Source organism: Dreissena polymorpha, chromosome 16 (genome assembly GCF_020536995.1).
Source record: "Dreissena polymorpha isolate Duluth1 chromosome 16, UMN_Dpol_1.0, whole genome shotgun sequence".
In the NCBI taxonomy this organism is placed as follows: domain Eukaryota; kingdom Metazoa; phylum Mollusca; class Bivalvia; order Myida; family Dreissenidae; genus Dreissena; species Dreissena polymorpha.
This window is the reverse complement of record NC_068370.1, coordinates 14478198-14550286: the sequence shown is the minus strand read 5'-3', so window position 1 is coordinate 14550286 and position 72089 is coordinate 14478198. Positions and strand designations below refer to the sequence as shown.

The window sequence follows — 72089 nt, the reverse complement described above, 5'->3', positions numbered from 1 at the left end:
TTTAAATTGTTAAGAAAATAATTTATTGTCTGTTGTAAGCAATTATTTATATTAAATATAATCAATTTCACGATCTTTTTATATTAAAGGTATTCCTGAAGAATGCAACATATTCAGCCAATGACAGCAATGTTGATATTGCCAAGAAAGTGGTCCTGCAGCAGAAAGCCCGAGAAAATGGACTGTCCCGCACGGAAGGCGCCATCTAGCGCGTGGTTGGTATGCCATTTTCGGACGCTGACCGTCTGGCCCCTCAGCAGAGACACGAAGACGATATTAGAGGCGGAGTACCAGGTGCGTCCTGTACACGTAAATCGTGCTTAGCGTCGAGTTATCCTGAAAACACGGCTATTTTCTGACGTTATCTTACGTATATTATGCAAGATTTTTGCTTTATTTGGATCGTAGCGTCGAGACATCCTTAACATGTATAACTTTACGCAAATGTTTTTAATGTAAATATTTAAAGATGTGTTTAAATTTGGGCATGTATTTGAATTTGTTTTTACAAAATTTAGATACTTATGAGTATATTTATTAATTCGTATTTTGGGATTGTCAATGTTATACTTATACTCAAATTGTGAATATTATACATTGATAGCGATATAAGTGTCAAAGATTGATAGCGATATAAGTGTCAATGAATATTATACATTGATAGCGATATAAGTGTCAATGAATTTTGAATTATATATGTCATACTTTACATTTGTTAACAAAGTTTACATATGATTTTTTACTTGAAGGATAAAAAGAACCCTATGTTAGTTTGAATATAGGTATGTTCATTCAGCGCGGTTGAGAAAACGTGCACCACAGGCATTGACGATTGGTTCCTGTGTTCGTGCAGAGCAAATTAACATATCTTTATATGATCCTTACATGGCATTCTTGTTATCTTATCATTTAAAAAAATACGTGCTTTTGTGTATACAGTGGAAAGAAAATGACTGAAGTTGCAAGAAAAACACGTAAAACAAAAATGACCCCATGCTTATAAAATGACGCTATTGTTCCGCGCACGATAGCTTTATTTCTGCGATGCTTAGATACATGTAAATTTACTTTCGATGTTTGTTTTCTTTATATTTATAACATAATAATGACGTGAAAGGGTATTATCAGAATAGCTGCAAATATTGCCATTTCTGACTTTCAAGGACGTTGGAGGATCAAAATGCGTCTATTTTGCTAATGTTAAGCAATGGCATTTCCCTGCAGATGTGAAAATGCCCCGTCGCGTCCCTCTCGGATAAGACAGAGGCAATGAACACGTAAAGGCCATCCAAAGGTGCAGTGGACACCCCAGTATTGCTGTGTAGTCAATGGTGATGCTTATACATACACTTGAATACATATTCACGTAGTTTATAAACTCTTAACATACATATATACGAAAATACTTCGAGTCACTGGAACTCAACTTGATAGGAGTAAAACCTTGAAATTAGGACAGAGCTCAGATGCATCTTCCTAAGTTAAAGGATAAGAATTGGCTATTGTCTTCATAATCAACGGTTTCATAATTCCGATGAAAAAGTCGTTGAATAGGATTTAAACCATTATGCAAATAGCTTGCGTGATTTGATGAAAAATCATCGAGAAGTATGATTTTTTTTTAAATTACATGTAATGAAAAAATAAATATTTTAGAACATTTAATAATGAACCGTCCTAATTAGCATCCGAAAGTAAACGCAGATTTTATGGTGGCAGATTACTGCAATTCGTTTAAGCTTTTTAGCGTTTTTAACGAGCTCTAACACGACAACGCGCCAGGACTTTTTTGGCTGTTCGTGTTAGCGTGTTGAATTGGCGACCAAAACGCCATCACGCAAAAGCGTAAAAAAGTCGCGCCGATACGAGAACTATGATATTTGTCGGTCGTCAGTGTCAGCGTGTGTTTCGTTTTGGCGCCCTTCAAATGAACCAGTACGATAAAACAACAAAATAATGGACCCCAGTACGCAAAAATAGACATAATAACAAGAAATGGGCCGTGCTCTGTGAAAATAGTGTTTAATGCTTGTGCGTAAAGTGTCTTCATAGTTTAGCCAGTCCGCAGTCCGCACAGACTAATCTTTGGCGCCACTTTTCGCTGGTATGAGATTTTCCATTTTAAGAAAGTATCTTCATAGCAAAAATCTAGTTTAGGCGGAAAGCGTCGTTCCTGATTAGCCTGTGTGAATTGCACATGCTAATCTGGGACAACACTTTATGCACAAGCAGTTAACACCTTTTTCACAGAGCACGGTCTTAATATATGTGACGTGTTGTCGTTCTGGCGCGTACCACCTTGTCATGTTTGAGTCTATGATTTGTCGTTCTCGCGTGGTTGCGGGTTTGAAAGAAGCAAACGACGTTACGATATTAAAATGTGTCGCTCTGACGTGTCGCGTGTTTGAGTCCGTCAATCAAAAGTTGTCGTATTATTTAATGATATCCTGTCTTGGAATTTATTATTGGCGTCGCACTGAAGTGCGGCGACTAGTATGTAATACTTTTGTTTTCGCTTGGGAGAAGTTATTTTACGGATCAATGTACATATTTTTGTTGTCAGAATATCTTGCATAGTGGTAATTTTTTGTGTAAATTATTGCAAATAAGTACTGCATTTGTGCCTATTACATTTACTACAACATTTATTGCCAATAATGCAAAGCTAATTCTTTTAATTAATAACTGATCACAGGGACTGGGTAATAATAAAAGATCACAGGGACTGGGCAAATACGCGAACCGGTGAAACTTTCTGGTTTTGTATAAAAACAAAACTTCTTTGTTCCACTATCATAGCAACCACCTAGTTACTAATAAAGGCGCTATAGAGCGCGAAGCGCGACACGTATTATTAATTGTAATAATGAGTCTTGATAAAGAGAGCAGCCGCTTATCAATGAGGGGCACCATCACAGCACCCCAGTCTCATTACTATCAAGTCCTCCTACAGGTTTTTTTTAAGAACAACATATAGAAGGGGCCGCAGGCCTGACCCGTATCTTGCCAGTGGTATGGACCCTTTTGCATGGACCTTTAACCCCGCTAACTATCCAGCGTTTAAACTTCCGGGTTTACATTTAAACCGACTATTGATAGCTTATTAATATCTTAGTTAGAAGGTGATTTTTCAAACGGTTTCGTAGTGTAGTGGTTACACGCTCGCTTCACATGTGAGAGGCCCAAGGTTCGAGCCCCAGTAGAATCAAATTATTTTATTTGTGTTCTATGTTAACTTTTTGTTTTCATGTAGACATTTTAGCCTAAATAAATATGATGTTGTATTGTAACCATTTTTTGTTTTTATTATGCCAATGGAAGATATTTGTGAGAGGGCGGAGGGGGGGGGGGGGGATTCGTAAACACATTAAAATCGTAAATGGGCAACGTAAGAATAACATCAGAATCATCTCCCCTTGAAGATGAGAAAAATATGAAATTACGCTTACAAGATGAAGCAGATTTTTTAAAACCTACAAAGTACTGTTCCATTAATGAAAACTGCACACGGATGCCAGTAAAAAAATGAAACCACTGTAAATAAAATGAACTATGAAATATTTGGGGGTTACAACACAAAATCATACATAATGGTTATTTGGGGGTTTTAACACAACATCATAGATAATGGTTATTTGGGATTTATAACACAAAATCATAGATAATGGTTATACCAGTAACTTTTTCTATTTTGTTTAAAATAATCGGCCAATATATTAATATTTAGAGTAGAAAAAAATCGTTCCATGTAACTTCATTGAGTTCCTTTTACACTGAAATTCCCGACGCCCTTCGATGCTTTGCATCAATACTTATCTTGTACACTTCTGTGACGTGTTTTAAGTACTCAACATGAATCTGAAATAACAAATTCTATTCATCAAATCAAAAACAAAATGCAACTACGTGTTATAAAACATAACGTGTTACAGTGTCTGTATCACTAAATGTACATAATGGATTATTGGCTTTGTAAGGACGAATCAAATGAAGCGGGATAAAAAAAATGAAGATAATTCTTGTTACGCGATCGTAATGTGATCAATTATAGATTAAACATCTTTCAGTATTTGAATGCACATCAATAAAAAGTTCTTTTTGTGATACACTGACATTGAGTAATCATTATGTTATTGACATTTCATTTATTGACTCGCAAACCAACCTGACAAATATCACAAGAAAGTTAACGAATCATGGATACTAAATGTTGGATATTATGGAGAACTCTTAACTATGTATTGATCCAACAACGAAAAGTATAATGCCTCGTTTGACAATTACACCACGAGTATCTTTTTATTGTTTTTATAACATGTCGTGCTCAAAAATGGCATTGAAACATTCGTTTTGGTAATTGTGATGTATGTTGATGAACATAACATGTAGTTTGTAGTGATAAATAAAAAGATTACGTCGGGTGGTTTGAACTTGTGAACTTTCCGACTAAGATCTAGTATATAACGTTATATGAATTACACGTTCGACATTTTTATACATTTCTTGTATATTAATTTCAACTGACCAATTAATGAGTAGAACTATTTTTTATTATAGAAGATTAATGTTCGGAAATATCAGTTTTAACCGGTTTGTTCAAACAACAACCGTCCTGAAGGTCAAGCAAAATCTTAAATTCTGACAAAGGCCTTTTGATTCAATAATTTCAGTGCTTTCATCATTTGTATAATCAAAGTAGTAGCTACAGTAAGCGATTGATTAAGTCTTTAAATTAGGGATGATAAGGGGGCATGCGTGAACAGAGGCTTACTCTTGTAAGTTATTTATTCTTAACTGACAAAGTCGTTTGTAATATAAATACTGAGCGTACATTTGTATTCGGTTAGCAAATTTAAATCAATATTTGTTTAAATGAAACAACCTATTTGGTTCTACGATGTTCGTGCTTCTCTCGTTTGTTTCAAAATAGATGACTTCGAAATGAAAAGAAAAACACTTATTGAAGGAAATCCTTCCACAAATATGTTCTTCACTGACGTGACCTGTGAGAAATTGTATGTTCAAACATCATTTCCTCTCGTAATACAAACCATATGTTAAATGTCTTAAATTTTACAAAACGTTTTTTTTCTTGTGTTTTTTTTTTTTATTATCATGTATGTATTTATAGCCAAATTATGTTGTTTTTATCCCGCTTTTGTAACCTGACTTGTTGTACGCACAATTCCCAACAATACTCGTGATGGGACCTTTTCGCTGCCTGATGTTCGTTCCCAAATAAATATAACATCTGCACTATAATGGCGATATTAGCGCTAGGAAAAGCGTTTCTCTGCTTTTCTGTTCTCGAAAGTGTCGTTAAGGGATCTGGGTAAATATTTGTGAACATACATGAGGAAATCGAGCAAAACACCAAGACGAAAAGTGTATTGAAGTGTATTGATCGATAGTCATAACCAATAATATACGTTACTACGTTACTGCAGTATTATTCCTATATATTAAAGAGATCTTTTCACGCTTTGGTAAATTGACAAAATTGAAAAAAGTTGTTTCAGATTTGAACATTAACCATGCTCTAATATAGCGATTATATGCATCTTTTGACGATTTTAAAACCTAAAAATTATAAAGCGTTGCAACGCGAAACGATTGAATAATTTGGAGAGTTCTGTTTTTGTCGTTAAATTTTGTGAAACTACGAAGATTGCTTATATAAGGTATAAAATACGTCAAGTATGTGTACTCGGCGGAATAGCTCAGTAGGCCTAAGCGTTTTTACTTCAGGGCTCTGGCAGGACTCCAGGGGTCACTGGTTCGAAACCTGCTCCGGGCAATGTTCTTTTCCTTTTTTTTTTTTTTCTTGATTTTTTACTGGAGCTTTTACGATCCAATGTTTACATTTATCAATAGAAAGCATTTAATGAATAAGTTAAAAAAAATGCCAAAATCTGTGAAAAGGCCCCTTTAAGTTCAAGTTTTCGTTCCCTTCATAAATATTCGTGTGTACATGAAAATGAGATAGCTTGCGATCCGTCAAATGGGACGTTTTCGGTCAATATCTCTAGCTTACATTAACCACTCGTGATGCAAACTGTTGATGTCGTTTCGGGACGGTCATTCCAAGGTTAAAGTACATTGTAACTGTTACTGAATAGGAGAACTGTTTCTGCTCGATTACTTCATGGCATGATACACAATTAATTATATCGTAAATTAATTGGTAAAATGTTCAAACGCTTGTTTCATGGCGCTGTCACGTTTCTGATGGGTCTTTTTATCCCCGCCGAATTTTTTTTTCGGGGGGGATATAGTAATAGTCTCCGTCCGTCTTCGCCTCCGTCCGTCTGTCCGTCCGTCTGTCCGGACGTCTGTCCGTCCGTCTGTTCGTCCGTCTATCCGTCCGTCCGTCCGTCCGAAACTTTGTCCAAAGCATAACTCCATATCTATTCAATGGATTTACTTTAAACTTAGAATATAAACAGATGGCAACTAGGAGAAGTGCAGTGACCAAGAACCCTAACAAATGAAATCATTTTAAGTAAACATAATGGTACAGTTTTAAGACAGTTTATATGTACTTTAGATATCATAATTCATATTATATTCCAGTAAGTTTTAAAGGATGTGAAAATAAAAATGTGACATTAAAATACATTTGCACACGCTGTTAGCATGACACATTTTTACAACATTTCTCACCGCCCTCATTTTATTTTTGTAATTATATGTCCGCTTTTGGAAACATCGAATTTGTATACAATGCGATTCATTATAAGATTGATTCAAAATGTATTTACGGACCTATTTATACATCACAGCTTATATCACTTTTTGGTAGCAACTTTAATAACTGAAAAGATTGATTCTCATTCTCAGTGTTTTGAATACTAACGATAAAAAGATAATTTTAAGTTCAAAGACTATACAGTGGTTAAGGAGTTATTGTTGTGTAATGGGTATATGTTCAAGTTTGATCTTTATAGTGGTCACCATTATATATCAATTAAGTGTACAAATCACACCTTCATTCCGTTTTCTTGTTGTGTTTAAATTCTATTCGCATTCTTTATTCGTGTTTTGTTTCAGTTCTTTATTCCAAGTTAAGTAGCTTTCTCTTTATTTTTCGAAGAGGTGTCAATTTGTGTAAATAGTGGAGAGCATAAGGTCTTCACTGGTTTTGGTTAGGACTTGCTGCTCGGAACTCTTTAGAAGGCGGGCTTTGTCGTTAACATTTGTAAATCTATAAACGATCCGGTGCAGTTTTTTTGATTTTTTTTGTGTGGAATCCTAAGAAGGATCGTTTGGGTTTTCCAGACAAAAGAGAAATTAGCGTGCCCAGATGTATTGATGCTGAGTCACAACGTCCGTTTGATCACATGTGATTAGCGTATGCTTATGATATTAATGAGTAAAAACATCATTTTGATTGAAAAAATATCAAATTGTAACAAAAAGTCAACTTCTCTGAAAAAAAAATCATTTAAATATGTAACAACCACATTTGGTAGGATTTTATTTATTTTGTTTTAGTATTATATTATGAAAAGTAGTATCATTTTCTATTATATTTTGAAAATAGTGTAAAAGTTTAGGTTCAACCGGGCCACACAAGTCTGCCAAGTTTTGTCGCTCTCGGATACATACTCGGGGAGATAAGTGCGACTTCAGGCTCCCATCATAATATAACGGGGCCAATACGGACCTGTTAGCGTAACTTCGGCGACACTTTCACCGGAAACGACGGCAACGAGACGGGCGCTCGTACTTGGCGGATGCGTGGCCCACCGGGCCACACAAGTTTGCCAAGTTTCGTCACTCTCAGACACATACTCGGGAAGATAAGTGCGACTTCAGGCTCCCGTTATAGGGTAACGGGCCCAATACGGGCCCGTTAGCGTACCTTCGGCGATGCTTTCACCGGAAACGACGGCACCGAGACGGGCGCTCGAACTTGGTGGATGCGTGGCCCACCGGGCCATACAAGTCTGCCAAGTTTCGTCGTATTTTAAATAATGTTACATATAAAATAAATGACAATATACATTTATGTGTACGCGAATTTAATAATAGTTATAGAACGTTGCTTAAAATTTCAATTTAAGAACGAGTAAATATATGCTATATCATCATGCTATATGTATAAACAATTATACTATTTTGGGGTCACCAAAATGTATTTCCAGCCTATGCGTAAAATAATCGGCCAGCTCATTTATGTTCTATGTAGCATAGTTTAATTGTGAATTTAAGTGACACTACAACAAAACAAATTGCTACTCAGTCTTATATATCACTTTTTGTAAGATTTACCAGTAGACGTTCTTCAGTGGAATATAGCAAACACACAGTGCCGACATGTGCTGTTACTAAAATTATTGCATAAACTCTATCTATAATGCCCTCTGGCGGGGTGCAGAAACTTGGCAAAAGGAGGGCTTGAACGGGAGAAATCGTGTATTAACAAGGCGATTCACGTGCCGTTTAAGCCCTGTTATGTGTTTTTCATATCCATAATCTGGTCCACGCGCAGTTACTTCCTTTCTCCAGCCTTCGACGACTTTCCAAGCATAAATGGGGAACTGAATAAGTACCAGTTTCCTCATGCATGCAGGGATAATGGCAATGACTATTTCAATCCACTTTTCAAATTATACCATTTGCACTCCCTTGACAACAGCTTTATTTTATTGGCAACGTCAATGAAGTTAAGGTTATTTACTCAACACTTTCAAAAGACTATGCTGTAAATGTAAGTGTTTATGAACCTTCAACGTTCCTGCTGTAAATTCCAAAATAATTCCTTATTTCTTACTTTGCGCAGTTGCATTTCAACTTTGCATTAATCCACTGTTTAAACACATTTTAAATCGAAAACTGCCTATCCGCAGGTAAAGTCTCGTCATTTTGGATGATGACCGAGTGAGGCATATGTAAAACACAACCTTGAACTGTATTGAAATAATCGAATTATTTTGTCGATGTCGAATGAACAAAACATATTGTTTTCCATGTTATTTTAATTTCTTTTGGTGCGCACTCGGGCAGGAACGGATTTTTCGAGCGCCCGCAGATGATCATGCCCTCGAAAACGTGTATTATCCCCACATAGACATTGGGATGTGAGAATTGGGAGTGCTCAATTCATACTGTTCTATGGCACATTTAAATCAAGAGGGCGAGAATTTGAGAACGCGAAAGTACGATGGCGACAATGCGACAATACGATGACGACAGTGCGACAATACGATGGCAACAATGCGATATTACGATGGCGTCAATGCGAGAACGCGATAGTACGATGACGATAATGAGACAATGCGATGATGACAGTGCGACAATACGATGGCGACAGTGGGATAGTACGATGGCGACAATGCGACAATGCGATAGTGCGATAATACGATGACGACAGTGCGAAAATACGATGACAACAGTGCGACAATAAGATGGCGACAGTGCGATAGTTCGATGGCGAAAATGCGAAAATACGATGACGACAGTGCGACAATACGATGGCGACAATGCGATAGAACGATGGCGACAATACGATGATACGATGGCGACAGTACGATATGACTATCGCATTGTCGCCATCGTACTACCGCACTGTCGCCATGGTATTGTCGCACTGTCGCAGTGTCGTCATCGTACTATCGCGTTCTCGCTATTGTACTAACGCATTGTCGCCATCGTATTGTCGCACTGTCGTCAACGTACTATCGCGTTCTCGCATTCTCGCACTCTGGATTTTAATGTGTAACCACAATCGCTCTAACGGTATTCCGTACAGTATAGTGCGTGAAATCTGGTTTGGAATCACAATTTATATGCCTAAAACAGATGTCGAAACCCCGATTTTGTTTTATAAATAGCAGTCTTAATATACATTGGTTTACCAAGCTTTAAATTAACATTTTAAAATAAATGTCATGTTCGTATGGGTTGAAGTTCTTGCTAAAGAACACAATTAACCGCTAATCAGGCTTACTAATTTGAGGCAAGAAAAAACAAATCGCGCTATTATATATAGCATATAACATATAACACGCATCCGCCAAATTCGAGCGCCCGTCTCGGTGCCGTTGTTTCCGGTGAAAGTGTCGTACAGTCGTGTCAGGAGCTATCGAGTTCGGATATGAGACCACGAAACATGGCTTGACTTTATATAGCAGTCAGCGTATCCCCTGTCCAGACTGGGCCGTTGGGCAAGCTAGCATTGACCAACTCTGGCCGCATATGGCATAAGACCCATTTCCGCATGACGCGGGTCATCTGACCTTTATAATGCTTATTAAGCTTTGAATGGTATTTGCACAAAGTATTTTGCATGGACTTGCATTGTTCATGTTTTGTACGTTTTCAATAGTATTAATGACAGAGGGCATATATACGATCATTATTACTACGGTGTTCATTTTCTGTTGCAAAATGAAATGTTATTAAGATTGTTACTCGGCGTTGTGTACAGTATGACAACGTTGTCTGTCTGCGATGCATTTTTATAACATGACTGACGCTCCAAGAGTGAAATAACGTAATGCTCAATTTCGTTTATTACACGGGTGTTATTTCACTAGCCTCGTTTTTATCTTCATTTAGATGACTCGTTTAATAAATTCAATACAAAACGACCACTCATGCAAGATCCTATATATACTGTTCCTTTGCTGGCATACTCACCAATTGGACTCGACCAGCTGCTCGAACAAGAAATGATAAGTACCACTAGCATACACCTGAAATTGTAAATTTTATTTTTTTTAAATCATATTAGTTATATTATTCATATTATTATTCATATCCATATTCATATAATAATAATAACAATAATTATTATTATCAATATTATCCCATTGAATTTTTATATATATATTTTTTTTTCAAACACAATTAAACGAGTTGAAATAGCGTAGATTGTTCATCATTTGATAAAATATAACGTTTCTGGAAGTTTCATAAATAAATATCTCAAAATAAGAAATAAATCCCATGGGATTTATTTTCCCATTTTAAAAATAGGATTTTTTAAATACTTAATATGTATAGATATAATTCGCTAAAAAACATTATACAGTCCCTAAATAACGTTAAAATACTTGGAAACGCAAAGAAAACACGTTTTTTTAAAAAGTCCAAAATCCCATGGGATTTTTCTTCCATTTGCAAATTATCGGAGAAAAAAATCCCATGGGTAAATAAAAAATCCCATGGGTAAATGAAAAAAATCCCATGGGACCCAACTTTGCTAATAAATTTCATAGTGAAGAAAACGTATTTTCTGAGTGAAAATAACCAATTGTTAATCAAAAGTAAGACTTTTATCTTTTACTTTATTACAAAGATGCAAATCTTCAAGAAAAAGGGTATTTAAGTTTGCGAAATTTCGGTTTCGCTCAGTTTTTCCGGTGGCCGTTAATAAACAAAATAATTACCTTAATTAATAAAAAAGTAAAAATAACAGCGGATACATTATTGTAACACGCGGCTAGGCTCTTATCACGTGGTTTATTATGAAGGCAGGGATTTGATCCAGCGATGCTGTTTCCAGTCAGTCAAATCTCTGCGCGGAGTTTGGAACTTTGCCGGGACAATGTCCTTTACTGTGTGAAAATTTCAGTCTTGGAATTTATATATAAGTGTATATAGTAATGAAATGCATTAGTTTAAAAGCCATCAAGCAATACCATAAATAATCATCAATTGCTATTTTTAAAATAACTTCAAAGATCGCGGTAAAAAATGGATAAGGTGTCCATCTAGCTATTAAAAGGTCCCAGATTTGATCTTTCTGTTTTTAAATTTTCTAACAAGTACTGGTTTTTTACATGATATTATCAATTGTTATTATGATAAAAATAAATATTTACACAAAAATTTATTTGACCAGTATACAAGTGCCATTCCAGTCGTGTTGGTTAGATAATTATTTTAAAAGCACCATTGCTATAAAATACTTAGTAACTTGTCTACATATAGCATTGTTCTACTACATACATGATGCTGAGGATAGCTCCGCATAATGAGAATAAATACTTTTATTTTACAAGTTCACTGACAATCTCACTTCCATTTAATGACTTCAAAAAGGAGGAAATCTATTCCACTGTCAGTCTATGCCACTCATTATTAAATGTTCTCTGCTTTTCGTACTGAGTAATTACCATTGAAACCACTTTATGTATCGAATTCACTAGTAATTTAAACATCATCTCTACCATTTGTCAATTTCAACTTGAATTTCGATGCTAACGGGCGCGGCCATTTTAGGAAATCGTGCATCAAAATCGTTTAATGTACCAGAGCTTGATTTGTGCACTAAATATTTCGCTGATCCAGAGTGATTTGAAAGATTCTGTTACTGGAAATACATGAGCGTGTATTCATGAATGCTTAAACATGTGTCTTGACGGTTGTGAAAGGTTTCTGTTTGCAAACCTTTCGACAAAGAAGAACCTATAACTATCAAATTTCGTAATGCTTATGTCAAATCATTTGCACCATAGAGCAGGTCTTTTGATGTTTGAGGATGTCATGTTTATTGTGTTCTAGCATTTGCTTGTTTACAAATAACGACGTTCAGGCTATAGCGTCGTAAAATATATATATATATACAGGCCACTTTTGTACAAACATATCAGAACTGCGTGTGCTAAACACTGCCTATTACTGTTTTGTTTTGTTTTAAAGGTTGTGATAACAATGCCAGTATCTGTGTCAAATTCTGTGTATATTGCAGCATTTTAAACAGAACATTAAACACGTAATTAAGATCATTGAAACTATTTCATGAGTTTATCAAAAGTGATATTAAGTGTGAGGTTACCTTGACGAATCGTCATTCGAGTAGTGAGGAATCAAAACTGGAGTCAGGTCTATCATTCGTCCGACTTGTTTGCGAACACTTCTGGATTCTATGAGAGGCACACGACGAAATATTGCGGCAGTTCGTCCACATGTTATCACTGCAACACTACAAGTGGGACTTGCTGTACAAATCCATCACCTGTATCGTTCAAAGTTAATTATCAAAACTCTTAACGAAATGGGATTTTGTTCCTCATACACAATGGCTATGAGATTTTTAGAAAATGCAGCGGTTTTTGTTCCACCTGATATCCCGGGTATATGTCTTTTCTCTTTGCCGCAGATAATGTTGACCACAATATTATCATCGTTTACGGAAAAGATACTTTTCATTGGATGAGTGTCATTGCATGCATCCCCCCCAGATCAAAGACGAACTCTCTGATTCCGCAAAACAGAACTTTGAGCTAAACACTAGAAATAATACGCAAGGCATGCCTACAATGATATAGTATTCGATACCTGCATTTATTTATGGATTATGACAAAACGGTCGATATTTTGGGGGCAGTCTTCTTCAGCTTTTGGCAGGCAACATTGAATAGGCATAACATTATGCATATTTTGCACCAGAAAATCCAGCAACCTGGACAGCCGTTAATCAAATTCTTGCCTAATGTCAATATGTACTCTGGGGACCAATCGTGCATTATGTCAACATTAAACTTTCTTCGCAATTTGCTTAACCTTCCCAACATTGTAACATTAAATTAACCCTTGTATTGAAAGGCTGCTGAAATCATCATAGATTCGCCACAAAGTTAATGCCTGTACATAATTATTGTGATTTTCGGATGTTTTCATACACTTATGAACTTACTATTCGATCTCTCATGAAAATAAGAGGTGTCAAAACAATATTTGAGACTGTCTATGGGCAAAATGCAATTGTACAAATTACGACTTGGAAAGCTGTCAAGAGGGCTTTCCTGGGCCGTTTTCTTGTTGACAAAGCCTATGAGGTGTACTGTTCCATTCTTAGGGGCGAGAAGACACTAGTAGATGCTACATGTATTGAGACAAAAACAGAAAAGAAGAAACATGAACTTGCCCAGTCTTAAATGAAAAGCCAATGTGGCTGTATTATCAGCCTTGGTAAGTATGGCAATGATGTTGATTAAGGCAGAGCAAACTGGGTTTAGGATGTTACATTTGTTGGCAGTATCCATTTGTCCATCCGTCTTTGTTTCAGTTTGGCACTTCAATTATCTGTGATCTGCTTTATTACTATCTTAAGCAAATGAGCAGCCTAGAGGAAACGAACCCAGACGGTCATTAAAGGTTTGTTAATGTTTTCCCCGTTGTTCGTAGGAGCAATCAGTAAAGGGCTGGTTTATGCAGTGAGCTTGTCATTGAGCAAACATTAAAAGAGCACAGGTCGTCTAACTCGCGGCATGGGGATGTCCGAGGAATTGCAAACCTCTTGGACTTAATCTGCACTTGTAACATCCGAGTACACCAGTGCAATTCATGAATTCACAGAACTGGCCTATATTACAAGTCCACAACACAAAGACTCTACTGAGGCGTGCATCAAAAGATCTCGAGAAAATGCAGACACAGATTACAATCCCCTCACCCTGAAAATCTGATCCTACACTGAGAAACATTGTCAATAGGATAGTTGCTTGGTAGAATGTGAATGTTCTTGCATTTCAACGGGTTGGAAACAAAATCATTTAATATATTGAAAGAAAATCAGCCTTTGCTTATTAATTGAAGAGAACTTACAGAGCTAAATACATTGTGATAGCTCCGCTGTTAAGATTGCTTCTGTTAGTGATGCTATTGATCCTCGCCTTCTGTTCCATCGTTTCCTGGTAGTTCCAAAATCTGGAGATTGAAGAGGTACTGTCGAATGAATAAAGCCCCCATCCTTCTGCCCTCTTTGAAGTTAAGTATATACTTCGTAAAACCTCAGAGAAGGCAATTATAAATCATGCTGAAAACACCTCAAGCGAGGCTATGATGAACTGTATTCCTGAAACAGATTGTTACGTGTTTGATGGTGGCTCTTTGCAACACCATTTACAATGGAAAAAGGACGAAACATATAACGCAATAGCCTAATATTATGCAGATTTTTCTGTAAGGTATTACGGACAAGCACCAGTGGTGTTTCTACAGACGGTCCTTGTATACAAGACAACGCACACCAGAGCCGAGAAAAAAAGTAAACCCCCTTGTGAGTTTACAAAAGAAACAGGATCCTTAAGAAAAAGGGGGCATTTTTGCCTTGTGATAAGAAAAGGCAGATATCATTGCTCTGATCAGCATAGCTCTGACTAAATGGGAATGTTATGTTGTTGTGACACCAGGAGATCCAGACATTGATAGTGTTAAAGTAACAATGGAACGATCCCGTATTAGCACTACAAAGTTAATCGGCGGTACAGATTTGCTGATATTACTCCTGCATTACTCCGAACGGGACAATAATGCAATCTTTTTGAGCTCTGATGTATACAAACCGTCCAAGGAATACAACTTGTATAATTTCAACCTTTTGAAAGAACTTTTAGGAGACGAAGTGTGCAATGAATAATTTGTGTGCATTTTTACTCATGCTACGATTCCACTTCAAGACTATTCGGCATTGGTAAAAAGTCATTCGGAAATAAATAAAACCTGTTCTTATCATCAAGTCAATATTTTAGAACGAAAATATTACCCATGTAAAACAATCAAAATTAAATAATGCGAAATTGAAAAAAAAGTAATCTTTGTTGCCTGTTTCGTCTTTAAGATAACTAGCTATAAGTTTAAAGTACTAAGTAGCCGGTTGGTCTTATGAATGAATGATATATATTGCACGCAATCACAACATCGTTTCATCGGTTTATACACTGTAAAGATGCGATTGAAGTTGAGTCTCCTTGCTATCACGCCAGAAATCGTGGGCGATTTGGATATAATGTAACCCATCACGTGTCCTGTCAGTCGTCTGCTTCCAGACACAGATGCTTCAAAGTGCTTAGATTTATTTGAATTAAGTAGTATAACAATGTAACACAAAATAAAATTTAGATATTATCTCTGGCATTGAATTTCGTGAAAATATACAGTAGTTATTCATGGATTGATGTTATACGAACATGCTACCTTTATGTATTATTTTCTGTGCAAGTGCGAGAGTAAATAATCTTTGTAAGTACACATTATTTATTAATAAACATGTATTTTATATCTATATTGATGAACAAACATTTATATAAAAGACTGTTGTCGTGCTCATTGCGTTTAGCCAGAAATCTTATAAAGTGGTTACAAGATGTTATCTCTCAAATTTCTGCAGTGCTTTATTACATTATTGAGTTGTTAAAAAAGACCAGCACCTTTAGAGTTGTAAAACTATCAATTTCGCTCCATAGCTGGGTTGCGTTGCTTTTTCTTAAAATTGTTCATTGTTCGAAAAAAAATTTTTTTTTAATTTTGGCATTCTTCATTTAGTACGGCACTGTGTATTTAGCGTATCCTTGACTGAACCGACATTAATAAGCACCCGTAAGATCATGAAGATTTTGTGGTTGCGTTTTTGACGAGCTCCAACACGAAAACACGCCAGAACGACTAATATACTTGCTGAGAAGAAACTTAGGAATAATTCGGCTGTTCATGTTAGCGGTTTGATTGGCGCGAAAACGCCATCACGCGAAAGCGTCAAACAAATGCGCCGATAAGAAAATTATGATTATTGCAGATCCTGAGTTTCAGCGTGTATTTCGTTTTGGCGCCCTTCAAACCAACCAGTACGATAAAACAACAAAGTAATGGACCCCAAGCACGCCAAAATAGACATTATAAAAAGCATGTGCCGTGCTCTGTGAAAAGGTGGTTCTATGCATGTGCGCAAAGTGTCTCCGCCAATATCTTGTTTAGGCGAAAAAGCGTATTTCCTGATTAGCCTGTGCGGACTGCACATGCTAATCTGGGACTACATTTTACGCACACCGTTTTCAAAGAGCACGGTCCAAATATATGTGACGTGTTGTCGTTCTGGCGGAAACAACCTTGTCATGTTTGCGTCTCTGATGTGTCGTCCTCGGATGGCTGCGGGTATGAAAGAAGCAAACAAGTGGTCACGCTAAAATGACTTTTCGATAGTAAAATGTGTCGCTCTGACGTGTGCTGGTGTTTGGGTCATTTAATCAAAAGGTGTCGAATTATTTAAAGATATCCTTTTGTGTTATTTATTTTAGAATACTGTGACGTGTTTTAAGTTCTTAACATGAATCTGAAATAACATATTCTATTCATTAAATTTATCATAAAAATGCAACGACGTGTTATAACACTTAAGACGTAACTGTGTCTGTATCACTGAAATGTACATAATGGATTATTGGCTTTGTAAGGACGAATGTAGCGGGATACAAAAATAAAGATGATTATTGTTACGCGATCGCAATGTGATTAATTATAGACTAAACATCTTACGGTATTTGAATACACATCAATAAAAAGTTGCTTTTGTAATTCACTGACAATGAGTAATCATTCTGATATTGGCATTGCATGTATTGACTCGCAAACCAACTTGACAAATATCACTTGCAAGTTAATGAATAATGGATATCAAATGTTGGATATGATGGGGAACTCTAAACTATGTATTGATCCAACAAAGAATAGTACGATGCCCCGTTTGACAATTGCACCGCGAGCATTTTGTGTTTGTTTTTATAACATGTAATACGTAAAAATGGCATTCAATTATTCGTTTTAGTATTTGTGTTGTATGTTGATACACATTATTGCTGAATGTATGTAGCTTGTAGTGATCAATATAAAGATTACGTCGGATGGTTTGAGCTTGTGGACTTGTCGACAAAGATCTTGCATATAACGCTATTTAAATTACGCGTTCAACATTGTTTTAAACATTCGCATATTCATTTCTACTGACCAATTAATGAGTAGAACAATATCTTTGACAGAAGATTATTGTTTAGCAATATCAGTTTTAACCGGTTTGTTCGAACAACAACATTATTGCAGGTAAAGCAATATCTGAAATTCTGACAAAATTCTTTTTATAAAGTAATTTTAGTGCTTTTATCATTTGTATCATCAAAGTATTAACTACAGTAACTGCTTAGTAAAGTCTAAAAATTAGGGATGATAGGGGGACATGCTTGTACAGAGGCTATTTCTCTTAAGTTATAAATTTGTAACTGACAAAATCGTTTTTGACGATGCTGCTTCAGCATCGTCTAAGTTATCATACCATGGAAAAATTCTTGGCGAGCTATGTAAAAGACCGAGCAAGTCCGATTGAGATAGTGTCGATTTTCTAATCGGCATTTCTCGCTGAGCAGAGAAATGCTCCAGCAGAGTTGTCGTTCATGCCTCAACATAGGATACGACTAAAATGCGTATATGACTCATATCGGCCGATATGACTGAAAAGTGCGGATATGAACAGATAATGGCTTTTTAAATGTATTTTCCTTTATTTTTGTTATATGACAATCGTTCTTTGACAAAAATACACGTCGCTCATGTGCAAACCTTCGTAAATGTGCGTGTGTACATGAAAAAGAGACGCGCTTGCGATCCGTCAAAAGGGACGTTTCCGGTCAATATCTCTAGCTTACATTAACCAATCGTGATGCAACCTTTTGATTTCGTTCCGGGACGGTCATTCCAAGTACATTGTAACTGTTACTGAATAGGAAAACTGTTTCTGCTCGATTACTTCATAGCATGATACACAGTAAATTATATCGTAAATTAATTGGTAAAATGTTGAAACCTTTGTTTCATGGCGTTGTCACCTTTCTGATGTGTCTTTTTCTTATAAAAGTTAAGCACGTTTACCAAATCCAGTTTATGGGTGTAAATTATAATGCAGGAAATATGTTAACAAATGAGTTCTCAAATGTCTGCCTTAATTAAAAAGAAATAACATCAAGATAAAATGCAGACAAACTCCACAAAGGAATGAGCAAATAAACTATTGCATATATTATATATCGTACCGTGAATTGTTCTTTGGAAGATCTTAAAACTATTTTTCCTTGAGATGTGATTAACATTTTGTGTCGAAGCTTATCATCAACGTTTGCGATACACATATTTAATAAAATATCGCTTAAGCCATTGTTAGTTTTGTCACCTGTTCATTTTTATACGTTGTAAGTTTTATTCTTGTTTTCCTAGTGTGTATTTAACGCCCATTATATATGTGTCTCTTTTATCCCTGCTATATAGTGCGGTACTCTTTATCGATAGTATGCCAGATTACGTGACAGTTACATTTCACGTAATACCCGCCCAGTTATTTCAGTGTGGTATTCATTATATTTGTCAGGACTATGTGTTTATGCTTGATTATTAAGTTTTAAATACAATTCATTAGTTTTCATTTATTTGAGTTCAGGAGAGCAAAATCCATATTTTAAATTTTAATTACAATATAAATCTCTCAGTTGGAATTGTTATAAATGTGTTTTGAAGGTTCTCTTTAAGTGTTTTTATCGTTATTGGTATACGCTAGTCATGGACTGGACCGCTGCTGCGAACATCTTCAAGCAACCCTTAGGAATCCCGATGGTGGCTACTGGGGCAATAAATCGCCTCTAATATCAATTTAAATATTGCAAAATGCTATAGACGCTATATTCACAATGTATGTGTTTGTTCTTTTTTGGTTTCATAAACAAATATTACAGATTTAGTGTTTTACCAATGATTTATTATTCTTTATGATTTTAATAGGATTAATATGATACCTCAATTATATCAACTATGCAATCTGCCTTCATGAAAGATAAAACGTTTGTCTTGTCGACGTGTACCGTTATATTCTACTTGTTTCAACACTAAAAAAATTGTTCAGTGCAATCCCTCTGCGGATTCGAAAACAAAGTATTTGAATCGTTCACATACCAATGAACATCGGACGAGATTACATTCATATATGTCTGACACGGCCTTAAGAGGGTTATTTTTGCCCGTTGCACACAATAAAACCATATTACATGTAGCTTAGGAATGGTTAACGAAGAAATCGTCGATATTAGGTATTCACTGTGGGTAAAATAACTACGACTAAATAACGAACATGAAATAACAATACTAACAGTTTGATCGAAATGGCATATATGAGTACATGTGCACGAAGCACTCTAGATAACCTTCATACGGAAGTTAGAATGCAGATAAACTTTGTGTCATATTATGATTTGATTTTTTATTTCGCAAAATATGAACAGCATCATAACTCTAAGGCAGGTCCCTTCTCGTTGCATTTAGAATGTTATTACTGTTTTAAAATTAAGATGCAACAAGATTTAGTGAAAGCCAACGCTGTTACTGTTTTACCAACGAAAACATAAAGCACATGTTAAATACGATGTATCTTAAAAAGAAAGCCGAAACGGCACTCACTAAATCGCAGACAATGTCCACAATCGTACTTAAAGCGTTAACATTATTTTGTGTTAAACTGAAGGAAAAGGATGAAGTATTAATTGAATTGCTCAGTTATTCGAGAAAGTCGTATATAATGCCTATATATGCAGCTTACAGTAATAAATTGGCCATGTAAAACCTTTGATTTAACAATGAAGTTTGAGCTAGTCCATAAATAATATACCATGAACGAAGCAGCATACTAGTAAATTACATGATATTTCACCACGATTTTACAAATCACATCATTAAAAAAGTGTGTATATAACGACAATATAACCCATGCAAAACAATCAAAATTAAATAATGCGAAATTGAAACAAAAGGTAATCTTTGTTCCCTTTTTCGTCTTTTAGATAACTCGCTAAACGTTTAAAGTACTAACTATCCGGTTGGTCTTATGAATGAGTGATATCTAATACACGCAATCACAACATCGTTTCATCGGTTTATGCACTGTAGAGATACGATTGAAGTTTAGTCTCCAAGCTAATCACGCCAGAAATCGTGGGCGATTAGGATATAATGTAACCCATCACGTATCCTGTCCGTGTCATGTTCAAGTGTTCGTTCCGTTTGTAAATGTTCGTGTACATGAACAAGAGACGCGCTTGCGATCCGTCAAAAGGGACGTTTCCGGTCAATATCTTTAGCTTACATTAACCAATCGTGATGCTACTATTTGATTCCCTTACGGGACGGTTGTTCCAAGGTTAAAGTACATTGTAACTGATACTGAATGGGAGAACCATTTCTGCTCGATTACTTCCTGGCATGATACACATTAAATTATATTGTAAATGAATTGGTAAAATGTCGAAACCCTTGTTTCATTGCTTTGTAACATTTCGGATGCGCTTTTTCGTATAAAAGTTAAGCAAGTTTACCATATCCAGTTTATGTGTGTAAACTATCATGCAGGAAATGTGTAAACAAATGAGTTCTCAAATTTCTGCCTAGTAAAAAATATAGTATTCTCAAGATAATACGCAGGCAAACTCAACAAAGGAATTAGCAAATAATCTATTGCATATATTATATATCGTACCGTGAATTGTATTTTGCAAGATCTATAAATTGTTGCTCCCCGAGATGTGATTAACATTTTGTGTCCAAGCTAATCATTAACTTTTGCGATATGCATATTTCATAAAATATCGCTTTCGCCATTGTTAGTTTTGTTTAGCTGTTCATTTAGATACGTTGTTAGTGCGATTCTTGTTTTCCGAATGTGTATTGAACGTGCGTTAGTTGATATAATGTTTATCTTTAATTTATTTAAAGAATTAATTATATGACATTTAGCGTCCTAATTTCATCGTATATGCACAAAAACAGTAAATACGTATATGAACATACACAACATTTGCATCAGTCCAACTGTTAATGTCCAATATAACACCTGACTATTACTCCACGGTGTTCATTTATACACGTCGAACATGTCATATATCGTCTTCTAACAATATGTCTGAACTTAGGTAAGCCACTTCACAATAAATATCAAGTAAAACATTGAAACGAGTCCCACGTGTTGGTGCTTATTTGATAGTTGAAGTTGGTTTTTGAACGCCACGTTCAGTATTGGACAATATATTGAGCAACATATCATTAGATACAATACAAAGTGTATCCTAAATGAATAAACCAAATGATGCACACACTCTGGCCTCGTGTAATACGCACACTAGATATTAATGCAAAAGGAAGCATTAGTCCATTTTCAACATGTTACGAATGAAACAGCATGCGTGATTCTTTGCAATATTTGCAACAAACTCAACGAACCTGCCATTTGGGGATTCTGTTGAAAATCAAGACAATAATGATGTATGCAGTATTCAATCTTGCGGTGAACGGCAATGGAAGCGGGACACACATACGTGAATACATTGTGAATATATATTTCGCGTAATTAAGAACAATTGTTTCTCAAATTTATGTAAGGACATTAAATATAAAGGGTATAATCTAACACAATTATTGCTGAACAACGTTTATAATAATCAATGTTCATCATTTGTATTCAATAAAGCAAAATAGCAAATTTAAAACTATTATTTTCAGTCAAAGAGTTGATAATTTAGCTCATTTACATGTAATAAAAACGGTTTCCACTGAGGCAACTAACTCCATGTCAACATGATAATTAGTCCTCGAAATATGCCCCATTGATGAAATCATCAACAACTTTCTGCTCACGTCTCTTTTCATCTGCCATCAGCATGCGTAGCTTTATATCAAGTAGTTGTTTCTGAAACATAATATTGCAAACTTAAAGACTGATTCTTAACAAATAATTTAAACTGAAACTTAATCGATCATTTTGATTTTTTATGAATGAACAGTACAGGAAGATAAGAAGATGATAAGTACAAAACAAAAAAAATCAGTATTTGTGATTTTTAATAGAGATAAAGAAACATCCTATTCTGAATATAATTATATTTAACAAAATGCAATATTCATACATCACACTTTTCGATAACAGATTTCCAGAACTGTTATTTGCGCATAATATTTGTAATGTTACTAAATATTATAAAACATTTTTTTTAATGTTCAATTTTTGTTGTTGTTGTTATAATTGTATTAATGTTTAAAAACAACAAATGTTATTGCATGTTTGTACTTAATATTATTTATGTTTATTTTCTTAAATTATCTTTTAATTCAAGTGTTTAGTTAATTACCAGTATATATCATTTTTAATAAGTTTCATTTTGCTGCTCGTGTCATTTGATATCTTATTCAATTAATTGTCATTAATAAATACCTCTGTATATACAAATAATTATTGTTGATGAATTTATTTATAAGTATGATATTTGAATATTAATATAGAATACATAATGTCACATTGTTATCACATTCTTACCTCCCGTTCCTGTTTTTCCACCTCCCCCTTGAAATATTGTATCTGCCAGTACTGAAGTTCTTCTGACTGTGTTGAGAACTTCTGTTGTTTATTTACTGGCCCTTTATTACAACACTCACTGAAGTTAAAACAATTATATTTGCAATAAACACTAGCAAATTGTAGGATGAAGTATACCGTATGTATTAAAGATATTTAAAATACAGCATTCTTAACAGAATTAAATAGTACATAATATAATTATCACAAATAATAATAGTATTATTGATAGTAGTAGAAGTGTTGTTGGTGAGGCAGCGATGACGACTACTTAAGTAACTAGTTATTATATTAGTAACTACTTTTAGTAGCATCAACTACAAGTAGTTAAAGTCAAAACTACTAGTAGTAGTAAATTCAATTAGTATAAGTAAATTCTAGAATTAGCAGTAACTACTAATATTAATTGTATTGGTACAAATTACAATTAAATAGTAGAATAAATATTTATTGTAGTAGAAGTTTTGGAAGTAGTTGTTGTAGTGATTACGTATTTAACTAATTTTCACTTTTATAAATATTTGTGTTATTTTATCAATACTTTGTTCTTACCTTTACTGCTCCATTGATAGTTGTATTTGTGTTATTATTATTTTAAAAACATTATGTTATATACCTTAACTGCTCCGTTGATTGTACTGATCCCACAACGGGCGCAACTGGCATGTTGGAAAGAAAATGAAGGCCGTCTGGAAACAAACAACTTCAGTATTGTGTGTAACCTATATAGCCCACAACAGTGACAAATAAAATACTGTACCCACAAATGGCGGAAAGCCAAGTGTTTTAACAGGGTTATTGTGATAAATTGGATACTTCTGGACATGATTCCTTATGAATTGGTAAGTGTTATTGTTTGACTATGATTCCTGAATGTTATTACGCATTTTTAGATGTCACATGGATACAAATAGAATGATTATTGGATTAAAGTTATTTTATGCGCATCTAACAGTATATGCTATGTGTATAGGTGTCTTTCACAACCGTTGTTTATTTTTTGTGTTTTCACTTCATATACACTTATTTGTTGATGCAGTATCAACATACTAAAACAATATCCCGGAAAGAGAAAAATAATGCATTTGAATATCAACCGTACTTTCGTTTTGACAATTAACTGACGACAGAAATGATTGGATGTACGATGTGAATGTAAATTTAGTTTGAGTGCAGTTTCGTTTATACGACTTATGAACACTATCTCCGATCCTAATAAAAAGACAGTTCCTCTCGACTTAGAGGACTGTACAGTCATGTAAAATATCGAATATAATATATATTTTTTATAAACAACTGGTAGCAAGATGAGTTGCAGATAATTGGTCAGTTACCACATTTTAACTAACTCTTTTGACCTGTTAATTTTTTTCAGCTCAATTCAACAGTGAAAAATGCCCATTATAACAATTCAAATAATGGATGGAAATTGGGAAAACCCTGTTACTATTAATAGATGTTTATCAAAGCAGACGGCTGATGACAGTTCATGCAGGGCCAAAACACCAACTTTTGGGAAAAAGCCACAGCCTTTTTTCGGGAAAAAAAGACAAACTTTTCTGGCTTTGGGGAATGAAAAATACTGAGGTAGATTGGAAATTTAGAGAAACAATGCATGATTTTAAAGAAATTTCTGTAGGGGAAAGGGCCTTTTGGTTAAGGGGAAGAAAAAGAGGCCCCTTGCGAAGAAGGTTTTTTTTTACTCTGTCATGACTTACAGAAATATTACTTGTTATTATTTGTTTCTTTTAATGAAAAACAAATTATTTTAAAAACAAACCAGCCTTTTCGCTGTCCGTTCCTCTTTTTATTTCATTATATGATGCTGAATCTTTATAAACTTCAGCAATTCTGACATGCTGTCCGTTGGCCATAGCTGCCTCTGGTACGGTCCCTCCACCCGTTTTACTCCTTTCAAGCTTTTTCTAAGTAACAGAGGCCTTACTTTCCCTTTTTAAGTTCTGCCATTTGATGCTACTTTCATCTGCACTTTTCATTGCAACCCCTTGTGCAGAAATCTCTTCTGCTGTCTTTAGCCATGTTTCCTTTTTCATTTTGTTACTCAAAGTGCTCGAAAACAATTTAGTAATTATTGCAAAAATTTTCTCCTCTTTTACAAGTTCTTCCAACATGTGAAATTCCAAAGTACTAAAATTTACATTACGTTTTTTTCTTTTTACTTCATGAGAAGAATTGTCTGCTGTGTTGGAGGCCATTTTGGATAACAGGAACAGGAAGTGGAAATTTGGAATGGATTGTGGGATTTAACACTGATGTAAAAGTCTTAACGCTGCGTTAATTAACGTCAGCGTTAAAACTGTTTCAGCAACATGCAGTTAACGGCTGATTAAATTACGCTGCGTTAGGGTACTTAACGGATGTAAAGCTTAACGGTAATGTTATCTTAACATTGCTTTGAGCAACCCGGCCTGGTGAACAGTTATAATATTATAAATGTGATGTCAAGTGAAATTATAGTTTATACTGCTGAAGAAAGCAATGCTGTTATTATGTTTTTGTTATTTTGTATGTATTTACTATTTACGTATACATGTAAAAGGTAATTTATTCGCTTGACATTCTCTGTTATGCAATTAGTTCATACATGTGCATCGACAGCTAATGTTTTTAAATGTATGTATGTATATAAGAACAAAATAATAATAAAGACTTTTACCAGACGTCTGTCCGTTTCGAACGTTAAGTCTTGGACATTCAACGGCGTTGCAGACGACAATTGGACGGTCCCACTCGCCCGTCTCCAAGCACGTTCTGCTGTTCGACACCCCGTCAATAAAGTATCCCGGGTCGCACTCATACGTCACAACTGACCCATACGTGAAATTATCTCCATTCATTCGTCCGTTAGAAATGATCCGCGAAGGCTGGTCGCACTGCACTAGTTCGCATGTCGGTACGTTTCCACTCCAGGATTTGTTTCTTTGACAGACCCGGATGCTGTCCCCAACTAGATAGTAACCTTTATCGCAAACGTAGGAAACAAAGGACTGGAAGGAGGTCTCGTTGAACGTCGTGTTTCCTTGCTGGACGGACTGTGGAACGCCGCATTCCACCGGTATGCAACGGGGCTCGGATCCCGACCACGACAGGTTTGCAAGGCAGCGTCGCACTTCCTCGCCAAACAACTGGTGGCCGTCGCTACACGCGTAGCGTATAGCGGAGCCGACGTTGAGATCTTTATAGAGCAGTTCACCGTTGAGAACATATTCGGGTGCGATACAAACTTGGGCAACGCAAATTGGAAACGATCCGGACCACTTTCCGCTGGCTTCACAAGTTAACACGTCTAAACCTTCATCTATAGCATAACCGTCATCGCAAATGTACGTTACGTTACTGCCAAACGTTACCGCCTCATACAGCGGCCTTCCATTGTGAACTGCGACAGGCTGTGGACAAGAAATTATCAAACACTCGGGAAAGTTCGCTTCCCAAAAACCGGTATTAATACATTCGATTTCCCCTCTTGGGTTTAAGCTGTTTGACGAAATCGCGTACCCACTAATACAAATATATTGCACTTTGTGACCGATATCAAACAGTTTAAGGTTCTGTGTGTTTGCATAATAAGCATGGGCAACAAACGGAGGACTCGCGCATTTGATTGCTTCACAAAGGGGCGGTAAAACGGACCACTTTCGGTTCGATTGACACGTTAACGTGTCATCGCCGACGAGCCGGTAACAATTCTCACATTCGTACGTTACTGAGTCTTGGTAAAAGTAAGAGCGTCCTGCATAAAAACCATTCTCAACCGCCGCTGGTGCTTCACATGATACCTTACTGCACACCGGTGGATCGTTTTGCCACTTTCCTGTCTCTCTGCACGTGCTTTGCGCGGCCCCTATCAGCTCAAAGCCCTCGTCACAAACATAACTTATGGCATTGTTAAGTGTGAAATCACTACCAACTATTTGCCCAAAGTCAATACCTTTAGGTTTTCCGCATGAGATTGGCTTACAAACCAGTTCACTGCCGCTCCATTTAGCGTTCTGTGCGCACGTTCTTGTTGTGTTTCCAACAATCAAATATCCCAAGTTGCATTCGTATTGTATCGTCACGCCGTACGTAAATAGTCCGTATTCCGGAAGAATAATACTACCGTGTAATATTGAATCCGGTTTACTGCACCTCACGGGTTCGCATTTCGGAGGATCTCTGCTCCATTTTCCGGTCTCAAAGCACTCAATGACTTCCTTAAAGCTCGCTTCGTAGCCGGGGTAACACGTGTACCTGACCTGACCGAGGAAATCTAGCGTATCGTACGTGTAATTTCCGTTGGCGACAGATTGAGGCTTCGGGCATGTGATAACCGTGCACTGAGGTAAAGGGACGCTCCACGAACCGTCAGGAAGACACGAGATCCGACCGTCCTTGTTAGGTCCATCTTTCGCGAGTTCAAACCCGAACTCGCAGGTATACACCAGAAACGTTCCGACCGGGAAATCCGTTACACCGGAACTGAAGGCAGCAGTGCCGTGCTCAATCTTTGGCGGTAAGCCACACTTTTGCGGGTCGCACGTGGGGATACTTTGGTCCCATGCTCCATGCGCGTTACAGTCGACGAACGTGTGTTCCGTGTAGAAGTTATTGCCCTCCGAGCACTCGAAGTGCACTTCGGTTCCGGGGTTGTACTTGTTGTCGGGTGACGGGTTGATAACTCGCGTGTTCTCCGACAACGCTGGGATGGAGCATTTTATGGCTGAAAGACAGAACTAAGAGCTTTTAAATCCATTTAGTTAGTTAGTTTTGATTTAATAAATACTGGTACGCGTTTTGTACTTTTCACAAATGATCGTGTGATTATATGATGACGGAAAAGTCATCAAACGTCTGAGCCATGTTTTATATAGTTTAAAAAGTATATTAACAATGTTCCATGTTATATATCATTCCAAAAATATATTAACAATTTTCGAACTGTATTTTATCTGACAATAACCAAGTGTAGTATTTAAGCCTGCATCTGCCATGAACGAGGCTCGTGCATACACCAATTTACCGACTCGTGGCCGACAGACTAAAACATTAGTTTCTTGACGCCATAACTTGAATACACCCACTAATTATTGTTGGCGCACGACGAAAGTCCAACAATGAGCATTTGGACGTGTGTCGTGTTCTGAAAAACTGGGCATAATGCATGTACGTAAAGTGTCGTCCCAGATTAGCCTGTGCAGTCCACACAGGCTAATCAGGGACGACACTTTCCGCTTTTATGGAATTTTTCGTTTAAATGATGTCTCGGTGTCTCTTCTTAGCAAAAATCCAGTTTAGGCGGAAAGTGTCGTCCCTGATTAGCCTGTGCGGACTGCACAGGTTAATCTGGGACGACACTTTACGCACATGCATTAAGCCCAGTTTTCTCAGAACGAGATTCCACGTTATAACCTTCGCACGTGGGCGTGTCCCCCTCCCAGAAGCCAAACTCCCCGCAGTACTGCGTGTCCGACCCGACCAGCGCGTAGCCCTTGTTGCAGGAGAAGCGCACACGGTGGTCGAACGTGTAGTCAGTGCCTTCGCTGATAAACCCGTTCCTGGGCGTGCGCGGGAATGGGCATTGGACTCCTACATGTAAATTAGGAGGTAAACGTATGTAACAATGTACTGGTAGATTGCATTGCTTTATTTGACAGGCAGAGGTAGTATAAAAGGTATTGGGTATGTGCAAAGTGCGAGAATCAACCGATTTTAGTTGAATCAAAACCAAGTATCACGAACCCCAACGAATGCTGTTTTGTTTTGTTTGGTTTTTGTATGGTTTTATATACTTGTTTCTTAACAAAGAATCATATTATTCTTTAATTTTTCATGTTTCCCAAACGGGTTAACATTTTAAACACGAGGTAAATTTAAAGAACAACAACCATAGTAGCTAGTAAGCGAAAATGAGCCGTAAAATAAATATTTACAAAAAAACCTTTTTCTTTTCGCTTGCTACTTACAAAAAGCTCGTTCCCACTTTCGCACAAAATCGTTTTTTTGCAAACTGACGTTTTAAAATGAAACACCACGTGTTTTTTTCATAGTAAAATTATCAGAAACACATGATATTCGGAGAAATCACTGTGTGACTACTCAAACAAACGGAAGTGTCCACGTACGTGCACACTTGGGCGGCGTTTCCTCCACCTCCCACTCCCCGGTGACGAGACAGAATGACGTAGGTTTGCCAACAAGATTGAATCCCACCTTGCAGCTGAACTGGACCTCGGAGCCGGCCCTTAGGGAGCTCCACGTAGCATCCCCGTATTCGAACTTCGGCGGCTCCGGGCAATCTGAGGAACGTAGAACATATATTTTATAATGTTATAACTTTTAATTTCTGGAACAAAGTCTCTAAAATTCTTAAAATTACATTAGCATACATGTATGTGTTAAAACTCGAGTCGTTACGCGTAAATAGTTGTACGATTGAAACACAAATAATTACTTGATTATAATTGCAAAATATATTTAAATTGATATTAATTCATGTTTGCATTTACTGCGTACCTAACAACTTGCGTAAAATCGAACCAATATGTGACAATATGTAAAAACAAATGTCTATTCATAGGGCATTGTGAAGTTTTAGCGCTTAAGTAACTTGAAACGCAAGACCGTTTCATGTAATCTACTAGTATTTGTCTATTTTACAGGAATATTAAATATAGTAAACATCGTTGTTGGTAAACAATTAATCAACAAAATAATAAAAATAACATAATACCTTGGCGAATGCATCTTTATTGAATCCGACATGAAGTTTGCTTATGCTAGCCATCCGCGAAAGTTAAAGGACCCGTCCAACAGATTGGTAAATTGACAAAATAAAAAAAGTTGTTTCAGATTCGCAAATTTTCGTTTTTGTTATGATATGTTTGAGGAAATAGTAATACTGACCATTTACCATGCTCTTAAATATCCATTATATGCATCTTTTGACGATTTGAAAACCTGAAAATTATAAAGCGTCGTGCGACGCGAAACGATTGAATAATAAGTTCTGTTGTTGTAGTTATAGTTTGGAAACTGCGAGGATTGCTTATATAGGTAAAAAATACATCCGCTCTAAGCATAAGCATGGATGGTCGAGTGGTTTAGGCGGGAGGCTTTTTTCTCCAGGACTGAGGGGTCATTGGTTCGAGCCCTGTTAAGGGTTACTTTTTTAACTTTTTTAATTGTATTCTTGTTTTTTTTACTGGATTTTAGGTCAAATGTTTAAATTCACCAATATAAAGCATTTAATGATATGCTTCAATACATGCCAGAATCTGTTGGACGGCCCCTTTAACATTGAACATTGCCAAAGACATCATGATCTCGCATGCACAGCAGTTTAAAAGACAATGTATGAATATTTCCATCCTTCTGGGCTAAGCACGCGACAGAACACCTTTTGATTGCCGTCATACAAATACAAACTTTGCTCTTTTTTTATTTATTTGGTCTCATCTTTGTTTATTTACCTTGATTTATATTAGTATCCACACACGACTGAATCATACAAACAAGTTTTGTAAGATATAATTCACTCATAAGACTGTTAATATCTCTGTACAGTGCACATCGAGGTTGATGATGAGATGTTGCTCGTCATCATTCGAATACATGTACATAATGCTTTTGTAGAGCGCCGGTAAATGTTGTAACTTTATTCGATAATTAATGCATAAATGTAAAATAATGCCTATTGTTTGTGCCGTATCGCCTTAAACTTTAATAAGTGATGATTGTATCTTAGTTGATTGTCGACAACAATTAAAGGGTAAGGAGTACATATGCGTAATAACTAGAGCACGTATGATTTGATAACTAGCATATATCTATTGTATCCCGAACTACGTTCAAAACATAAGTACCCCTCCATAATTATTGCAGAATAATCCGTCCATGATTCTTTGTCTGGAGAAAACAAATGATTGGAATACTTTATGATTTTACAGTTGAAACTAGACTATGTCTAAAAAGGGATGACAAATACCCGCTGACGCCGCACGTCTTATTAAAATTTAAATCAATATAATATAAATAATATAAATTGCCAATCGGTACAACTTGTGTACTTTTTAAATGTTGGATGATAAAATTGAGGACATTCACGACTTGATATCATAATTGACAATTCCTCCACGCGTTTTAATGTTTACGTTGAAATGTATAGGAGAACGCTTTCGGACAAGTTTGTGTTCACAGAGAGACAGCCGGCAAGAGGTCCATGACAATGCCAGTATATTCCCCTTTATTTCGTTACCCGGGGGAGGGGGGGGGGTATAATAAGACTGTCAAAAAATCAAATTATCAAACGTAATTTTTAATATAAAATAAATACACTGTAACGTTATTAAAATGAATCAAAACAATTAAGACGGGAGAGTGTAACTGATCTTTATTGAAAATAGGAAACCAGATACAAGTAGAATAGCATGAGCCGCGCTAACGCCAAATCGGGCCTATGCCTGTGCGTAAAGTGTCGTTCCAGATTAGCCTGTGTAGTCCGCATGGCCCAATATGGGACACTACTTCCCGCTTAGCCTGAATTTTCGTTTAGAGGAGACTTCCTTTAAAATGAAACAAATCTACAACATAAAAGCGGAAAGTATCCTCTGATTGGATTGTACGGACTGCACATGAAAATCTGGGACCACACTGTACGCATATGCTTTAAGCCCGCTTCTCCCAGAGCATTGCTCAATATAAACATATGCATGTGTAATCAAATCATATCAACAAATATTCAAGCAAAGCAGACAAGACATAAGCAAGTGTATAAGTAGCAGTTCCTTTATGCCAGGCACGTGACGCATCAGAAGCTCAGCACAGTTTGTGGGCAAGCATACGAATATGTCTACATTAAGATTAATATCATTTTTATCGTCGCGGTTTACCTTTACAAAAGTCTGTAGGCGACTCTCTAACCGCCCCAAACACGTTCCCAGATATATCTGTCCAAGCAATCACGTTCCCCAACTGTCTGCCGCAACTCAGCCTAAGTTTGTCAATTTCCGCGGAGGTGAACTCACGGCTCCACATGTTGAGCTGCGTGATCTTGCCTATGAACGTCTCGGCGCTGTTGAAGTCTCCACCCAGCGAGTCCTGCTCTTGGCCTATCACGAACACGCCTCCTCCTAGAAAAAGTACACATACATTGTTAATTGAGACCTAGATATCGCACTTGGTACAGCAAAACAAGTTGCTCATTCATTGGTCAATCTGCATCAAACATTCGCGAGTCTAGTAACTTAATTACGTAGGGATGCTGGAACCCACCAATGGTCCGCACTTAATGCAGCATCAGGCTCGGAATGACCCTATAAACTTTGAAATACACACACACGTAAAGGAAAGTTTCAAGTTCCAACGGTTCCCTGGCTGCGGAGTTCCAATAAGCATATATTGTGGGCGTTAAGTAACCGATTGCGTGAAGATTCACCGAGGGCTTTGTTATACGCAAACGTCGTAGCTTAATTGAAGCTAAAAATCATTTCGAAGCAAGAAGCTACATTAGACCCCTATTAACGGAAGTGGACGGTTTAATTGAGACCGAGAGCTTTACTAAGGCAAATGTAGGCTTTATTGAACAAGACCTTCATAAAGAATGTGGACGGCATCATTGAGATCCAGAGCTTCACTAAGGCAAATGTAGGCTATATTGAAGCAAGACCATCATAAAGGAAGTGGACGGCTTCATTGAGATCCAAAGCTTCACTAAGGCAAATGTAGGCTTTATTTAAGCAAGACCCTCATAAAGGAAGTGGATGGCTTTATTGAGATCCAGAGCTTCACTAAGGCAAATGTCGGCGACATTGAAGCAAGACCCTCATCAGGGAAATGGGCGGTATCATTGAGATCCAGAGATTCAATAAGGCAAATGTCAGCTACATTGAAGCAAAACCCTCATAAAGGAAGTGGACGGCTTCATTGAGATCCAGAGCTTCACTAAGGCAAATGTCGGTTACATTGAAGCAAAGCTCTCATAAAGGAAGTGGACGGCTTCATTGAGATCCAGAACTTTACTTAGGCAAATGTCGGCTACATTGAAGCAAAACCCTCATAAAGGAAGTGGACGGCTTCATTGAGATCGAGAGCTTCACTAGTGCAAATGTCGGCTACGTTGAAGCAAGACCCTCATAAATGAAATGGACGGCTTCATTGAGATCCAGAGCTTCACTAAGGCAAATGTCGGCTACATTGAAGCAAAGCTCCAATAAAGGAAGTGGACGGCTATATTGAGATCCAGATCTTTACTAAGGCAAATGTCGGCTACATTGAAGCAAAACCCTCATAAAGGAAGTGGACGGCTTCATTGAGATCGAGAGCTTCACTAAGGCAAATGTCGGCTACATTGAAGCAAAACCCTCATAAAGGAAGTGGACGGCATCATTGAGATCCAGAGCTTCACTAAGGCAAATGTCGGCTACATTGAAGCAAAGCTCTCATAAAGGAAGTGGACGGCTTCATTGAGATCGAGAGCTTCACTAAGGCAAATGTCGGCAACATTTAAGCAAGACCCTCATAAAGGAAGTGGACGGCTTCATTGAGATCCAGAGCTTCACTAAGGCAAATGTCAGCTACATGTACATAGAAGCGAGAACCTCGTACAGGGAGTGGACGGCTTCATTGAGACCGAGAGCTGCACTACGCAAATGTTGGCTACATTGAAACAAGACCCTCATAAAGGAAGTGGACGGCTTCATTGAGACCCAGAGCTGCACTAAAGCAAATGTCGGCTACATTGAAGCAAAACCCTCATAAAGGAAGTCGACGGCTTCATTGAGACCCAGAGCTTCACAAAGGCAAATGTCGCCTTCGTTGAAGCAAGACTCTCATAAAGAAAGTGAAAGGCTTCATTGAGACACAGAGCTTCACATAGGCGAATGTCGGCTACATTGAAGCAAAACTACCATAAAGACAATGGACGGCTTCATAGATCTCCCGAGCTTTACTAAGGCAAATGTCGGTTACATTGAAGCCATATCCCTCATAAAGGAAGTTGACGTCATCATTGACATCAAGGGCTTTACTAAGGAATATGTCGGGTACATTGAAGCAAAACCCTCATAAAGGAAGTGGACGACTTTATTGAGATCGAGATCTTCACTAAGGCAGAGTTAGGCTTTATAAAAGTCAGACGCCACATTGAGGCTTAGTTTGGCTTCTTTAAGCAAAGAGCTTCCGGGCAGTTAGGTGGGCGTCTCTAAAGCCCGAGGCGTCAAGTCTCCCTTTCTATATATTAACAGGAAATTTATTTATTTTTGTAAACCAATCAATTGTGTATGCAAAATAGCCTGAGAAAAACAATTTGTTATTTTATATTTTATGATTTGCCTTCCAAGGGCTTCGGGGGCCCACTGGAATTTTCAACTTTGTACTTTACTACAATCGATCATTTTCGCAAAATTAACTTCAAATTAATTGAAAGTAATTAAAAAAAAAGAAAATTAAATATACATTTTTAAGAGTTCTGTATGGAAGGCATTAATCATTATTAGAGTGTGACATACTTTTTCTATTGTAAAAAGCTAACAGAACGTTTGGGGGCCATCTACCCTATTTTTCCGATGAACCATAACATAAACATTATCAGTTAGGCCAAAGGTTTTCATGTTCAAATTTGAGTTGCTTTGGAGCGTGTCTTGAGATGAGATTAACTACCATACATACCTTTTATATTTCGTCCTTTAGCCAAGTTTTTGCCACTGTCACTGGGTATACCGTTCATATATATCCTCCACGTGCCTCGGTTTGAGGACCACAGCACGCACACGTGCATCCACTGACCAGTGTTGGCCTTCACGATAGTGGTCCTGTTGTCACCGTTAACGTAGAACGCCCACCTGTTGGTGACAATATATTTGTTGAGGAGAGCCAATATGGACAGGTGCAATATATAGGAATGTACAGAAATCGCCAATCTTGTATACTTTTTATCCGATACTATGATCGTGTTTTAAGGTATGGAACATAAACACATTGGGCCATGGGAAATTGTATTTTATCTCACTTTTACAGCGAAATCGGTTGATTAAAGCCCCGTTCATTAAATTTCTGCTATAAACCACGGCAAAAAATGGCGTCATTTTTTCGACAAAATGACGTCATAAATCCAGAGAAATTATTCAGTTAAACTAATCGCCTATCTTAAGAAAAATCAACATTAAACGAGTTTTTGTCTGGTAATACATGTGTGAATCAGCTAACAGTATAACGAACAGTAACTGTAAGAGGTGTACCTTAGATGGTTATTTAAATAAATAGATCTATAAATTATGTCTAAGCACTGCATTGTCGTGTAACGATGTGTTAAAATATGAACATTCAACCGTCATGATTATTACGAGAGTCTATTTACCAATCACAATCGGTCAGTGTGAATAGTTACCTATCATAATCAGTCAGAGTTCATATCACCCATCATCATCTACCACAAGTAAATACTCACCTATCATTATCAGTCAGAGTACATCTCACACATTATCATCGCCAAGCAAGTAAATACAATGTACTCACCTATCATTATCAGTCAGAGTACACCTGACCCATCACTATCGCCCAGCAAGTAAAAACTCACCTACCATTATCAGTCAGAGTACATCTGACCCATCACTATCGCCCAGCAAGTAAAAACTCACCTATCATTATCAGTCAGAGTACATCTCGCCCATTATCATCGTCCAGCAAGTAAATACTCACCTATCATTATCAGTCAGAGTACATCTGACCCATCACTAACACCCAGCAAGTAAAAACTCACCTATCATTATCAGTCAGAGTACATCTAACCCATCATCATCGACCAGCAAGTAAATACTCACCTATCATTATCAGTCAGAGTACATCTCACCCATCATCATCGCCCATCAAGTAAATACTCACCTATTATTATCAGTCATTAGACATCTCACCAATCATCATCGACAAGCATGTAAATACTCACCTTTCATTATCAGTCATAGTACGTCTCACCCATCATCATCGACCAGCAAGTCAATACCCACATATCATTATCAGTCAGAGTACATCTCACGCATCATCATCGCCCATCAAGTCAATACTCACCTATCATTATCAGTCATAGAACATCTCACCCATCATCATCGACCAGAAAGTAAATACTCACCTATCATTATCAGTCGTAGTACATCTTACCCATCATCATCGACCAGCAAGTAAATACTCACATATCATTATCAGTTAGAGTACATCTCACCCATCATCATCGCCCAGCAAGTGAATACTCACCTATCATTATCAGTCAGAGTACGTCTCACTTATCATCATCGACCAGCAAGTAAATACCCACCTATCATTATCAGTCAGAGTACATCTCACACATTATCATCGCCCATCAAGTAAATACTCACCTATCATTATCAATCAGAGTAAAGCTTACCCATCATCTCTCCGTAAGTAAATACACACCTATCATTATCAGTCATAGTACATCTCACCCATCATAATCGCTCAGCAAGCAAGTACTCACTTATCATTATCAGTCATAGTACATCTCACCCTTCATCATCGCCAAGAAAGTAAAAACTCACCTATCATTATCAGTCAAAGTAAATCTCACCCATCATCATCGACCAGCAAGTAAACACTCACCTATCATTATCAATCAGAGTAAAGCTTACCCATCATCTCTCCGCAAGTAAATACACACCTATCATTATCAGTCATAGTACATCTCACCCATCATAATCGCTCAGCAAGTAAATACTCACTTATCATTATCAGTCATAGTACATCTCACCCATCATCATCGCCCAGCAAGTAAATACTCACCTATCATGATCAGTCATAGAACATCTCACCCATCACCATCGCCCAGCAAGTAAAAACTCATCTATCATTATCAGTCAGATTACATCTCACCCATCATTATCGCCCAGCAAATAAAAACTCACCTATTATTATCAGTCAGATTACATCTAACCCATCATTATCGACCAGCAAGTAAATATTCACCTATCATAGTCAGTCAGAGTTCATCTCACCCATCATCATCGACCAGCACGTAAATACTCACCTATAATTACAGGTATCAGTCAGAGTACATCTCACCCATTATCATCGCCCAGCAAGTAAATACTCACCTATCATTATCAGTCAGAGTACATCTGACCCATCATCATCGCCCAGCAAGTAAAAACACACCTATCATTATCAGTCAGAGTACATCTCACCGATCATCATCGCCCTTCAAGTAAATACTCACCTATAATTATCAGTCATAGTACATCTCACCCATCATCATCGACCAGCAAGTAAATACTCACCTATCGTTATCAGTCAGAGTACATCTCACCCATCATCATCGACCAGCAAGTACATACTCACATATCATTATCAGTCAGAGAACATCTCACCCATTATCATCGCCAATCAAGTAAATACTCACCTATCATTATCAGTCATAGTACATCTCACCCATCATCATCGACCAGCATGTAAATACTCACCTTTCATTATCAGTCATAGTACATCTCACCCATCATCATCGACCAGCAAGTAAATACTCACGTATCATTATCAGTTTGAGTACATATCACCCATCATCATCGCCCAGCAATTGAATACTCACCTATCATTATCAGTCAGAGTACATCTCACCCATCACTATCGCCTAGCAAGTAAAAACTCACCTATCATTATCAGTCAGACAAAATCTCACCCATCATCATCGCCCAGCAAGTAAAAACTCACCTATCATTATCAGTCAGACAAAATCTCACCCATCATCATCGCCCAGCAAGTAAAAACTCACCTATCATTATCAGTCAGACAAAATCTCACCCATCATCATCGCCCAGCAAGTAAATACTCACCTATCATTATCAGTCCGAGTAAATCTCACCCATCATAATTGCTCAGCAAGTAAATACTCACCTATCATTATCAGTTAGATAGATAGATAGATTTATTTCGGCAAGGAATGCATACAAGGGCATTTACAACATGTACAAAATATAAAATATAACATACATGAAAATAAATATACCATTACATACATACCAACACCAAGGATAACACAAAAATGGGTAAACCCATATTTCCATTGTGGTCCTTGAGTATATCTCACCCATCATAATTGCTCAGCAAGTAAATACTCACCTATCATTATCAGTCAGGGTATTTCTCACCCATCATAATCGCCCAGCAAGTAAATACTCACCTTTCATTATCAGTCAGAGTATATCTCAACCATCATAATCGCCCAGCAAGTAAATACTCATCTATCATTAAGTTAGACCTCATCTCACCAGTCATCATCGACCAGCAAGTAAATACTCACCTATCATGATCAGTCAGAGTACATCTCACCCATCATCATCAATCAGAAAGTAAATACTCACCTATCATTATATGTTAGACATCATCTCACCAGTCATCATCGACCAGCAAGAAAATACTCATCTATCATTGTCAGTTAGAGTACATCTCACCCATCACCATCGACCAGCAAGTAAATACTCACCTATCTTGGTCAGTCAGAGAACATCTCACCCATTATCATCGCTCAGCAAGTAATTACTCACCTATCATTATAAGTTAGAGTAGAGCTCACCCATCAACAGCACACAGCATGTTAATACATAAATATCATTATAAGTGAGAGTACATCTCACCCTTCAACATCATCAACCAGCAAGTTAATACTCACCTATCCTTATAAGTTAGAGTACATCTCACCCATCATCAGCAAACAGCAAGTTAATACTCGCCTATCATTATAAGTCAGAGTACATCTCACCAATCATAAGCACACAGCAAGCAAATAATCACCTATCATTATAAGTTAGAGTACATCTTACCCTTCGTCAGCCACCAGCAAGTATATACTCACCTTTCATTATCAGTCAGAGTACAGGTCAACCATTATTTTTGCACAGCAAGTAAAAACTCACCTTTCATTGTAAGTTAGAGTACATCTCACCCATCATCATCGACCAGCAAGTAAATACTCACCTATCATTAACAGTCAGAGTACAGCTCACCCATCATCATCGACCAGCAAGTAAACACTCACCTATCATTATCAGTCATAGTACATCTCACCCATTATCATCGCCCATCAAGTAAATACTCACCTATCATTATCAGTCATAGTACATCTCACCCATCATCATCGCCCATCAAGTAAATACTCACCTATCGTTATCAGTCAGAGTACATCTCACCCATCATCATCGACCAGCAAGTAAATTCTCACCTATCATTATAAGTTAGAGTACATCTTACCCTTCGTCAGCCACCAGCAAGTATATACTCACCTTTCATTATCAGTCAGAGTACAGGTCAACCATTATTTTTGCACAGCAAGTAAAAACTCACCTTTCATTGTAAGTTAGAGTACATCTCACCCATCATCATCGACCAGCAAGTAAATACTCACCTATCATTAACAGTCAGAGTACAGCTCACCCATCATCATCGACCAGCAAGTAAACACTCACCTATCATTATCAGTCATAGTACATCTCACCCATTATCATCGCCCATCAAGTAAATACTCACCTATCATTATCAGTCATAGTACATCTCACCCATCATCATCGCCCATCAAGTAAATAATCACCTATCATTATCAGTCAGAGTACATCTCACCCATCATCATCGACCAGCAAGTAAATTCTCACCTATCATTATAAGTTAGAGTACATCGCACCCTTCGTCAGCAACCAGCAAGTATATACTCACTTATTATTATCAGCCGGAGTACATCTCACCCATCATCATCGACCAGCAAGTAAATACTCACCTATCATTATCAGTCAGAGTACATCTGACCCATCATCATCGCCCAGCAAGTAAATACTCACCTTTCATTATCAGCCAGAGTACATCTCACCCATCATCATCGCCCAGCAAGTAAATACTCACCTATCATTATCAGTCCGAGTATATCTCACCCATCATCATCGCCCAGCAAGTAAAAACCCACCTATCATTATCAGTCAGAGTACATCTCACACATACTCATCGACCAGCAAGTAAATACTCACCTATCATTATAAGTAAGAGTACATCTCACCAATCATAATCGACCAGAAAGTAAATACTCACCGATCATTATCAGTCAGATTAAAACTCGTCCATCATTATCGACCAGCAAGTAAATACTCACCTACCATTATCAGTCAGAGGTACATCTCACCCGTCATCATCGACCAGCATGTAAATACTCACCTATCATTATCAGTCAGAGAATAGGTCACACATCATCATCGACCAGCAAGTAATTACTCACGTATCATTATCAGTCAGAGAAAAGGTCAACCATCATCATCGCTCAGCAAGTTAATACTCACCTATCATTATCAGTCAGAGTAAATCTCACCCATCATCATCGCCCATCAAGTAAATACTAACCTATCATTATCAGTCAGAGTACATCTCACCCATCATCATCGCCAATCAAGTAACTACTCACCTATTATTATCAGTCAGAGTACATCTCATCCATCATCATCGCCCATCAAGTAAATACTCACCTATTTTTATCAGTCAGAGTACATCTCGCCCATTATCATCGCCCAACAAGTAAATACTCACCTATCATTATCAGTCAGAGTACATCTCACCCATCACCATCGCCCAGCAAGTAAATACTCACCTATAATTATCAGTCAGAGTACATCTCACCCATCATCATCACTCAGCAAGTAAAAACAACAATGTACTCACCTATCATTATCAGTCAGAGAACATCTCACCCATCATCATCGCCCAGCAAGTAAATACTCACCTTTCATTATCAGTCGGAGTACATCTCGCCCATTATCATCGTCCAGCAAGTAAATACTCACCTATCATTATCAGTCAGAGTACATCGCACCCATCATTATCGCTCAGCAAGTAAAAACTCACCTGTCATTATCAGTCAGAGAAAAGGTCACCCATCATCATCGACCAGCAATCAGCCATTCATAATCGGTCCGAGTAAATACTCAGCCAACATAATCGGTTACAGTGAAAACTCGCCCTTCATAATCGGTTAGAGAGAATACTCACCCAACATAATCACTCAGAGTGAATACTCAACGAACATAATTGGTCAGTGAATTCAATACTCACCTGACAAAATCAACCAGAGTGAAAACTCACCGAATATAATCGGTCAGAATGAATACTCATCCTTCATTATCGGTAAGATAGAATACTCGTTCTTCATAATCGGTTGGAGTAAATACAAACCCAACATTATCGGTCAAATTTAATACTGACCCGACATAATCGGTCAAAGTGAATACTCACCCTTCATAATCGGCCAGAGTGAATGCTCACCCAACATAATCGATCAGAGAAAATACTCAACCGCCATAATCAGTCACAGTGACTACAAACCCAACATAAGCGGTCAGAGTGAATACTCACCAAACAGCATCGGTCAGAGTGAATACTCGCCCAACATGACCGGTCAGAGAAATTACTCAACCGCCATAGTCAGTCACAGTGACTACAAACCCAACATAATCGGTCAGAATGAATACTAACCAGACAGAATCGGTCATAGTAAATACCCTACCAACTTCATCGGTCAGAGTAAAAACCCAAACAACATAATCGGTCAGAGAAAATACTCAACCAATATTATCGGTCAGAGTGAATACTGAACCATCATAATCGGTAGATGTGAATACTCACCCAACATAATCGGTCAGAGTACATACTCACCCATCATAGTTGGTCAGCGTGAACACATTGTCGCCCTCCACGTTGGCATACGAGAAGGCGGTGCCCTGGTTCGTGCTGTCGTCTGTCTTCATCCAGAAGCAGACGGTAACGGCGGTCAGGTCTTGCTTGATTGTCGTCAGAGCGTAGTCCGTCGTACTGGCCGTACGCGGGAAATCCAGCTGGAAGTTCGGGTCGATGTCTGCAGCAGAAGACATAGGTCGGTATAAGTTCTTGTTTTGGTTGAATGTACAATAGTTCATTGAAAGGACATGTTAACAGATTGTTTTGTACTTTTGATATATGTAATTTGACATAAATGTATTAACTTTCAGTTTACATCCAGAAAAGATAGTTAATATAAGATATCAAAAATGCAAAATAATATAAAGTCTGTTGTGCCAAAAAAATATTTGTTTACGAATCGCGGTTTGGATATTTATCTTCTTTTTTTTACATAATTAATTTCTTAACGGCATTTACCTGTTTTTTAGACCCGAAGCGACGCTGTATTTTATATACATTGTACCCGGTATTCCGTAATATTGTTTACATATAAATGAAAATACGCATGCTATTTGTTACTTAAGAATCAAAGAAGTAATAATAACATGCCATTTACTTCTCAGTACACAACACTCGTTGATAGGTTGACCTAAATTGCTTAAATGTATATCGGGCACCATGAATTGTCTCCTGTTGCCATCGCCCTCAGAATATTTGTGACTAATAGCGGGTTTATTTTTATGTCAACGTTTTATTGTCTTACTTCTAACGAGGAATGTTAAATAAAATATATTAATCTTCCAGTGGTATCATAATTTTTTTTTTAAACGTCAATGATTTTCAAAATGACTAAGTTTACTCCGATAATTACACTTTTAATCGTATTTGTTACAAAACAAATCGGCACAGAAAAGTGGCGGTCCCCAATATAATGTACGGCCTTAAATACGGGCGCAACCTCCTTTTTGCGATGCATTGATAAATGAGCCAATGCTACTTCCGAGGTGGCGCTAAGGACCGGATGTTATTAAATGTCACGGATAATTTTACATAGTGAGTACGTTTTATATGTTTTTACAACATATTTCGCATTATTTTTAAAATCGGGCAACGTAGTGCGATTCAGTGAAGATTTATTCATCCACACATGTACAGAAACATATAAATAATAAAAACCCATTTGGAAACGTGATGATCTTTTTAAGTTGTGGCCTGGTAAAGATTTCAACATATAATCGATGTATTTGGCCTGTCTGACGAGCAAATTTCCACCCAATTAAATCACTAATAACTTCAAACCATTGCTTTGAACATGTATAAGTTTTCAAATGCACAAAGACATTGGCTTCTTGTTGATCTAATACATAATTTGGTGTTTTCCAAAGGAGATGAAGCCAATGCCAAGGTGGTGGCGGTAGTGACAGAAGGTGACGCCAGTGCACTACTTTAGCTATTTTAATTTTCGATGCCGACCATAAACTTTTTGTTTCGTATTTCAGGTTGAGTGTTCAATCTTTTTTCTTAATTCGATCATAATGAAATATGATTAAAAACATAAAGTCTATATCGTTATGAAGAAACATGTGTGCAAAGAGATTTTTAAATTTATGTTATTAAATATATTACAAAACTGGAAAGAAGCTTAAGTCACGGAGTGTAATCTAGAGTCCGTGCTTAAGTATAATAAACAAAAGGTAACGATTAAAGCCGAAGCTATCATACTTTTGCAGATATTAGTAGGAACGAATGGCATACATGTATGTGAGCCTATTTAAGATTCGTTGACCTTTGCTTTTAGTAAATTAAGCAATTTTAATTAGGGACAAAACTCCGCGTTTCAAGAAGAAGTAATATCTTTTTTTTAACTTCGTCAATTTTGTTTTTGTGTAAACACATTTGTTGTAGAGAACATATTTTGAGAATGTTGAAATTTTAATTATTGGATTTATTGTATATAACATATTTTGGATTTACATCGTACAATATGTTGTTTTTTCTGATTATTGACCTCTTGGTTAACTTACTTACTTTACAATTGAGTTGGTTACTTATATATTCACATATTCAAATCTTGTTTTTGATAGAAAGTGTATATGTTCTGTATAGATTTGGGTTGAAGTATTTACGTTGAATAATAAAAAGGAATATAAAAAAGGAACAATATTCATCAAAATTTTAGAAATGTGATGATACATAAATCGTGCATTGCGCCACCTCATGTCCTTAGCTCCACCTCCTTGGCATTAGCTCCATCTCCATCCATTTGGAAAAACACAAAATCATCTAAATAGATATGCAAGATGTCAATGTGTCTGTGCATGCAGTAACTAGTATATGTTGAACCCAATCGTTTGATGTCGTTCGCGAATTAATCGGGTGGACTTTTGCTCGTCACACAGCCACAATACATTGATATGCTTTCAAAAACTCCGCCATGTCGCAAGTCATTAATGTCCTAACGTTTCTAAATTGGTTGTGGTTGTATGTTTATGTACATTTGTTGATGAATAAATCTTCCATATAAAAACCTACTCACCCTAAAGAATTATCCGTGAAATTTCAAAACATCCGGTCCTTAACGCCAACTCGGAAATAGCATTGGCTCATTTATTAATGCATCGCAAAATAAGATGGCGCCCTTGATAAACGGCCTTGATTAATACCTGTTTTATATAAATAAGTTTTCGACTGTGCAGCAGAAAATTTGTTATTACATCAAAATACAATTCTTGACATCCCGTTCAAGAGACAACCCTTAGATTTAAAGTAAACCTAGCACACTGCACCTCATCCACTTTCTAAATGGCTTGAAATCGTACAATGCATGCGTTAAACCATAAAGCCGAGAGGGCATACAAACGCAATAACAATAGAAATACGTACTCTGGTCGCAGTTACGTCCTTTTTTGGCAGTGGGACATATGCACTTGTAGTCGTTCACAAGGTCCTGGCAAGTTGCCGGAGCAGCGCAGGGTCCGCTGGCGCACTCGTCCTTGTTGATCTCGCAGTTCTCTCCATCGTAACCCGGAGGACAGTCGCAACTGAAGGGAGAGAGAGACATATGTTTGTTAAGTGTCTAGCCGACATGACACTTTCCGTCTGCAGTGTTTTTATGATGAGAAAAGAGTTCATTTAAATAGAAAATAGCATACAAACGGACAGTGTAGTTAGAACTTTTGAAAAAGGCCCATCCCAACGCATGCCACCCAATAACTTATCACCGCGTGCTAGTGTCATCAAACAAACGACATGTTTCCGCCAACAGTGGATTTACGATAAAAAGTCTGCTTTGAAATAGACCCTTTGAAGCACAAATTGTGATTTGACACATCCTTGAAATGGTGGAGAAAAACATAAAACCGAAAATCGTCGTCCCGGATAAGCCCGCGCGTACCTCTCAAACTGATCCGAACCTGCATTATCGTGTTTAGTTTTACTCGCCTTCAAACATGACCATGTCCAGACACAATTGTTAATGTTACATTTGTTTAGTCATATTTGTATGGTCGGTGTTTCATTAACAGTTGACTATAAGTAGATGTGACGAGTTATATAAAGTACAAGTGATAAAAAACGATCGCGAATGCTGTTTATGACAAATAAATCAGACACATCTTAATACTAGTATATGGAACACCACGAAGCCACTACGTAACTTACGTGTATCCGTCTACGTCATCGACGCACGTGGCGTCGTTCTTACAGGGTCCGCTGGCACAGTCGTCGTCGTCGATCTCACACTGCTCTCCTCGGAGGCCCGGCGGACAGTCGCAGCGGTAGCCGCCAACGCCATCCAGGCACGTTCCGCCATTAAGACACGGCGACGACACACACTCATCGATGTTCGTCTCGCATAGAACGCCTGTACAACGGAAGGGACTTAGAATAGGTATTGAAGAGTATGGGACGCCAAAACTGAGAGTCGTGAAAATATACGTTGTTAAATAATTGTAAAGCGTTGCAAATATAAAATGAACAATATGGGATCTTAAAAATCATTACCTGGTTCACAAAGTGGCAAAATGAAAGTTATTATTCAGTGTCATTGATTCCGAAAAGAATATATGCATTATTGAAAGAAGCAAAATAACACTGTTGAATTATAGTTCGGCAATATTTTTGTTTAAAGATATGACCGTCAATGAAGAAAGACGCAATATAAGGCACTTTACATCGATAACTTGGACAATATATGCATTGCTAACGTACTAGTACACGCTTGGACAATATGTGCATTGCTAACGTACTAGTACACTAAAGATATGACCGTCAATGAAGAAAGACACAATGTAAGGCACGTTATATCGATAACTTGGACAATATGTACATTGCCAACGTGCTAGTACACGCTGGTCATCCGGATCCTTAGATAATGGATGACACTTTCCACATTGACGTGGACAATATGTGCATTGCTAACGTACTAGTACACGCTTGGACAATATGTGCATTGTTAACGTACTAGTACACGCTGGTCTTCCGGATCCTTCGATAATGGATGGCACTTTCCGCTTTGGCGTGATTTTTATTTAGAAGAGACTTCTTTCAAACGAAAACAAAAAAAAATAAAGCGGAAAGTGTCCTCCCTGGTTAGCCTGTGCGGACTGAAAAAGCTTATTTGGGACGACTCTTTACGCACATGCATTAAGCCCGTTTTTTCCGAGTGCGCTACTCATATGTATAGCGTTACCCGTGTAACCATTGACACAACTACACGTATAGCCGTCCAGCTGATCCACGCAGACGCCGCCATTCAAGCAGACGATCTCTGAGCAGTCATCAATGTCAGTCTCGCACTTCTTTCCTGAAAACAAAGTTCGCAATGTTGACTACTCGAAAAACACTGTGTGCGTTTCCCTTCTGGGAGACTTAGGTTTTGTCCAACAATTTGTAAGCAAGTTGATTGGATTATAAAATAGCGTGCTGGTTATTCCCACTGAACTACTTACCGTTGGTTAAAATGTTTAACTAAGCCACTCGCAACTGGGCATTGTGCGTGTTATATAAGTGAGTATATCTCTACGAACAGCAGCTTACATGCATATGACAATATTCTTCTTATTTTTTTTTCACAATAAACAGTTTCGTCGATATAGAGAAACGGTCATTTTAATATCTACATCATTATTATTCTCTCAAGTGATTAAATAGAATACCGAAAATGTTTGTTCGAAAATATTAACTATCATATTGAATGTCTGCATTAGTATCTTTATCTAGGGTAATTGAATCCAACACACAATAAAGTGCGCTACTACACAGTATGAAAGTCAGAGTGTTTCCTCTCACCGGTGTATCCCAGTGCACAATGACACAGGTAGTCCCCCAGAGCGTCCTCGCACGTGCCCCCGTGTAGACACGGGTTGACGTCACACTCGTTAAACTCCGTGTCACAGTGCACACCTGCAAGAACATAGGGCAGTGCATGTCTATTATCGCTGTGATAACGCAGTGTATCCTCACTTGAAAGGGAGAAAACTGAATATATACGAGTGCAAGCGGGATTCAAAGATCGGTGCATTAATTATCGACCTTGCTATTCACATCATTATTTTCTCACTACACTGAAGTGCAATCATAGCATACAAAAACGTTTGGTTAACTAACAAGAGATTTCATAATAAACATACGACTGATAAGTTAATGATTGAAAAAGAAACACCTGACGAGCTCGATACAGTTGTGAAACGTCGGGAATTCCAGCAGACCGAATTACATGACATAAACATATTTCTACACCTAAACCAAGGCGACACAACAATCAACTCCGCTAGCCCCTCACCTCCGAATCCCTCGCAGCATTTGCACTCGAAACCCTGGCCGCTCGGCGCCGGGCTGCAGGTTGCGTTGTTCTTGCACGGCATGGAGAAGCAGTCATCAAACGCCAGTTCGGCCTGCGGCGCCTCACTCACTTCCGGTGGAGCGACGTCTTGCGGGTAGTCCGATGGCGCTACTGGCAAGAGACAAAACGGGTGTTATAACATGGTAATGTATTGGCCATGAGAGCTGGACGGAAACTGCGTTCAATCGTCAGGGTCTGGATAAAATAAATCCTAAGGAAAATATTAACTTAATTTGTTTTCACTGAACATCAAAAAATGAATCTCCTTTGCAAAATCAAACGTGTCCGCTTTCAAAATGTAACGATATCAATTCTTGTTGAAATGCTTACATCTTTAAAACACTTTTATGTATAAAGAATTCTTTTACATGAATAGGCCTTAGACTTCGACTTTTTGAATCTTGAAGGCCACGAAAAGATTTGAATTTGTAATATAAACGTACAATCAAACGAAATATCAAATTTAATAAGACGTCATGGAGATGTGCAGTATTGCGTTCTACATTTATATACGTGAATTATGAACGTCTTCCAAAATTAGTAAAATAACATGATAAAACAAAAAGGCAATTTTATATCAACCTGCATGCAGCTAGAACGTTAACAGACATACAATGTAAGTTTACTCTAGTTCGTGGAAATATTTTGTTGAAACTTTCTGACAACATAGAAAATGTATATTTATTAAACCGTCAAAATAATACTTGATAAAGAATATTTAGAATATTTAGATGTAATTATGAAGCTATTGTCTACGAAATGCCGAGACAACCATCATGCGCACTTCCACACTGCATGAAGTCCGAGGCTCCGTCACTGAACGTATCCGCTCCTCCTGGGCACTTGATACACGCGGACTTCCCAGGCTTGGATTGGAATGTGCCCCGGGGACAGGGCCAGCACGGCTCTACTCCGGTCTTTGACACGTAACCCACGGAACATTTTTCTGCAATACAAGCGAAGATGTTTGCCCGTTCTTGAAGGTATATTTTAAGAGCAAGAAAAGATCCACGACAAAATTCCTCTTTGCATCGTTTTCAATTAATGTTTCAAGTTCACGAATAGAATCATTTAGACAGTCAGATTTATTTGTTGTGTTTTTTGTGAGCAAATCATCACCCGCTGTATAGTGCTGGAATGCATTGAACATTAAGGCAAAAAAATTGACACGCTTACGTTAACTAAACAAAATCATTAAATATAAATCTGAAAACGCCTCTAGCAATCCACTGAACCACAGTTATGTACTTCTAACGATCATAAGGGCTTGCGTACATTTGAAACAAATTATCACAAATGCTATTATTTTCATTCTAATACAACTTTTTAATCAACAAAGCATTAGTAAAATAAGCTTAATCGACACGAAGTGTGAGAATGTGTGTGTATGTACAGTGGCTCGAAACAGTACGACATGGCAATACGCTTTAGAAAACGTACCTTTGCATTTGACCTGCATTGGTCAAAGTACGCTTTCCTTTGCATGCATGCGCTAAACGTACCCAGTACATGGTATTTTTGCCATCATGGACCCATGACGCCCCGTCACAGAGTTGTTCAATGTTTGAGACACCTCACGCAGCACTTGTCCATACCAGCACTGGTAGTTACTGCGGTCATCGTACGCTTTACCATTTTACAACGCTCTAAATGAACTTCAGAAAACATACCTTTACATTCGTTGTGGTCCATGACGCCTCGTCGTAAGGTGATGTACTGTTTGGGACACCTCTCACATTCCGCCTGCCCGTACCGGTCCTGATAGTAACCGCGGCGGCAGGTCTCACACGGCTCCACCGTCATGTTTGAGAAGGTTCCCGGCAGACACAGCGCTGGGGGCAGAATGGCAAACCTTAATTGATGTTCAAGGTACTAACTGTACATGGCATTCAATATAATGTGTTGTCATCAAACATGTTGTTGGCAAGCTACGAATTGGAGTTCAACGTACACAAGCCGTACATGAAAATATATCATTTAAATTATACATGACAATAAACGGAAAGCGAATCACATCGGGAAAAAGACATAGTCTTATAAATAAGACGTTTTTAACAAATTAAACGCTATTTGTCTTATGAATCGACTAAATTCGCTTGGGACAAAAGATCCCATATAAAAGAAGCCCAATAGTGTACTAGTTTTGTTTAAAGATGTATGGATGTATAGATATATAATTACCAAACAATACTTTTCAATTTTAAGTTTTGCGACACGTGCAAGCATTCGGTTTTAGACCTCAGTCTAAAGCAGTCGTATGAAATAGAAGTTGACAGACATAGCAACTGACAAGGTAAAAACAAAACGATGGAACAATAACTACGGAGGTTAGACTTGAAATTACGCTGAAATGTAATCTGCGAGACGACCCATATTCGACGCTTATCAACACATACTCGTGCAGTTGTGCTGACTGACGGCAAATGGTTCCATGGTGGAGGTGTTTTCGGGGCAGTACAAGCACGACACTTGACCAGCCAGGTGCTGGAACGTTCCCAGGGGGCATCCTTCGCACTCAAGGGAAACGATGTTGAAGAACGTACCAATTGGACACTTGGCTGACATGAGAACAATGTTTACATGGATATTCGGAGATTAAATACCGGAAAGGATGTTGTTTTCGGATTACTTAATAAATAAACTCATGCATTAATTATGTGTTTAAAACAACACACTTTTTATGAATGTTTATCAGTTAAATATTTGCATACTACTATTGCAAGCACTTAAGAGTATGCAGATAAAGTATTTAGACAGAACGTTATGTAGTAAATAAGATGCATATACACTTACTATACGCATATATTTACAGATATATAGTAGTGGGATATTATATTATCTGAATTGTAATCATAACTAATAAAACAATATAATGACTGGCACGGCATCATTTAACCGACATACCGCATGACCTTCCTTTCTGGACACTTCCTGTCTCGCACGTGAACACGGGCGCCTCCCGGAGATCGAACCCCTGTAGACTTAGCGGCTGACCATCCACTTCCAGGTCAAGGTCTCCGCGGCGCGCGTCCTTCACCATCGTCGTCCTGATGTTGTCGAACACCACCAATAGCTTCTGTTGTAGCGCAGAGACTTCCGGCGCGCCGGCGCCTGTGTTATCTTTCACCTTGCCTTGTGGGATGGGAAGGGTTAAAAATGATACGTTAAAAAACAACAGAGCGAAACAATAAATTGGTTTAAACAGACATCTAATAAAAAAAAATGTGTTCAATGCAGTTAATCAATTTAACGGTTAAGTGAATTTGTGCATTATAACAAATGCAAATTAAAGATGCATTTAATTTTATCAAACGGTTTGCAGCGTTCTGTTAATACAAGTTTGAACAACGAATTCGTTCGTATCGGTCCCTCATATATGAAGCCATATACACGGTAGGAACCGATAAGGAGGTAAAATTGCATACAAAAAGAAAATGCATATTTCTTCGCATACCTGCCAGATTGTACGTAAAGGTCACGGTTGCATTGAGGGTCTCGTATTCTTCATGCTCCTCGTCCAGCGTCTCTCGCTTTGCACGTGACACATGTAGAACAGACCGCTTTTCGCGGCCCAGAACGATATACACTCCGTCAACTGAAAGTTACGCGTATAACAAAAGAAATATTAAATATAGTCACTCGTAATCTCCATTTGCAGAAATTATACGTAATGTTTTTGCCTATATTTCAATTTGTTCATGCTAGTTTTACACGAATTAAATCAGACCATAACCGTAAGCTTCAATAGAGTAAAATCGCGTCTAGTACGAAATCTGATTTATTCTTTGTAACGTCCAGTACGGTAACGGATTTATTCTTCGTAACGTCCAGTACGGAAACTGATTTATTCTTCGTAACGTCCAGTACGAAAACTGATTCATTCTTTGTAACGTCCAGTACAAAAATTGATTTATTCTTCGTCACGTCCAGTACGGAAACAGATTTATTCTTCATGACGGGACTTAAATATATTTATGCATAAAGGTCAATGCAAGGTAAATATTTACGAGTTTTATCAGCAATGATGCATAGTAGTATAGACTGTACGTAGCATCGTTAAAGTCACATACTTTAAGTGTTATACTTTATCAGTTTAGTTAACTTATATCACATTTGAGAGTATTTCTAATATTATGTATTTTTAATGCTAATATGTCATTGTGTACCTAGAACCATAAGTGCCGTACCGAATTCTACTCCTTACCTTTGTTTTCTCGACATATGGTCTCCAGTTCCCGGATGGAGCAATCCAAACTTTCCTCACACATCTCATTGATCTGGGGACAGAAATCAGCTGATACGAAAATGGGTCTTATGCCATATGCCGTGACCGTAGCTCCAAACCAGCCTGCGCATTCATGCAGTCTGGTCTGGGGCCATCCTGTCCGCTAATTAGATCAGTGCATGTGTGTGTATTTCGAAGTCTTTGAGACCCTTCCGCGCCTGATGTTGTATTTTATGAGGACCAGGAGTATTTCCCAGCAGTCCTACCTCATTAACTATTTGACTCGCGAAAAGTGGGACGAAATTTGTATTATAGCTGCAATTTCCAGCATTTTAAGTGAAAGTATTTTTTTATTTTCGAGTGGTGCTGTAAAGGGACGCCGGATTTCCTGGAGAAAATCCCAGCCTGTCCGTTATGGGGACTACCAACCAAACTCACGTGCTACCTGGAACAGGCATCTTACGCGGGTCGCCAAGGTGAGAAGCGCGTGTACTAACCACTGCGCTAGCCAGACAACCACCATAGTACAATAGTTATGAATGTAATGTAATGTAATAGCAATGCACGAACTATTGCTATTGAAATGTGTATAAAAATATGCGTTCGAAAACCATCAGAGGCACTTTCGGAAAAATATCGGCATTGAACACATTTTGTTAATGCTTTCATCAATATGACAGTGTTACGTGATACATATCTCCAGAAAAGAATTCGAATTATTTTACAAATGGCTATATCAAAGGAGGAAAAGCCGTCGATATGGCCCTTGTAACAAATCAGGCGTACGTACACGTTTTGATATTTTCCTCTCGAAATCCTTCTCCAGCTGCGTGAGTTCGATCTTCTCTTGACAGGCCACGAGGCCGGCAAAGGTGAAGGATGCAGGCTGGATGATCTCGTTAGACAGCTCCAGTACTGTAACCATGGAAACGAGACGTGATTATAACTCATGGGGATGGGTTTATAATTATTATTGCAAATGTATGCTATGTATCATGCAGATATGCAAAGATTTGTTCCAAACTCGTACAGCTTTAAGCGCATAAAGTAGAATATTATACATGTTTATTGAGGTTTTAGCACAATTTCAACCGATTATCTTATTAACAAAATGATATGCATCGTGTACTTCATTTCATTGTCATTGATGTTATGTCGGAACTTTTATATACATTACAAGCAATTTATGTAAGAAAATACGTTTCAAAAATTAAGAACATGTGCCTTTAAAACAGACTAAAACATTCAATATTAAAGCGTGACATTGACCTTTAGTTGTTGCGACCGGTCTATCATTTAGGTCTCATTTTGCAAAACAGTTAAACCAATTTCCTTTCAAATGATAAAGGGGACATACAAACATTCAACCTTCAAGTTCGACCCTGGCATAGAGCTGGCATAATAGCCAATGCCTTCATTGCATCGCCTCTATGACCTAAACATGTGAGACTAATGGACTTAAATACGAGGCTCGAATAGTGGACTACCAAATGAGGTTTAAAACTTGATCTGACCCATATGAAAGGCCCATTCATTCTGCATATTGTTTCAATAACTGCATCATTTGTGCCATGCAGCATTACAATCCTTGAAATAGCACAGTGGTTGTTGTGATCCAAAAACATTCAAGTTGTGAATGTGACCTTGACCTACAGTCGACATCAACGGCATGGGCCTCCGCACATCATTTCAATACCCTCATCGCTTTAACCAAGTGTCGTGACAGCCCTTCAAATAATATAGTGAATATGGAGCGACCTTCATTCCAATCATTCCACATATATATAATACTTGACGTGGACTAAACATGAATGCTCGAATAGTTTTCTTCAATTCTGACCTTACACTTGAATCAGTTACTAAAGTAGCCTCAATGAGTTAAACTTTCAGGCGTGTTGCACGAAAATCGCTCAAGAGGAATAGGGAATAAGGTGAGTACACAAAATGAAATATTTTACCTTGAAATGTTCCGTTGAATTTAGGTGGTTGAAATTAATATATGTATGTTGTACAGCGTCAGAATTACATTCACATGTGAGCCAAAGCCATAACATAGCACAATAATAATATAGCGGACACGCACATGTTACGGACTGAGAATATCACAGACGTAAGAATTTATTCATATAAACATAACCACGCTTAAATACAGTGGATGAACACAGCTCCATACCCGAGCAGTCTGAGACGGGCATCGTATCGCGCGGCTCCCACACGTTGTCGAAGGCGCACGTGTATTGGCGCGCGGGCGTGACCGCGAAGTCATATCCGGGCCTGCACGTGAACATGCAGACGACTCCCTGGCTGTCCTCGTAGCACGTGCGATTACCGTTCAGAGGCACGGGCGGGTACTCGCATGGATGAGCTTAATGAACAATTTAAAATAGAGATAATCGGTGTTTTTTTTATAAACCATGAACAAATACTCGTAGTGAGACTATGCAATTAATTAGATTTCCAAATCCGGAACGCAGCAGTGTAGTTTTCATATCCCTGGTAAAACATATAAAGGATGCTGATTCGATATATATATATATGCTTGCCGGTAGTTCACTTTGAAACCGTAATCGAAATGTAGTCATTAAAACGGTTGAACGTGAAATAGAATGCCATTGCGAATCAATAAAATTATATAAAATCTAACGGTGTGAACCATAGGCGTACATGCATACAGAAAATAATTTACATTTAATAAGTTTCATGAGAGCTTTGGTGGAGATAAAACATATATCTAATGGTTATTTGTTTATGGTTTCATTGAGTGACCATCTCTGGTTCATCCATACCGCTCTCACTTACGTATAACATTTATCCTCACTGTGCAGTTGTTGCTGTTCCCGCTCGGGTCGTACGCGATATATTGTACTTCCGTGATTCCCAGAGGAAAAAGTCCTGGGGCGTGGGAGCGTCGGATGCGCAGCTCTTGTCCGGAGTTGTCGCTGAAGAGCGGCTCCTCCCACGTCACTTCCGTGTACACGTCCGCGGACACGAGCGGCAGAGGATGAAAGCAGCGGTCTACCGTGGGCTTCTGGCGATCTGCAATGTCATACAGGGTCGTTTCATATCAACTAAATCAACTACACCGTAATTTACAAATCAACATGTTTAGCTTTTTATACGAGTTCTGTTGTTTCTATTTATGTTCTGGTGTCTTCTTTTTTAAAAGTGAGAGAGGCCTTAAAGCGATTGACGTAAAGTCATATGGAAGAAGGGTCGTTGGAACACGAAATTGTGTCAATTATCTAGCTCATGTTTAATTGTATACACATGTATACATGTACCTTGTAAAATAAATGTTTGCTTAACGTAAGCATTGTATAATCCATCATATTTTTACTTTCGATTTTAAAGTATTTTCCTTACAAAGATAATTTAAAGAATTTATTTCTTATTTTAGCAAACCTTTGACCACTATATAGAAGTGGCATTCGGCCTTGTTCTTGTTCAGATCCTCGGCTATGTAAGTCACCTGGGTGGTGCCTATAGGGAACTTTTCCGGGGGCATAACGGCAGGATGTGACGTCAAGATCGGCAAGTACCCGGAGTTGTCCACCGCGAGGGGCACCTACAGTTGGCAACGGGCCCGGATGGTGTTTTTATTATTTTCGGTCATTGGTTGCAAGTGAGATATAATACCTCAGTACTGGTTCAACAGGAGCGTTTAAGGCACACATGCACGACTTATTTTAGTAGCTTACTTTGAATGAAATAAACTGTGTAAAACTTAAGTGTGTTAAATGTTATCTAAAGTATTTTGAAAAGACTATCGCCAATATAACAACATAATTAAACAAAAAAGCTGGTGTCAATAATGGGCACAAGATCGACGTGCTGGCGGGTGTGAGAGTCAATAATACGCGGACCTTACAAAATGACATGTACCTTTTTTGTCGTTTTTGCGGGTATTTTTTTTTTGTTTTTACTTGCTGTCCTGTTAGCACCAATCAAACCCGCAAACACGCCAGAACAATAGAGCAGAAATCAGCAACCATTGGCATGTAACTGGTCATTATCTTTAGTGGCGGCCATTATAACCGGATCAAATATTTTTCCAAATGCTAATACATACAATACGGTGATCATTACCTGCGAGGATACAGTGGCGGTGTTCTCGTTGAGGTCACAATCAGCTTCGATGTTGTTCGGACATATGATGAACGGTGGCGCAGTGTCTGAAAATGTAATTTTAGCATATATAAGTTAAGTTCTCAGAGGGCGACGCAGTGTCTGAAAATAGCATGGCATAGAATACATTACTTTTATTTGAGGCAGCGCAGGACAGGATAGCATAGTTCATTGAAAAACTTAGTTGAAAAATAAACATGGCACGTAAAACATAGTTCCAAGAACGACGGCGTAGTGTGAAAATGCACATGACCTAGCATATTGTTATGTGAAAGGCAAACGCAGTGTTCGGAACGATAGTCAGTACGCATGGCTTTGCATAGCGCAGCATTGCCCTTAGAACGGAGGCGCAAAGTCAGAACAAATACGCATGGTATACTTATAGGATTTTCCATATCGTGAATATAGTTAATTAAAATGTTTGCTATGCAAACGATGCAACATTAAATAAATACACATGTTTAACCGTTTTAATTTGGTGGCGGATACATTGTTGATTCCATAATGATGGGCGGTTCCTGCTATGTTCGTCTTGAGTAACTATTAAGTAATTGGTTTAAAAGTGGTTGATTCTAGGCTTAGAAAAAAATTGCCAATTTTGATGCGTATTTATCATTAGATAAAACAATTCGTAGGTGTGGTGCCTATTAATTTACCCATGAAACGCGCATCAAAACAAAAAAGCATCGTTAAGGTAGCGCACCTCTAATGGGCACATATCCAAATATAATCTAATTAATTATTTTCTTAATCAGCATCATTTCACTGAACTACATGAAAATTTGTAGGTAGGCTTTCCATGCTTTTTAAAAAAATATACCGAATTTTTTAAAACCACCCCCACGCTCGGCTTTTGTCCAATTTATTTTCACCCCTGGGGTATATAAAAGTTCCATAATTCATTCAAATTTCCAAATATGGGCATGCAGTTGGTGTGTACAGATGCTGTAAAGGTGTTTAAAGTTTAAACAAGATGAAATAAGTATTGTTTTACAGACATTTATTTTTTACAAATTTGTATCTATGGAAGAGCGCCATGAAATGTAAGTGATTTCAGCCAAGTAAAAATTGGGTCGGTTAAAAACAAAGTGTCATAAAATTCAAAATAGTATCATTTAAGTCATATTTTAAACTTAGTTTTTATAGAAACACTATATACAGCAAAAATACCAAGAAATAGAAAGATTTACCGTTTACTTTTTGAAATAAAAATAAAAATGCAACATGAATGGTTCGTATTTTCAACAGTATGCTGATGATTCCTAAACGCTACGACGACAACATGATGCCACAAATTTGAGGTTAACATATTGTGGCGAAACATCGTACTATCGTGATTACAATGTTAATGTTACTAAAAACTGTTTCCGAAACAAGACACCGTTTTTTCTTTCCTGATCATATTTTAATGTACAGTCTATCCATCTGCACAATACGAATTAAACTTATCACTGTTTCACTATACCTATACACTGGCTAAGTTCGGACGCCGGAGACCAGACGCCCTCCGGCAGACACTGCTTGTTGTATGGACCCAACAAGATGTATCCGGTGTGGCACGTGACTGTGCACGTGGTGCCAAAAGGCACGTCGCCCGTCGTACACGAGGCTGGATACGTCACACCATCACGCACCACTGGTAAAGGTCGGCACGTGATCTCTGGTTAACAGAAAAAAATATTTTATTTACGTTTATATTAAGCATTAAATTGAAAATGGTAATAATATTACAAATTAATTTTACTTATCATGTTTTTGTTTTATCGTAAATGCCAATAACCATGAACCTGATAGTTAAATGAAAGCTTCTATGCTTTTTCTTGATTTTAAACTATAAACAGGGATAATTATGATGGCATTGCATGCAGACGTGAACCATGTGTGAAACATACAATATTTGTTAATATCAGCACGTGTTTCGCAATCTCTTTTCGCTTTGACATAAATTTATAAATAAATTAGACATCTGTCTAAACTAAGTATTACATATTTCATAAATTTAAATGATGACATTAAGTGCAAAAGTGATAAATAATATCAATAACAACAGCGAAAATCGGTTTAGACGTGTATTTGTTTAATTCATGGTGGTCGTGCCAACTGAATCTAATATAAATGGAGAGTAGTCACTGAATATTTAAGAAACGCATGATTCACCTCTGCATCTAGTGTTAATTCCGGTCCAGAAGGCAATGGCGAGGCACGTGCGCTTCTTGGAGCCCACGAGCTTGTATCCGGTGTCGCACGTGAACCGACAGACGGTGTTGAAGCTAAAATCGTCCGTCGTGCAGATCATGTGGCCGTTCTTGGGTTTCATCAAGGCCGGACACGTTTTCACTGTGGCCGAGAATTGTATTGTGAAAGGTGGTCTTAATGTATGTGCCTTCATCAAGGCCGGACACGTTTTCACTGTGACGGAGAATTTTAAAGGAGACTCGTATTGTGAAAGTTGTTCTTAATGCATGTGCCTAACGTGTCGTCCCAGATAAGTCTGTTCAGTCTGCACAGGCTAATCAGGGACGACACTTTCCGCTATTATAGTATTGTTCTTGTTCTAGAAGCATCTTCTTAGCAGACATACAGTTTAGGCGGAAAGTGTCGTCCCAGTGGCAGCTGTGCGGACTGCACAGTCCAAACAGCGACGGCACTTAACGCACATGCGTCATGCCCATTTTTTCCAAGAACGAGGCTCAAAGATAAGGTTTGAAGAAGTTGTTTGTTTCCGCTAACACGACCGACAAATTTTATTTCTTGGCACCGATAATACACTTTTCTTATCGGTTCTCCAGGTTGGGTTTGCTATCATGATTTCTGCATTAGATAATATTCGATTAGTTAGCATTCAGATATACAGAAGGTAAACTTCGAAAATGTTTCACATCGATTAACGTTATCTAAATTATACACATTGGAAAAGTGTGTTATAAAAATGTTCATGTCAAATATGAACGATTTTACCGACCCACCTACAATTTTTAAGCATTTAATGGTAACAAACATCATAGAAACTTCTTACATAAAGAACAACAAAATTATTCCTAAAATGTGTATTATTAATGTGTTCGTTCCATTGAAAGTTATGTTATTGTAGTATTAAAACATTATTTAGTAATTACATCTGACACCAAAGAAATCGGAAGTATGTTTGCAGATATGACACTGCTTAAATCAATCTTAAATGACCCATATTTTATGACATAAGTTTAGCATGAATGTGGCAGTGTCACAGTTTATAAATATAACTTATTCTTATAAACGTGCTCATGCAGTAAGAGGTAAAACAAAGTTATGACCAATAGCGCCTAAAGTGCTATTATAACATAGTACACCCTATTGAAATACATTTGCTTGTTTAAAGTGTACATTTCCTACATGTTGAAAAATACCAATATTCAGAAATTAATGGGGTATTGATAAAGACTGATTTGCTTAATAGTGTATAAGGAGTTCTTTATCAACTCAATTAATGAAAGTTGATAGTGACAAATGTTTTGTATAAATACTTCAAGATTTTGTATTAGAGAGAGTCGAGTTTGGTTAGCCGTCACGACTGGACGGAGGTGCTCGGCTCATAGATATTTTACAATGCGAACTATACGATCACAATAATAAAGAATGTTTTAACCATGAATTGGGTTGTCATTCTATCGACTATGTGATACTATGGCGCCCACCTAAGACTCCAAGAAATGTAACGGTTATGAGCATTAATAATCGAACAGTTTCACTGAAAGCTCTGGAGGAAAACTGTCCCACCAATCGGATGCCAAAAAGAGAGACTTCTAGTGTATCGCGAGGATCTACTTTAGCCATGTTCTGAAACTGCACCGCCACTTGGCATACTAGTACATGTTTTTCGATGTGCATGAACCCGTTTTAAAATACAGGTAAGTTTGGGCAAACGATTGGACAAATATTTTACTTTTACAGGTCCACTACCTTTCTGTAATTCGGAATAGAAGCCAAAGTTTTAACCCCACGTGACAAAGTATTTTTACCAAGTTTTATTAAGACTGGGCAATAAGTGTGGCCTATTTAGTATTCACAAGGTAAATATTGACAATAGACAACGCAGGACGCAAGATTCACAACTGACAGCGGACAGAAGGCAAATATGAGCACGTTTTGCTTCAGGAGAGCTTAAGCAAGGTTAACATCATCTAAGGTACGTGAACGAACGGTCATTTTTCCAACACCCCGTTACTCACCGATGCACTGCGTGTCGACCCCGGACCACGTGCCATCCTCGCGGCATATACGGAGGCTGCTTCCTCGCAGCTCGTAGCCTGGCTTGCAGCGGAGGCCGCAGGCCGCGTTGAACACGTTCTTGCACTTTTCGTTCACGAAGTATCCGTTCTTTGGGTCGTTCAGTGGCGGACACGTCAGCACTGGAACACGCAGAGTCAGTTTCATACCAGATCCGCGTTCTTTGAAAACTGGGCTTAATAAATTGCGTAAAGTGTCGTCCTAGATTAGCATGTGCAGTCTTTATAGGCTAATCAGGGACGACACTTTCCGCTTAAAATCATGTTTCGTTTAAATGAAGTCTCTTCTTAGCGAAAATCCAGTTGAAGCGGAAAGTGTCGTCACTGATAAGCATGTGCGGACTACACAGGCTTATCTGGAAGGGAGAGGCTCAACAAATTTAGGTTGTCAATAAATAACGAAACTGGATGGCTCATAAGTAGCCATATAAACATTTTCAATTAACATTGACGTCTATTTGAAATTCTAAATTTGCCATTAAAAATTAAGGTGATGTCCGTCATCAATAAACCTATATTACTATTTAGACAGAAATTGCCATATTTCAGTTAATTTGAAATACTAGTATTTTAAATTGTGATCATGGTATAAATATTAGATAATGTTATCATTGTAGTTGTGTGTTAGTGATCTTTTAATATGTTTATGTTAGTTTTCAAAGACAAACTATAGAAAATATGGTCCAGATGTTAAACAATGAAAAATACATTCCATCATGTTAATGCTGTGACAGTAAAGGCTGAACACATGTAATTAAAGTGGATACCCGTATATGTATAGCTTAATTTATATATTATTTCGTTTGAAAGTGTGCATTTTTAAAAATTGTCTATTATCCTTAGTCTCAATAAAACACATGTTGTTTTCTACAACGTGAAAAAGACTGAAAGACAACAAAATACAAATAAAATAAATAAAATAATAAATATGATTTGTTTGCAATTTAAAATGGCAACCACAGAAGAGCTTAAATCACTCACCAGCACACCCGTTGTTCGCGAAGCTCCGGTACCCCTTTTTACACAGACACTGCTCGATAGAGGTCGACCCAGGCTCTGTGACGTGGTTCTCATCCGGACATTTCACGCACGTGCGCACATCTCCGGGATGATCGTTGGGCTTGTACGTACTGGCAGGGCACGCTAGGGATTTATGATTGTTCTCATAGCCAATGTAAAAAAAATAATTTTAACCTTTAAAGTATAATTAAACAAAAACATGTTTATCATCAAACGGTTGTGAACATCGTGGAAAATACATTTACAATTATCCGGTTGATATGTGCGTTCTTAAGTCAAATAGCTCAACTTCTTACTTTTAAAGTTATATTGAAATAAACAAGAGCACCGCGTAACGGGTGCCACGCTCGGCTGCGAAAGCTTGTCAGAAAATGTTTTTTTAGAGGTCACAGTGACCTTGACCTTTGACCTAGTGACCCAAATGGGTGTGGCGTGTAGAACTCATCAAGGTGCATCTACATATGAAGTTTAAAAGTTGTAGGTGGAAGCACTTTGATTTTAGAGGCAATGTTAAGGTTTTTGTTAAAGTTTTATATTAGAGGTCACAGTGACCTTGACCTTTGACCTAGTGACCCAAAAATGGGTGTGGCATGTAGAACTCATCAAGGTGCAACTACATATGAAGTTTCAAACTTGTAGGTGGAAGCACTTTGATTTTAGAGCCTATGTTAAAGTTTGTTATTAGAGGTCACAGTGACCTTGACCTTTGACCTAGTGACCAAAAAATGGGTGTGGCGTGTATCAAGGTGCATCTACATATGAAGTTTCAAAGTTGTAGTTGGGAGCACTTTGATTTTAGAGCCAATGTTAAGGTTTTAGCACGACGCCTACGGCGGACGTCGGACGGCGGACGAGCTGGCTATGACAATAGCTCGGGTTTTCTCCGAAAACAGCATCGCTAATAAAAAAACTATCATAATAATTTAAAAATTACTATAAGACATTATTACCTTGACAACCGCCGCGAAGTCCGTTCCCATAATAACCGGGAGGACAAATGCACTCGTATTTGCCGGTGTGGGTGCCGCACTTGCAGCTGGCAAGCGGGTCGCAGCAGTCGCGCCCGACACACAGGCGATTGCACTTCCGGTCCGGCTCAACCACGTACCGACCGATATTCAGATCTTACCAACGAACGAGAAAATAATGCTTAAATGAGTGAATAACACCGCTAAACATAGGTATGACAAATAAGGGCACAACTTTTATATTTTATATTTAGCATCGCTCTGGAAACCGGGCTTAATGCATGTGTATAAATTGTCGTCGCCGATTAGCCTGTGCAGATGCGCATGGTTTTCAAAGAAGAGAATTTTCGTTTAGCCGAGACTCTCTGAAAGTGAAAAAATCCGTCAAAGCGGAAAGTGTCATCCTTGATAAACCAGTACGGACTAAATTATATTTAAGCATAAAATGACAAGTACATTCGTGATATTATTTGACAAAAAGGCGGTTTTAACATTGTGTGTATCGTATATATAACATGTTTCATTCCGCCCTTGAAAAGTACAAAATTTATTACTCCTTCGATATGTTAGAGAATTCAAAATTGTAGGTAAGGTTTGGCCGACCTCCCTACCATTTTAGATACAAACGGTTACAATCGACATGTTATTTATTAAACGTAAAGAACGACGTCATTTATATCTAAAATATAATTATTTATAAGTATTTCCGTACCACAAAAAAAAAGTGTTATTGTGGAGGTAAAAAAACAAGTAATGATATTTGATGAATGAAATCGGAAGAATGTTTTCAAAAAAGACACTGAAAAAAATCCGTTAAAGCGGACAGTGTCATCCTTGATAAGCCAGTGTGGACGCATTTTTGGGGGGAAAACGGGGGATTAATGCATGTTTGGAAAGTGTCATCCGATATAAGCCTGTTCATTCCGCACAAGCTAATCATCTACGGCACTTTCCGTTTTTATAGTACTTTTTGTTTAAAAGAAGTCTTTTATGAACGAAAATCCAGTTAAGCCGGAAAGTACCGTCCCTTATTAGCCTGTGTGGACTGCACATGCTAATCAGGGACGACACTTTAGTCGCATGCAGTAAACCCCGTTTTCTCAAAGCGCGGCTCAAATTCACTCGTCGTAAATAGTTAACTATTATGTCAATACCTTCATGGAGAGCCCTGTTGGCGAGCGACTCGAACTCCTCAAAACTGTCGAGAATGTAGGTGGACTCGTTCTTGGGCGCCGACGCCATGTCGTACAGCTCCACAATGTTGCCGTTCTGGATGCCGAATGTAAAGATCTTCACGCCCGCCTGCCGAAGTATCCGGGCCTCCACCGTCGGGTCGCCGCCGTTCGAGAAGCCGTCTGTGAGCAGGAATATTACCTTGTTCGCTGTGGGGCGCGCGTTCTTCAGTACTTTCTAATAATAGAAGACATACATGTGCAAAAAACATATTGAGTCTCGCTCTGGGAAAATCGGGTTTAATCCTTATGCATGAAGTATCGTTCCAGATCAGCCAGTTCAAGCCGCAAGAGGTTTCATTTCAACAAAACATACACACAAGCGGAAAGTGTCGTCCTTGATTAGCGTTTGAACTGCACAGGCTAATCTGGAACGACAATTCACGACACATGCATTAAACCCGGTTTTCCAAGTGTCAGGCTAATATAAGTCTCGGCAAGCGATTCAACGGGAGACCTGATCGGTTACATAAACCGGGTTTGAATAAAAACACAATTGTGTCTATTTTACCCCGGTGCTCGTTTTTGTTTTAAGCGCCAAAAGGCCCGGCAATAATCATAATGGTCTATGTTATGTAGATGATAATCTGAATAACAGTAATGTTTTAAGACTATGTTCTTCTCCTGTTATCATTGCCATTGTTATCATGTTTATGTTAACATAACTTTGTTATTAAACGCTTTTTCTTTTTACTCTTTTACTAAAAATAGTATCCGTGAATATTTTTAAGATGCAGATCGACAATGCAGCATGGGTACATACAAAAATTATTGGAAAAATATATGCAATTTTCTTGTTTTAAAATAAAGCTATGTATACGAAACAAATAATTTCGAAGTGTCCCGCTGATCTACTTACACAATAAGTATAATAAAATAAGTTAACTCTACGGTATTCCGTTTAACCAAGCTAAGCGCTCAATTCTATGCAATTGTGTCGTTAATCTGACAATAATTTGTGTCAATTTAATTAGTTAAACGTTGCACTGTTAAACTACGGTGACCTTGGCCTCGAGAAGCGCGCCCAGTGTATACGTGCCGCCACCGCTGTACTCGATCTTCGCGAGGTCGTCCATCAGCGAACACTTGTTGCGGAACTTCTCGACGTCCGAGAAGTAATCAACGTGACGTTTTACTTGGTCGCGTGAAGAGAACGTGATCACGGAAACGCGCGTGTCGTTGACGTCGACGGTGAAGTCGGAAAGCAGTTTCTTCACGAACTTTATCTCCAAAGCGAAATTCTTTTTCCCTACGCTAGTGGAGCTGTCCACAAGGAAGATGACGTCAATTTCCTGGTTCATGGTGGAGCGTTTCAGTTCCATTATGTGACCTGACGTAATAAGAATTTACTTAGATCTAATGCATATGAAGTGCATAAACTATGGTTTAATATTTAAAAGTTGTAGAAATATGTAAGTTCAGTGGAGGTTTTGATTATTTAAAAAAAAAAGTTTTGTTTTTACGGTGTATTCTCAGTAAATAACAGTATGATGATTTACCATGCAGGATAAAAATTATTAAAATCAATGCCAGATCAGTCACGACTATCGCCAATCACAATTAATGAACTTCTACATGAGCGTCGTGCAGATGAATCACACTCCTACTTAAGGTTAATCGAATTCAGGTGATATTTCAAGGGCACCCAATTAAGCAAAACACTAAGAAGGGGAAGTTTACATTTTGTACCCAGACTTACACACATAACATAGCGACAGAACAAAGGAATTTAATTGTTCATATCCGCTCTGAGAAAACGGGAAATGCATGTGCGTAAATTGTCTTCCCAGATTAGCCCTTAAAGCCCGCACAAGCAAATCAGGTACGAAACATTCCGCCTTAACTGGATTTTCGTCAAGAAGAGTCTTCCTTTAAACGAAAAATAAAATCGTAAAATGTCGTCCCTGATAAGCCTGTGCGGCCAAAACAAGCTAATCTGGGACGACACTTTACGCACACGCCTTAAACACTTTTTTTCCAGAGCGAGGCTTAATTATAAATCATTAACCGATTCTTACGAAGTCGACTTACCTTTCAACACGCCACCAAGCGTTTCAACCTTGGACTTCGAGTCTACACGCGCGGAATGTGGACTCTTCAGGAACAGGTTGTAGTCGAATATCGCGTTCGATACCTCGCCGTCATCGGCATCATCTACATCGTTGCTACGCAACCCGAAGAAAGAGTTCACACAATTTATCAGATATAACGTCACACACAGATTGAACAACAACTTCATATTTATGCTAACTAAAATGAGTAGTCTTATATGAGATAAATCTTAGCTTAAAAGTTTGCTATTCTCTGGTGAAATACACAGTTTTAATACAATCTTATTCCGGAATGTTCTGTTACGACATGATTAAAATCATTGTGCTATTCGCGTAATAGTTAGCGGTAATAGTTCTACATGTATTTTTACGTCTGGCTGATTCTCATTATATCCCCCAACAAATACCGTTTTATAATATTTTGAATTACTTTAGAGCAAGATACGAAATATCTGTCCAATTTATTGCGAGAGAGTCTCTTTCATGATATCGTACTGATACGCCCAGCTTATCACGATTCTGATATAGGATTTCTGCCAAGCTCTTATCGAATTCGCTGCGTCTCAAATTGCATTTTGCATCAACATCATATAAACATTTTGTGTTTGGGAAGAAATGTTGTTTATACAATTTGACTCTCTGTTATTGATGAATAGATATTTTAAAAATATTTTCTTAAACCTATAAACTATATTTTTATTTTTTGTGTACGATTCGGCTAAGTGTTCGCCGATTATCAACCAATGACTATTTTACTGTTACTCGATACACAAATCTATATGTAGTTTTCAAAATATACTTTACAGACTTAACATCCCATATTGTATTTGTCCAGACTTTTACTTGAAAAGACATTAGCTGGTAGCATTCCCGTTAGCTGTAGTGCCATCATATAATTAATACTATTTTCCAATTTTTGAAACTATTTCAAATCATCATTGGTGAAAGATATGTTATTGTTATGTTTATTTATATTTTTAACAAATTACAACCAAGCACTGTGTGCCAATTTCTATGTCAGTATAGCATAACCTGTATCTTTCATATAATTATATATTGTGCGCATATTTTCGTTCGGGCAATATATTTACTCGCTAACATCCAATTCTTTTTAGAAAAATAAGAAATTTATATGAAATATCAGAAAATGCACGTTGTTATAATAATTGCATGAGGCAGATCTGTATGCTTATTAATATTTTGTCCTGCTTTAAAGGTTGGTTTTAAATATAATTATGTTTTGTATATTTGTACATAGCACATTCACGGATATCTACTAAATAATAATTATAAGATGTTTCTTGCCTGTGAAAGACTGTTTTTGTGAAGTATATATAGACTTATCTTTAATCTAGGGTATAACTGTATAAGATAATTCTGTATTTTTATATGACAATCAATGCATATACCAACAATGCACATGTCATTTCTATTTCCTTCCGAAAATTATGTTGACTTTTTCCTGCAGATGAAATTAGGTAACTTTATTGCTACTCTGTTTTAGTTATATACATATATAGCATTGTTCTCTTTTGGTACGTGCTGACATTGCGAAATAAGTAAAGTTACTTTACCTGAAAACAATCCTCATACTAAAGCGAATACTTTGATGTTAACATCCTGTCAAAATTATTGTCCTTTATTTGATAGTATTACATTGTAAACGACCTGTTAGCCACACGTTAAGTTTTGTTTGTTGTCGTTTGTCTTTAATATGTCATGTATAGTATAGTATACTAGTATATATTGTATATGTAAAAAAATTTTCATTACGTTTACTTTAACAAGCGTTGTGCAAACATGTAAAAATAAATATTTTTACTTAAAATAGTTTCACAGACACACACGCATACTTCACTAACCTTCAATCATCGACCCACTCCCTGTTTGTTGTACTTTTTTTATATTATTTTTCTATATTACATGCACACAAAGCACGCTGCAACACACGCACAAACACATGCGTACACACGCATATCCAGTCTTGATAACGTACATAAATCATTTTTTAATCCTTGCCCATACCTCCCTCTGGCTCTTAATATAACATGAAAACCTATTAATGTATCTATGTATTGTGATAGAAAGCAACTGGACAGGCACACAAAGACGTATCATGCACTCCACCATAATTTTATATGAATATTAATATTTGTACTTCAAATGTAAAGGGCTAAACAATAAAGACATACGCATAAAAAACTTCTAATGGTTAGACGAAAAAAAGTATATGCCTATTACAAGAAAGTCACTTGACACATACTATAGCACAAACCTTAAAAAATGAATGGGACGGAGACATCTATCTCAGTGGACAACATACTAATAAACAAGGCATTGCCTTTCTGATAAAAAATAATATAGGGATCACAGTCGAAAACTTTAACGAAATAATAATTGGCAGACAAGCAAGTATAGATATCAAAATACACGAAACACATTTAACATAAATTAACGTTTACGGCCCTAACATAGATGATTCCACAAGATTTAAACATTATAGTAAATGGTGATTTCAATACTGTTCTTAACCCATTATTTGATAATAAGAAGGAGAACCTTTATTCTCATCCTAAAATAGAAACATATCGAATAACATAATTGAAAACTACAATAGATATCTGGCGTACAGTAAATCCAAACGAAAGCACATTCACCTGGCACTCAAACACAAAACCAATAATATTTTGTAGATTAGACTATTTTTAAATATCTGAGTCACTTTGCAACATTATTGACACATGTAGCATAAAACCAGGATTCATGACTGACCACTCTCTAGTTGAACTTAAACTGCACACAATACAACCTGAAAGAGGCCCAGGATACTTTACAATTAAAAACAGAATCTTATTAGATACACAATATCAAACGCAAATAAAACAAAAACTATTCAATACAGTTCAAACTAATAAAGATGCGAACCCAAACACATTATAAGAGTAATTAAAGAAAATATACGTAACCCAACAATTAGATACACATCATTTAAAAAAAAGAAAGAAACACACAAACTTGAAACTGAAACAATCAAAATTATTGAAACACTTGAAAAACAATTTCATGAAAGAAACACAAAGTTAACGATACCAAAGCCATTGAAAATGAAATGACAAAAAAAATTATAAGAAGGAATTTATCACACATCTCAATGGAACAATAGTACGAGCATGTGCACAGCATGTTGAACACAATGAAAAAAATACAAAATACTTCGCAAACATCGAAAACGTAGAAGTGAACAAAAAACTGTACACAAATTAGTAGTCAATGGCGAAGATATAACAAACAGAACTCGAATACTCGAAGAACAACGTTTATTTTTCGAGCCCTCTATAAACGAAAACATGTTGAAAAAAACTTTTTTTTTAAATACACATCATACTTTAAATTAAGAGGAAAAACTACTGTGCGACGGATTACTTAATGAATATCAATGTGGATTAGCACTAAAAGAAATGCAAAATAACAAAAGTCCAGGATCTGATGGCATCACAGTCAAATTTTATAAAATATTCTGGAATGATATAAAAACACATTTAATTAATTCACTTAACTATTCATTTAACAACGAAAACTTAAATACGCTTCAAAAACAAAGTATAATATCACTCATTCCAAAACCTGGGAAAAACTTAGAATCCTTGTAAAAGTGGCGCCCGATAAGTTAACTGAACAATGATTATAAAATAGCAACTAAAATTATAGCAAATAGAATTAAAAAAAATATTACCATCAATTATTTCAAGATCTCAATCTGTTTTCATTAAAGGACGTTATATTGGTGAAAACGTTCGTCTTATACAAGAATGCATAAACTATTTCAACAATTCAAATAAATCTGGTCTAATATTATTTGCAGACTTTGAAAAGGCATTCGATTCACTTGATCATTCGTTTATGTTCTCTTGCTTAGAAAATATGAATTTCGGTGAAAGTCTTAATAAATGGGTTAAACTATTTTATACCGATATTAACAGTTTAATTATTAACAATGGCTTTTTCTCAAATAGTTTAAACATCGAACGAGGGGTAAGACAAGAATGTCCACTTTTATCCTCGCTATTTATAATATGCATCGAGTATCTTTAACACGATATCCAATCAATATAAAGGGAATATCGCTAGAACCTGACGAAGAAATTAAAACAGTCCTTATTTGCTGACGATGCAACTTATTTTTAAATGACAGTAGTGACTCATTCAATAATCTTATAGAATCGCTAACCCTTTTTGGAACGGCACTGTGCTACGAGTAGGTACATTTAAACAAAGTAATATTCATCTTTAAAAAAAAATTAAATTCAATTGGACATCAGATGAAGCAATAACGTTAGGAATAACCTTTACAAACAATGAAAATAAAACAATTCTAAAAAACATAATGCCTAAATTGCAAAAATTAAACAAATGTTTAAAATCATGGTAGCATCGTAAACTAACACTAATCGGAAAAAACACCGTGTTGAAAACGTTTGCACGCCCTAAATTAATTTATACACTAACAGTTTTCCCAAACCCACCAAATGATATTATTGAAGATATAAAATCAGAAATATTTAATTTCATATGGGACGGTAAACCTGATAAAATAAAACGAACTCAATTAATTCAATCAGTAGAATATGGAGGTGTCAAACTAACGGATATAGATTCATTCCTGAATGCAATCAAATGCAGTTGGGTTAAAAGATATTTAGATAATACAGATACGAGTGAATGGAAATAATTCTACCAGAAAATTCTTAAAACATATATTGACTCCTTATTTTTTGAATGTAATATCGACAATAATATCTTAGATGAAATTTCAACCCAAAACATAGTTCAATCGAATGTTCTATCAGCATGGTGTAAAGTTACTCATAACTTAGAAACCAAAAAAACAGTAAAATCATTTTATGGAACAATGAAGACATAACTACTAACAATAAAACGTTTTTCTATAATCATGTGTTCGAACGAAACATAAAATATGTAGATCAATTGTACGATATGTAGACCAATATGGCCGCCACGTCAAGAAGACGTGACAAATTTGCCTGCAAGATCCGCAAGATCCCCAATTCTGACCAACATCTACATTTTGTCTACAGGTTAATTTGCATATATTTCCTTTATAACTTTGATTGGTCATTAGTGTTCGTGCTTATTATTGATTCGTTGAATTGCACCCTGGGAGTGGATAAACTAAACTGTTCCAAGTTTTTACATGAAATTTTTAATGTACTCTAAGATCCCGTTTCCCGGTGCAACGCTTTGTATGATGAATGCAACTTTGTATGACTGCAGTAAACATTTCATCAAATAAGTGTCTTGTTAAACATACAGACTCTGGATTTTTCTATTTAAATATACTATCTCTGCTCTTTCAATTTGTTGACTTATGTTTACTGCTATTGATAAACCTTTCGATATTTTAACCAGTTCCTGCATGCACAGAATGAACCCTCAAATATTTTGAACAGTTATTATTTTGATATAAGATCTGAATATTGATGAAAATAAACTTTTAACATTTTCTTACGTATCAATAATCATAACAGTTATTTTATTTATAAATTGCTCAAACATATTATTAAAATATCTCCTTATTAATTTCTATCATTTGTTATACTATATAAACTATATAAACATAACTTATTAATTAATTTATCTCTACGGGGTTATTACGTCACACAACCTTCCCCCTTTATTAGATTTTTTTGTATTTTATGATAAATCGTTAAGATTTTAGCTATGGAAGTACATGAAAACATTGTTCATATTAACACAAACGATGAAAAAATCTTTTAAATGGAATTACTGAACCATGAAAAACATGAAAACATCAGTGATCAATACACATATATGATGAAAATCTGTAAACATGAATTAAATTTAAACGAGTGTTTCTGCTGAAATATATAACATAAGTTATTGTGACTGAAAGAAAATGTCAATCGGGACGTGGAGGGGCATATCATCTGTGGATCGTTGGACATCAGTACATCATCTGTGGATCGTTGGACATCAGTACATCATCTGTGGATCGTCGGACATCAGTACATCTGTTGTCGACCATGTCGTATTGAAGTTGCGGATAGCGGCGAATAGACTGCCGCTTGAAGTCGGGCCGGTTACTGCCGTCACAAAGATTAAGATCGATCCGTCTCCACGTTGTGTAAGCGAATCGGGTCTATCCCTGTCGCTGTGATGATTAATATCAGCCGATCGTCATGTCGTCCTTGGCGAAACGCGTGCGTTCGGTGTTTCTGATCTGATTTCCGCTGTTCATATTGCGTCATCTATTTTCGTTTCCGTTGTTGTTGTTATTTGCGTTGTTGTTTGTATTTTCGTTGTTGGTTCCAGCGTCTTCTTTTCTCTCGGGACATTAAGATCTTCTATTGGCCATAATGCTCACAATGTATTAACTATAACAGTGTTCCCCTTGATGCCTTAAGCCTCGGAATTACCATTCCGAATACGTTATCTACGCATGTCAAACAGTTGAACGGTAGTTCTTCTTGAATGCTC

At 37.3% G+C, this 72089-nt stretch overlaps 1 protein-coding gene across 2 annotated transcripts; it reads right to left on the bottom strand.

The window, feature by feature from the left end:
* Positions 1–21248: 21248 nt before the first annotated feature.
* Positions 21249–66052, bottom strand: LOC127862234 (sushi, von Willebrand factor type A, EGF and pentraxin domain-containing protein 1-like). 2 transcript variants are annotated; one of them, XM_052401276.1, is made up of 33 exons: positions 65554–66052; positions 64527–64852; positions 63445–63700; positions 62273–62446; positions 61284–61445; positions 60246–60425; positions 58195–58374; positions 57503–57697; positions 55999–56084; positions 55315–55477; positions 54712–54948; positions 54086–54277; positions 52703–52827; positions 51892–51964; positions 51142–51282; positions 50592–50819; positions 50084–50245; positions 49358–49519; positions 48472–48633; positions 47628–47798; positions 47135–47248; positions 46536–46649; positions 45506–45707; positions 44729–44886; positions 41843–42041; positions 34829–35001; positions 32053–32292; positions 29287–29460; positions 28574–28750; positions 25839–27884; positions 23778–23850; positions 23123–23240; positions 21249–22498 (listed from the first exon to the last, which is right to left on the bottom strand). In XM_052401276.1, exons 1-33 carry the CDS (start codon positions 65759–65761, stop codon positions 22394–22396), a joined length of 7476 nt encoding a protein of 2491 aa, XP_052257236.1. In that variant the 5' UTR covers positions 65762–66052; the 3' UTR covers positions 21249–22393. The 2 variants fall into 2 exon arrangements, with proteins under 2 accessions (XP_052257236.1, XP_052257237.1); XM_052401277.1 differs by having other exon boundaries at positions 47628–47795.
* Positions 66053–72089: the final 6037 nt, after the last annotated feature.

Coding starts and splice junctions, on each gene's coding strand:
- LOC127862234 (XM_052401276.1), bottom strand. CDS start 65,761: ATGAAGTTGTTGTTCAATCTGTGTGTGACGTTATATCTGATAAATTGT. Junction 51,965..52,702: donor AGAGGAAAATATCAAAACGT/GTACGTACGCCT, acceptor TTCTGTCCCCAG/ATCAATGAGATGTGTGAGGA. Junction 22,499..23,122: donor TGGAAAAACAGGAACGGGAG/GTAAGAATGTGA, acceptor ATTATGTTTCAG/AAACAACTACTTGATATAAA.